The 68,625-nt window shown below is 42.6% G+C and overlaps 2 protein-coding genes and 4 long non-coding RNA genes across 9 annotated transcripts; 5 read left to right on the top strand and 1 right to left on the bottom strand.

Annotated features, from left to right (window-relative positions):
- The first annotated feature begins 21,475 nt into the window (after positions 1-21,475).
- LOC121547816 (CD276 antigen) lies at positions 21,476-41,596 on the top strand. Of its 4 annotated transcripts, XR_006659086.1 has the most exons (5): positions 21,621-21,804; positions 39,955-39,998; positions 40,116-40,436; positions 40,719-41,265; positions 41,352-41,596. XR_006659086.1 is itself a non-coding variant. In XM_041859245.2 (4 exons), the coding sequence occupies exons 1-4, from the start codon at positions 21,596-21,598 to the stop codon at positions 40,832-40,834; spliced, it is 498 nt and encodes a 165-aa protein (XP_041715179.1). In that variant the 5' UTR covers positions 21,476-21,595; the 3' UTR covers positions 40,835-41,335. The 4 variants fall into 4 exon arrangements, 3 of the variants coding, with proteins under 3 accessions (XP_041715179.1, XP_041715180.1, XP_041715175.1); XM_041859245.2 differs by lacking the exons at positions 21,621-21,804; positions 41,352-41,596 and adding an exon at positions 21,476-21,612 and having other exon boundaries at positions 40,719-41,335; XM_041859246.2 differs by lacking the exon at positions 41,352-41,596 and having other exon boundaries at positions 21,621-21,765; positions 40,719-41,335.
- Positions 22,820-24,520, top strand: LOC123485618. The gene is made up of 3 exons (XR_006659087.1): positions 22,820-22,858; positions 22,976-23,294; positions 23,578-24,520. It is a non-coding gene; the product is annotated as an uncharacterized LOC123485618 (long non-coding RNA).
- LOC121547817 lies at positions 24,780-26,285 on the top strand. Its single transcript, XR_005996552.2, has 4 exons — positions 24,780-25,099; positions 25,186-25,293; positions 25,692-25,783; positions 25,889-26,285. It is a non-coding gene; the product is annotated as an uncharacterized LOC121547817 (long non-coding RNA).
- A 6-nt stretch (positions 41,597-41,602) lies between the features above and the next one.
- On the top strand, positions 41,603-44,136 carry LOC123485619. Its single transcript, XR_006659088.1, has 3 exons — positions 41,603-41,687; positions 43,554-43,649; positions 44,051-44,136. It is a non-coding gene; the product is annotated as an uncharacterized LOC123485619 (long non-coding RNA).
- A 3,605-nt stretch (positions 44,137-47,741) lies between these two features.
- Positions 47,742-48,699, bottom strand: LOC123485620. Its single transcript, XR_006659089.1, has 2 exons — positions 48,516-48,699; positions 47,742-48,115 (listed from the first exon to the last, which is right to left on the bottom strand). It is a non-coding gene; the product is annotated as an uncharacterized LOC123485620 (long non-coding RNA).
- A 1,432-nt stretch (positions 48,700-50,131) lies between these two features.
- Positions 50,132-61,130, top strand: LOC121547814. The gene is made up of 7 exons (XM_045216655.1): positions 50,132-50,276; positions 50,358-50,693; positions 50,930-51,175; positions 51,303-51,378; positions 59,986-60,029; positions 60,151-60,465; positions 60,735-61,130. The coding sequence occupies exons 1-7, from the start codon at positions 50,249-50,251 to the stop codon at positions 60,830-60,832; spliced, it is 1,143 nt and encodes a 380-aa protein (XP_045072590.1). The 5' UTR covers positions 50,132-50,248; the 3' UTR covers positions 60,833-61,130.
- The last annotated feature ends 7,495 nt before the right edge of the window (positions 61,131-68,625 follow it).

Here is a 68,625-nt window from a genome sequence, read left to right as displayed (position 1 = left end):
CTAGAATCCTTAATTGAAACAATAACAAAGTGGACACCCCGCCTCAATTTTGGTAAAAAGCTGAAGGATGGGCCTGGAGAAATTTAACCACTCAAATTCGTAGACAGAGCTATGGACAGATCATCCATGATGAAAAAAATATATAGTTTTAACCATGCTTTGAGGCCACACAGTGTTTATTTACAAACAAGCTTATATTTTGGGTTCTGATGGGGTACGACAGTTGAACTAACTCATGAGGCATTTATAACTTATATTCCTCAAGAATCAATGGGCGTATCATTAATTTATAACAAAAGTCAAAAAATGGATGTAGCAACTAAGGATTCTAGCTTTAATACCAGATAGAGGGGCCTTTTTCAATAGAATTTCCTGCTCTGTATATTTTTACCTTTGACCTTCTGCATAATGCGAATGTGGTCATTAAGCAAGAGATGAATTATGCTCACCACTTCCTCTTCACACATTGCACAGACTTGTGCTTCATGTGGAAACTTTAAACAAGTTAACAATGACCTTACACATCATTATGTTTGTGTTTTTTCATCACTTTTTGAAGTTTTAACTTAGTTAACTTGACTACTTAAGTTAGGTGTTCCACTAGTAATGTAAGCTGAAAGCTAACTGACCATAAAGACATGCGTATATGAAAGGGGGGAGGGGGGTCAATAAAATAAATTGCTATTGAATTGAAATGCAGTTATTGGATTTAGTAACTGTCAAAGAAAATAATGTAGCCCTACAATGAGTAAGACTATAGGCAAAGTGGACATGACTGTGATTGGTCTGATCTCTAGCATCCTTGGTTTTTCTGTAGGCTTACAGCAGCATAGAGCGCTCAAACAGACAGCTGCTACACAAGCAGGAAACCAACCCAATCGACAACACACATTTGAGACGATGTTGAGAGTTGTGGGACATCTGTAAGACGATTGTTTAGATACTACATGTGATATTGAATGTGATTGAGAAGCAAATCAAATATGTCAAGTGTTTTGTTTATAGGTCTCTGCTGTCGGGGAGCTGATGGTTTGACAGTGACAGAGGTGGAACTTGGACATAATGCAACCCTAAACTGTTCTTTTAGTGTAGGTGAAGCATACTGGAACAGACATCGCCAACCACAGCCTCCACTGGCTATACTCCACTCTTTCAATAATAATAGTCCTGCTGCTTTTTATTAATATTAATTAGAAACAGGAAATAGATTAATACAGAATGTAACAGTAGATGATTGTGGACTGTTCTACTGTGCAAAGAAAGTAGACCAGTGTCTACTATTCACCAACGGTACCAGACTCATGACCACCAGTGCACATTCAATTCAATTACAAATATATTTCATCAAAATATACATCTTTATTTAAATATATCACATTTTGAGTATTTATCCTCTCACAACATATGTTGAATGTGGGATTCAGACCAATTTTAACTTCCTCTGTTTATTACTGTTGTCCTTATTCTGTGACAAATGTATGATGTCTTGTAAATTTAAAAGTGGTTAAGAATAAATCAGGACATATAACATTGGCTGTGCAGTAAATCTGTTTTGTTTTCCCCAGAGGTTTATGCTGACTATCTAAACCAGACCTCCAACTGCAGGTAATTATTATTATTATTATAATAATTTTTTGGTCATTTAGCAGACGCTCTTATCCAGAGCGACTTACAGGAGCAATTAGGTTTAAGTGCCTTGCTCATGGGCACATCAACATATTTTTCACCTAGTTGGCTCTGGGATTAGAACCAGGGACCTTTCGGTTACTGGCACAACACTCTTAACCACTAAGCTTCCTGCCGTCATCATGGGAGAAATGTGTTCTGTCCATTTACTGTTGTCTGAATGTTATTCTGATCATTATAATCCTGGTTGAGAATGTAGATGTTGCTTGTGTAATATTGATATAGACTTTTCCTATGTGGTTGGTTTATATTTCAGTACATAGCGTGACCTTGTCATGTCAGAACAGAAACTGTCTTTCAAAACTAAGACCACCTCAAAATGCAGACCAGTGGTAAGATACTTTTTGTAGAGCACCTGAACAGTTGCAGCATTCGCCCGGACCAATTGATTAAACTTAACAGTATCAAATACTGAAAAGCGTACAACATATCATGACATAACTTTGACTGTAGCTATGGTCTGTGTAAAATATGAATTGCACTGTTTGTTTTTTTATGAAATCAGTGACACAGCTCACAGCACCATCAAGAGAATTACATCCTGAAATTGTATCAGTAATTACTATTGCAGTATAATGCATGCTGCCACAAGTGCAAGCTAACAACTCCAGCTAGACCTAGTGTGTTATTATATACATGAATGGTCAATACCAGTGGCGCAACTTTGGTTTTAGAAGTGGGGGACATAAACACTCCAAACAGCCTACCCGACCTTTCAGAGGCGTCTGTATGGTCCTAAAGCACACCCAGCCTCGTTTTGTATCACATTCTAATGATAAAACTGGGGGGGACAATTTCAGAATGGTGGTGGGACATGTCCCTCCCCGTCCCCAGTGAAAGTTGCTCCTCTGGTCAATCCATTAGTGTAACTATCACCTAGTAAAATGTCATGATTACAGAATTCAGCTGCTGAACTTCCTTTTTGTTCTAAAGCTGTGACTTCTGTGGAAATGTTCAATGTAATTGCAGTGAAGATCACAGGAACAAAAGAAACGTATGACTCATGGCCCACTCAGTTGAAGGTAAAGTAGAGCATCAGTTGTGAGAAAGATCAGAGTGGAAAGTAGCACACCACACCACCACAAATATAGCACATGTAAATGGTCACAGGCTGTGGTTTTATAACGGTATTTGTGCCTGTGATGCTTGTGCAAGAATTTGTCTGGCAAGAGGTTGTCTGTTGCAATACACTTTTATAATGAATGCCTTCACAGGAATTGTTACCCTGCCTAAACAAAGTTGTCTTAAACAAACAAACAAAAAACTTTGAGATAAGGTATAGCCTACACATGTCCAGTAAATAATGTATAATGATTTAGCCATAGCTTCTGGACCAATGATGCAATAATCACTAAACTCTTCAGATGGTCTGTCCTTGATGACACTTCATTTTACCAGTTGTGGCATGGCAAGGTGTGTGTGTGTGTGTGTGTGTGTGTGTGTGTGTGTGTGTGTGTGTGTGTGTGTGTGTGTGTGTGTGTGTGTGTGTGTGTTATGACTGGGTACAGGTGTTAGTTAAGGCAGGTTCCAGGGCCTGGTGCTATGGGGTCTACATATCAGGGAAATGGCTCCATCTACAGGGACTCTACTGGGCTTCCAAATACCCCATGTGACATCATCCTCTGGGGCTGGTTTGGAGTGCTGCAAACAAACAAACTGTAGTCAGGGATTTGAGGTGAGACAGTGTACACAAATGTCTCAGCAACGTCTCTATAACATCTCAAGTACCACATCAATATCATCTAACGGTCAAATCATCTGTGTAATATAACCTGTACTTTTTAGTCCTAATGTGTGATTTTCAGTGATACACACAGTACTACACATTTTGACCGGGTACATTTTAACTGGTTGTACATTACCATCTACTGAAAATAGTAAGCACTGCAGATGTTCCCACACCGTATCCTGGCAACCCAATAAAATAACCAACAGAAACCAGGCATGAGGCAAAAGCCATAGCGCAGAAAAGAGGTGGAGAGAGTCATGGTGGACACCTTATAATAATAAATAATAATAATAATATGCCATTTAGCAGACGCTTTTATCCAAAGCGACTTACAGTCATGCGTGCATACATTTTTGTGTATGGGTGGTCCCGGGGATCGAACCCAGGTAAATCAAGTAAGTCATCTAGGAGAGATAAATGACCAGTGGTGGAAAAAGTACCCAATTGTCATACTTGAGTAAAAGTATAGACACCTAATGGAAAGTTACTCAAGTAAAAGTGAAAGTCAGCCAGTAAAACACTACTTGAGTAAAAGTCTAAAAGTATTCGGTTTTAAGTATACTTAAGTATCAAAAGTAACTGTAATTGTAAAATCTACTTAAGTATCAAAAGTATAAATCATTTAAAATTCCTTATATTGAACAAAGCAGACAGCACCATTTTCATATTTTTAAAATGTATGGATAGCCAGCGGCACACTCCAACACTCAGACATTATTTACAAAAGATGCATTTGTGTTTAGTGAGTCCACCAGGCCAGAGGCAGTAGGGATGACCACGTGTTCTCTTGATAAGTGTTTGAATTTGAGCATTTTCCTGTCCTGCTAAGCATAAAAAATTGAACTAGTACTTTGGTAGTCAGGTAAAATGTATTGAGTAAAAAGTACAATATTTTCTTTAGGAATGTAGAGAAGTAAAAGTTCTCAAAAATATGAATAGTAAAGTACATACACCCCAAAACACTACTTAATTGGTACTTTAAAGTATTTTTACTTAGGTACTTTACACAACTGTAATTGACATTCTTAATCACGCAGCACATTGTCTTTGAGCACTGTACAAATAAAATCAGGTCCAGTGCGTCGCCTCACGTCACTTGTTGATCCTGTTCATGCATACTGAACACACCGCTCGCATTACGTGTGCAAGTGTTGCAAAATAAATGTACACATACATGTTATTCAATAATTGCATCCAAACTGCTTGCACGCATCAACGGGCTACGAATAGAACTTGGTTCTATTTGTGACGCTTGAGGCGCTGCAAGTCCCGCCTCTCCCATCTCCTCATTGGTTTTTAGGAGCATATACCCACGTGGGTCATTGACAGATGAACTGAGGTCCACTCTCCAGTCCAGTTGGTGGTGGTAATGCACCTTAAAGTTGGTTGCCATCCGCCATTTAAAGTCCAAAGAAGAAGAAGAAGCATGGAGGAGAGATTAATAGAAACTAACTGGGTTTACACTTTTATCTGTGGATTAATTGTCGAGTAGAGGAGCTTGTGCATTTTAGGCAAAATAATAACCCAATGTTTATTTCCCAGGACAAATTAGCTAGCAACAGCAAGCTAGCTAGCTAAATTGCCATGAATGTTTAATGGTTTTCGACCTGTCCCCAAATTAATATAGTTGGTTCAGAGTTCGTTTGATATTTCAACCTGCGTGTCCTGATTGTGTCTGGTGAGGATGGGCAAAATCAACATGCGTGCGATGGTGCACCGGTCTAGTCAGCATGTAAAAAAGGCGCATGAACGCTATGTACCAGAGATATTTACAGATAATCTCTATACATTCCTCACTTTCCATACATAGTACATTGACCTTCAGCTTTTAAAGTGTCTTGAGAGTGATAGGTTTAAATTAGAGAAGAGTCTGTGGCTGCGTCTCAAATGGTACCCTATTCCCCTTAGTGCCCTACTTTTGACCAGAGTCCTATGGTCAAAAGAAGTGCATTGATTATATAGGCAATAGTGTGCCATTTGGGACGCACTTTTGAAGAATGTGTAATCGACAATGTCCAACTCAAAACGTTTCAGTATTTTAGTTATACTGTATACTTGCCAGCTATGCCTTTGGGTAAATCTATTTGAATTCAATCTTTTTTTGGCAGCACCACTTTTGATTTGAACGAAACCTTGTCTTCATCACTGGAAAAGATAAACGGTTGAGATTGATTTCATTTAAAAGCTTAGAAACAGGGTTGTCAAACTATTCTATAATTTTGGTTTTTTTTAAAATAAAAATGTATTAACAATCTTTTAACCTTTAATGTAGATGAACTCTGATTTATTTCATGTTTGCAATCGCATTTGTTGTAGCTTAGACCCCATTTTACATCATCTAAGGTTTTGGTGTTGTGTCCGCCATCGATTGAGACACAACATGCTCTTGAATACAGGGTGGTGTCATTTTTGGCTGATAAATCTACTAAAATATAAATAAAATGGAACCACAAAGATGGTTGGAGGTCCAAACATCAAAGAACGTTGACTTGAATGAGAATATCTGTTGTTTTAAATTATACTGTCAGTCCTCCATAGGAAACCTATTGAAATCATAGAAATATAGATTATAGAATGTGCATTATCATTTAAGTTGATATTCAAAAGTGGATGGACCGGCGTTCATCTTTGTGGTAGTAATTAGAAGTTTCAATACAATTTACATTTCAATGGTGTACCATTGAAATTACTTTAATTTCTATGATTGAAAAACAAAACAGTTATGTTTTATTATCAAATACACTGGATAGGTGCAGTGAAATGTCTTGATTTACAGGATCAGCCATTGTAGTACGGCACTCCTTTGAAAAAATTTGGATTAAGTGCCTTGCTCAAGAACACATCGACAGAGTTTTCAACTTGTCGGCTTGTTTTCAACTTGTCGGCTCAGGTATTCAAACCAGCGGCCTTTCTTCAAATGAAATAGCACACAGCCTGTATTCAAGAGCATGTTGTGTCTCAACCGATGGCAGGCACAACACAAAAACCTCAGATGATGTGGAATAGGGTCTAAGGTACAACATCTGCAAATATGTATATATTGTAATGACCTGACTAGATCATAACAGAACAACTGTCCAGACAGAGGGTTGAGTTTACGAATGGACGGTTTATTGAACCAACTTTACACAGGCTACTGTTTGGCCGTAGCCCACGCCAAATAAATGAAAGATAACCCACAAGCCAATCGTGACCTTCTCTTGTGAAGCCCAGACGTAAAAAAGAGAGAGAACAAAGGCTAAACCTGGTCTTAACTTCCCATGCTCCATCCCCCTGCCCAACCCCCCTCCACGCCACTCCGCCAACCGCCAGGATGCCCGGCATCAGAACATTCCAGGCATTCCTGTGATTGGCAGATAGCAGGTTGATTGACATGTCGGACCCCGCGAACACTGGGTACTGGTAGGTACAACACAACCATCTACTAGCCTAACACATAACACACAGCTGTCTGTGTGGGTCGCTACACAGCCCCCCCACCACAAAGTCCCTCGTCCCCGAGGGAACAAACAAAGTCTCTGAAGCGACCCGGAGGTCTCCTTTGCCTGCGTGGCTGTGATGGCTGCAGAGTGCCCCTCTGGGAACCAGGGGATGAAGGCAAGGACATGGGGGACAAGGAAGCGGGAACGGGTAATACAGTCCGTGGCTCTGGGGAACCCGCGGTGACACAGGGGGGAGTGGGCTGTCTGGAGCCTTGTCTGCGGCACCTGGGGGTGGGTGCCTGGAGAATGTCATTGCCAGAGAGGGGAATTGTGGGGGTTCCTGGGGTTTGGGGAGAGGAGGCCCCTCTATATGGGGCTAACCTGTCCCGGTGCAGTGTCACCTTTCTCCCCCTGGGAGGAAGCTGCACCCGGTAAACAATCTCCCCTACCCTCTCCAGGACACTGCAGGGTCCCACCCAGTGACTGTCCAACTTGGGGCATCTGCCTTTTTTCCTTAGCGGGCTGTAGACCCAGACCAGCTCCCCAGCCACAAAGTGCCTTCCCCGGGTGTGCACGTCATAGTTCCTCTTCTGCCTCACACCTGCATTCAGCAGCTGCTCTCTGGCGAAGGTGTGGGCTGTCTCCAGGCGGTCCTGGAGTCTCCGGGCATACTCCGGCCCCGGGGAAACATGGGGGCTATCCAGGGGCCGACCAAACGCCATCTCCGCAGGGGTACGGATCTCTCTCCCCAGCATGAGGAGGGCAGGCGTGCAGGAGGTGGAGTCTTGGACAGCGGAGCGGCATGCCATGAGGACCATAGGCAGGTGCTTGTCCCAGTCACGCTGGTGTTTGGAAGAGACGATGGCCAGCTGCTGTCCAAGCGTTTTGTTGAAGCGCTCCACAAGGCCATCACTTTGAGGATGGAGGGGAGTAGTGCGGGTCTTGTGCATACCCAGCCTCTCACACATGGTGGCGAACACACGGGACTCAAAGTTTCTGCCTTGGTCGCTGTGGATGGACTCTGCAGCTCCAAACCTGCTGAACATCCCCGCTGTCAGGGCGTCGACGATGGTCTCTGCCTCCTGGTCAGGCAGAGCATAGGCCTCGGGCCATTTTGTGAAATAGTCCATGGCCGTGAGCACCCAGCGGTTTCCACTGTCTGTGGTGGGGAACGGCCCAACTACATCCACTCCCACCCTCTCCATGGGAGCCCCCACTGGGAACTGTTGGAGCTGAGCATGAGAGCGGCCTGGGGGGGCCCTTTCTCGCTGTGCAGTTATCACAGCGGCGGCAAAAGTCTTCCACATCCCTCTTGTGCTGCCCCCAGTAAAAGCCCTGACGGAGGCGGCGCAGTGTTTTTGTGACCCCAAAGTGTCCAGTCCCCACCCCCCATGAGTACTCTGGAGCACAGCCTCCCGCAATGCTTTGGGACCACCACCTGCCACCTCTCCTCCCCCGTAGCTGACTCCTTCCATGCCCGCTGTAACACGCCATCAGCCAGCCGCAGTCGCTCAAACTTTGACCACAACCCCTTTGGTCGCGAGTGAGAGCGCTGTCACCTCTTCCCATGGTGGCCTCACCTGCGCCTCTACCCACTGTAGCACTGGCTGTAGGTCTGTGTCCCGTCCCTGCTGCTGCCCCCATTCAGCCACGTCGACAGTCTGCAGCTCACAGCAGACAGGCCCGCTCGCCCGACACACTGTGGCACAGACCCCCTCCTCTGCACACAGCTCTCTCTCCCGTCCCTCTCTCCGTTCACAGTGGCGGCAGCCGTCTGCAGTACAGGGCCGACGGGACATGGCGTCGGCGTTGGAGTGGCGTGCCCCTGCCCTGTGCACCACCGTGAAGTCATACGGCTGAAGCTCCTCCAACCAGCGTGCCACCTGCCCCTCTGGCTCTCTGAAAGACATGAGCCACTGGAGAGCAGAGTGGTCAGTCCTTACAGTAAAGGGCAGACCACCCAGGTAGTACTTGGAAGTGTTTGACGGAAGCCACAACAGCCAAGAGCTCCCGCCGGGTGACACAGTAGCGGCGCTCATGTTTGTCAAATGTTTTGCTGAAGTACGCCACCGCTCTCTCCCCCTCTGGCCCCACCTGGGCCAGCACCCCACCCATGCCCACATTGCTCGCGTCTGTGTCCAGGATAAAGGGCAATGTGAGGTCAGGGGGGGCGAGCACGGGGGCCTCGATCAGTGCACGTTTGAGGGTGTTGAACGCCTCCTCACACTCCACTGTCCAAGTGAAAGCCTTGTCCTTCGGCAGCAGGCGGTTCAGTGGAGCAGCAACGCTTGAGAAGCCCCGTACAAACCTCCTGTAGTACGAGGCCAGGCCCAGGAAACTCTTCAGCTGACGCTGGTCGGTGGGGGTGGGCCGGTCTCTGACAGCCACTACCTTGTCCTCCATGGTGCTGATCCCCTCCTTCCCCACTCGGTGGCCCAAGAAGGACACCTCTCTCCTCATGAAGTGGCACTTCTCGGGGTGGAGCTTCAGACCTGCGGCAGCCACCCTCTCCAGCACACACCGTAGCGCCCCCAGGGCTGACTGGAAGGAGCTGCCATGGGCCAGGATGTCATCGAGGTATACCAGACACTGCTGTCGGGGGATGCCATCCAGCACTCTGTCCATCAAACGCTCAAAAGTAGCTGGAGCGTTGCACAGGCCAAAGCACAGGACCTTGAACTGCCAGTGTCCTCTGTTAGTGGAGAACGCAGTTTTGGCTCTGGCCTCTGGGGAGAGGGGCACCTGCCAGTAGCCACTGCGGAGGTCTAGTGAGGAGAACCAGGAGGACCCCCTAACCAGGTCCAGCGACTCATCGATACGTGGTATGGGGTATGAGTCCTTCCTGGTTACCTCATTCAGCCGCCTGTAGTCCGCACAGAACCTCAGCTTGCCCCCTTCTTCGGAACCATGACGACTGGCGCCGCCCAGGGGCTGTCTGAGGGCTCAATGAAGTCTGCCCGCTGCATCTCCAACACAGCCTTGTCTGCCGCCTCCTGGCGTGCCAGCGGGATACGGCGGGGACGCATCTTGATAGGTCGAGCATCACCTGTGTCGATCTCATGCTGCACCAGATGAGTCTGACCCACCTCTTCCTCACTCAGCGCAAAGCTGTCTCTGAATTCAAACAGCAACTGCCTCAACCGTTCCTGCTGCTCGGGGTCAAGACCAACACAGTTCCTCCCCCATATCTCCCTCACTGCAGACAGTGTCCTCTCCCCTCCCATCTGGGGTAGCTGGGCTGGGGGCGCGGCCCGGGCTCACAGAGGACTGTGTCGTGGAGGTAGCTGGGGGAATGTAGCACAACGCCGTAGGTGACAGGGGGCTGGGGAAAAGTCACACCCAGATGTGGGGGAGGGGGGCAGCCATGAGTCTCTGCTGCTTTAACTGTTGGAGTAAAGGGTTTGTTGGGTTGAGTGAATGTGACATTAGGGGCCATGGTGACCTCCGGCCCTCCCTGGAAGCTCAGTGTGCCCCTATTTAGGTCTAACTGGCAGCCTGTGCTCCTAAGAAAGTCCAACCCCAGGATACAAGGGTCCTGCACAGCCGCCACCCACACAGGATGACGCACAGTCCTGCCCCCTACTGTCAGAGTCATTATTCCCTTCCCTTTCATGGGTGCCAGCTCACCTGTGACTGTGCGGAGCTGCACAGTTGTAGGCTCACACTGAGTCCAACCTGGTACAATATCTGGCCTCACCAGGGTTACTGTGGACCCAGTGTCCACCAGGGCGGAGCAGGGCACCCCCTCCACAGTGACAGGGACATGACAAAAGTCCCCAACACAGGTCCGGCCCACCACAACAACAGGCTCCATCCGCTTGCCCTTGTCTGCTTCTGGGGGAAGTGGAGCCTTGCTTCCCCGTCTGTGCCGGTGGGCTCCTCCTGAAGAAGATGGTGGTTGGGATAGAAAGCCAGGGGTCCGCACTACCCGGTCTATGCGGACCCCGAGCCGTTTCCCTGAGCTCTGGGGGACATGGGGCAATCTCGGCGCAGATGGCCTGGCTAGCCGCAACCCCAGCAGACCCTGGGACCAGGGCATGTGTTTCGTGCCGCCTGTAGCGACACAGCACGAATGAGTTCTGTCATTTCAGCCACCCATGCAGGCTTTCCCGGCTCCGGGCTGCTCTGCCCCCCAGCTCGCACAGAGGGTCTGTCTCCCTGCACCCCCACCAAAGCCCCAGCTGAAGCCCCAGCCCACACCAGCTCCCTCTCCAAAGCCATCTCCAAGGCTACCTGCAATGACTCAGGATGAGCCAGCTGGGTCTGTATGCGCAGCTCCGTAGGAGAGAGCGCCTGTATGAACTGGTCCCGTGCTAGCTCGCTCTGCACGGAGGGGGGCATGTGAGCATATGCCCGCCGAGAGAGGCTCTCAATGTCATTAGCTAGCACCCGTAGAGGCTCTCCAGGCTGCCTGCGTCTATTACTCAGTTCGGAGCGCAGTAGCCCGGGCTGTACACACTGTCCATAGCTCCCATAACTCAGTGCTCCCACTAAAGCACCATAATCACGTCTGTCCTCGGGGCTAATCAATATCAAACAGGCCAGAGCTTCATCCGTGAGGCATAAAGCCAACTGCAGTGCCCTATCTTCATCCGACCACCCCCTAAAATGAGCTAACAGTTCAAACTGAGCATGAAAAGCTTCCCAATCCGCCTTACCGGAATACTTCGGGGTCTTAACGGATACGGACGCAGCCGGGAACTGGGCGCCGCCATGTTTGTTTACATCCTGAGCCCCAGATTCCTCGTCCCGCCGCGTCGACGTCACCCCTTCGGTCCGCCCACCAGAATCCGCGCGAAACACAGTCGACGAAGCACTCATGCCCGCTTCACCCCTACCTCCACCTTCACTTTCGGATTCCCTCGAAGCATCTTCAACCCCCGTTCTCACCTACGGTAGCTAGCCACAGAAGTCAGCTAGCTAGCTGGCTAACTTTTATCAACGTTTTTACTTCTGACACCAATGTAATGACCTGACTAGATCATAACAGAACAACTGTCCAGACAGAGGATTGAGTTTACGAATGGACGGTTTATTAAACCAACTTTACACAGGCTACTGTTTGGCCGTAGCCCACGCCAAATAAATGAAAGATAACCCACAAGCCAATCGTGACCTTCTCTTGTGAAGCCCAGACGTAAAAAAAGAGAGAGAACAAAGGCTAAACCTGGTCTTAACTTCCCATGCTCCATCCCCCTGCCCAACCCCCCTCCACGCCACTCCGCCAACCGCCAGGATGCCCGGCATCAGAACATTCCAGGCATTCCCGTGATTGGCAGATAGCAGGTTGATTGACATGTCGGACCCCGCGAACACTGGGTACTGGTAGGTACAACACAACCATCTACTAGCCTAACACATAACACACAGCTGTCTGTGCGGGTCGCTACAATATTATTGAACGTGTTTTTAGATAATTTACGCTAAAGTTGAAAGGTTATATCATTTTTATTAAAACACTTTTTTTCCCAGAAATAATTAATTTGACACACCGTTACTGTTTGTAAGCTTAAATTATTTGTAAGCTTTTACATGATAACAAACTCAATTGTTTATATTTTCCAGTGATGAAGACATGCATGTCTCATGGTATGCAAAATGGGTAATACATGTAATATGACGTCTCCAAGTAAGCTTTTCAAACCATAGCCCCAAATACTTAAATTATTTTAGCCTTTCCATTCATTCTCCATATAATCGAACACTGACATCTTCCTTTATCTTTTTGTTAGCAAACAACATGTGGCAGGATTTAGATAAAGATAACTTGAAACCCCATGATATGGACCATTCCTCTACTGCTACAACAGTATTTTCTCTATTACATGAGGAATATTCCTTGCCCTTTTCCAAATGGCACCATCATCTGAATAAAAGGCCTCCCCTATACCCTGTCCGATATTGCCAAACTTATCATCAATCATCAACGTCAATAAGATAGGACTAATAGAACTACCCTGTGGAGTTCAGTTTTCCACCTCATATTCTCTTGATAACTTCAAATCCACCCTGACCTGGAAGATTTGGTCAAACAAGAAATCCATAATCCAGTTGGACATTCTCCCACTGCCCACTAATACCCATTCCATTCAATTTAATCAGTACACCTTCACGTCACATTGTACAGTGGGGAAAAAAAGTATTTAGTCAGCCACCAATTGTGAAAGTTCTCCCACTTAAAAAGATGAGAGAGGCCTGTAATTTTCATCATAGGTACACGTCAACTATGACAGACAAATTGAGAATTTCTTTTCCAGAAAATCACATTGTAGGATTTTTAATGAATTTATTTGCAAATTATGGTGGAAAATAAGTATTTGGTCACCTACAAACAAGCAAGATTTCTGGCTCTCACAGACCTGTAACTTCTTCTTTAAGAGGCTCCTCTGTCCTCCACTCGTTACCTGTATTAATGTCACCTGTTTGAACTTGTTATCAGTATAAAAGACACCTGTCCACAACCTCAAACAGTCACACTCCAAACTCCACTATGGCCAAGACCAAAGAGCTGTCAAAGGACACCAGAAACAAAATTGTAGACCTGCACCAAGCTGGGAAGACTGAATCTGCAATAGGTAAGCAGCTTGGTTTGAAGAAATCAACTGTGGGAGCAATTATTAGGAAATGGAAGACATACAAGACCACTGATAATCTCCCTCGATCTGGGGCTCCACGCAAGATCTCACCCCGTGGGGTCAAAATGATCACAAGAACGGTGAGCAAAAATCCCAGAAACACGGGGGGACCTAGTGAATTACCTGCAGAGAGCTGGGACCAAAGTAACAAAGCCTACCATCAGTAACACACTACGCCGCCAGGGACTCAAATCCTGCAGTGCCAGACGTGTCCCCCTGCTTAAGGCAGTACATGTCCAGGCCCGTCTGAAGATTGCTAGAGTGCATTTGGATGATCCAGAAGAGGATTGGGAGAATGTCATATGGTCAGATGAAACCAAAATAGAACTTTTTGGTAAAAACTCAACTCGTCGTGTTTGGAGGACAAAAAATGCTGAGTTGCATCCAAAGAACACCATACCTACTGTGAAGCATGGGAGTGGAAACATCATGCTTTGGGGCTGTTTTTCTGCAAAGGGACCAGGACGACTGATCCGTGTAAAGGAAAGAATGAATGGGGCCATGTATCGTGAGATTTTGAGTGAAAACTTCCTTCCATCAGCAAGGGCATTGAAGATGAAACATGGCTGGGTCTTTCAGCATGACAATGATCCCAAACACACCGCCCGGGCAACGAAGGAGTGGCTTCGTAAGAAGCATTTCAAGGTCCTGGAGTGGCCTAGCCAGTCTCCAGATCTCAACCCCATAGAAAATCTTTGGAGGGAGTTGAAAGTCTGTGTTGCCCAGCGACAGCCCCAAACCATCTCTGCTCTAGAGGAGATATGCATGGAGGAATGGGCCAAAATACCAGCAACAGTGTGTGAAAACCTTGTGAAGACTTACAGAAAACGTTTGACCTGTGTCATTGCCAACAATGGGTATATAATAAAGTATTGAGAAACTTTTGTTATTGACCAAATACTTATTTTCCACCATAATTTGCAAATAAATTCATTAAAAATCCTACAATGTGATTTTCTGGATATTTTTCCTCATTTTGTCTGTCATCGTTGACGTGTACCTATGATGAAAATTACAGGCCTCTCTCATCTTTTTAAGTGGGAGAACTTGCACAATTGGTGGCTGACGTAGCACTGACGTCTGTAGCCATGAAGTGCTTTGAAAGGCTGGTCATGGCTCACATCAACAGCATTATCCCAGAAACCCTAGACCCACTCCAATTTGCATACCGCCCCAACAGATCCACAGATGATGCAATCTCTATTGCACTCCACACTGCCCTTTCCCACCTGGACAAGAGGAACACCTACGTGAGAATGCTATTCATTGACTACAGCTCAGCATTCAACACCATAGTGCCCTCTAAGCTCATCATTAAGCTAAGGATCCTGGGACTAAACACCTCACTCTGCAACTGGATCCTGGACTTCCTGACGGGCCGCCCCCAGGTGGTAAGGGTAGGTAACAACACATCTGCCACACTGATCCTCAACACGGGGGCCCCTCAGGGGTGCGTGCTCAGTCCCCTCCTGTACTCTCTGTTCACCCATGACTGCATGGCCAGGCACGACTCCAACACCATCATTAAGTTTGCCGACGACACAACAGTGGTAGGCCTGATCACCGACAACGATGAGAGAGCCTATAGGGAGGAGGTCAGAGACCTGGCCATGTGGTGCCAGGACAACAACCTCTCCCTCAACGTGACCAAGACAAAGGAGATGATTGTGGACTACAGGAAAAAAAAGAGGACTGAGCACGCCCCCATTCTCATCGACGGGGCTGTAGTGGAACAGGTTGAGAGCTTCAAGTTCCTTGGTGTCCACATCACCAACGAACTATCATGGTCCAAACACACCAAGACAGTCGTGAAGAGGGCACGACAAAGCCTATTCCCCCTCAGGAGACTGAAAAGATTTGGCATGGGTCCTCAGATCCTCAAAAAATTCTACAGCTGCACCATCGAGAGCATCCTGACTGGTTGCATCACCGCCTGGTATGGCAACTGCTTGGCCTCCGACTGCAAGGCACTACAGAGGGTAGTGCGTACGGCCCAGTACATCACTGGGGCCAAGCTTCCTGCCATCCAGGACCTCTATACCAGGCGGTGTCAGAGGAAGGCCCTCAAAATTGTCAAAGACTCCAGCCACCCTAGTCATAGACTGTTCTCTCTGCTACCGCACGGCAAGCGGTACCGGAGTGCCAAGTCTAGGTCCAAAAGACTTCTCAACAGCTTCTACCCCCAAGCCATAAGACTCCTGAACAGCTAATCATGGCTACCCGGACTATTTGCTCTGCCCCCCCACCCCATCCTTTTTACGCTGCTGCTACTCTGTTCATTATTTATGCATAGTCACTTTAACTCTACCCACATGTACATATTACCTCAACTACCTCAACTAGCCGGTGCCCCCGCACATTGACTCTGCAACGGTACCCCCCTGTATATATAGCCTCCCTACTGTCACTTTATTTGACTTCTGCTCTTTTTTTTCTCAACACTTTTTTTGTTGTTGTTTTATTTTTTACTTTTTTTGTTAAAAATAAAAACACTGTTGGTTAAGGGCTGTAAGTAAGCTGTCACGACCGTCTATGAAATAGGACCAAAGCGCAGCGTTGGGAGTGAACATGACTTTAATGTTGACAAAACAAAACACGATCCGTAACGTCCTCAGTACATCGACTGAACATAGAACAAAAACCCACCAACAAACAGTGAAACACAACAGTATATATATGGCTCCCAATCAGAGATAACGAGCCGACAGCTGACACTCGTTACCTCCGATTGGGAGTCATTGACCAATCACCACTAAACACAAACAAAATGAAACTCACCCAACCCCAACACCACCAAATGAGATACACCCTGGCTCTAACACACAGTCCTAGAACCAGAGTGTGACAGTACCCCCCCCCAAAGGCGCGGACTGCGACCGCGCCTAACTACAAGCAAACAGGGAGGGCTGGGTGGGCATTCCTCCTCGGCGGAGGCTCCGGCTCCGGGCTTCCTCCCCACTTCCTCTCCAACCCCCCAAAGTACCCCTGGGCCTGTCTAGCCCCGCTGGCCGGAACCGGACTGACGACACGCGCCCCTGGCTTGGTGCGTGGATCCTGGCTGGACGGCTCTGGCGGATCCCGGCTGGACGGCTCTGGCGGATCCCGGCTGGACGGCTCTGACGGATCCCGGCTGGACGGCTCTGACGGATCCCGGCTGGACGGCTCTGGCGGATCCCGGCTGGACGGCTCTGGCGGATCCCGGCTGGACGGCTCTGGCGGATCCCGGCTGGAAGGCTCTGGCGGATCCCGGCTGGACGGCTCTGGCGGATCCTGGCTGGAAGGCTCTGGCGGATCCCGGCTGGACGGCTCTGGCGGATCCTGGCTGGAAGGCTCTGGCGGATCCCGGCTGGACGGCTCTGACGGATCCCGGCTGGACGGCTCTGACGGATCCTGGCTGGACGGCTCTGGCGGATCCTGGCTGGAAGGCTCTGGCGGATCCCGGCTGGACGGCTCTGGCGGATCCCGGCTGGACGGCTCTGGCGGATCCTGGCTGGAAGGCTCTGGCGGATCCCGGCTGGACGGCTCTGGCGGATCCTGGCTGGAAGGCTCTGGCGGATCCCGGCTGGGCGGCTCTGGCGGATCCCGGCTGGACGGCTCTGGCGGATCCTGGCTGGAAGGCTCTGGCGGATCCCGGCTGGACGGCTCTGGCGGATCCCGGCTGGACGGCTCTGGCGGATCCTGGCTGGACGGCTCTGACGGATCCTGGCTGGCCGGCTCATGGCTGGCTGACGGATCTGGCTGCTCATGGCTGGCTGACGGATCTGGCTGCTCATGGATGGCTGACGGATCTGGCTGCTCATGGCTGGCTGACGGATCTGGCTGCTCATGGCTGGCGGAAGGATCTGGCTGCTCATGGCTGGCGGAAGGATCTGGCTGCTCATGGCTGGCGGAAGGATCTGGCTGCTCATGGCTGGCGGACGGCTCTGGCTGATCCTGTCTGCCCAACGCCGTCTGAACTGCCCGTCTGTACTGAGCCTGCAAAGCCGCCCGTCTGCCATGAGCCTTCAGAGCCGTCCGCCAGACCGGAGCCGCTAGAGCTCTCCGCCAGACAGGATCAGCCAGAGCCTTCCGCCAGACAGGATCAGCCAGAGCCTTCCGCCAGACAGGATCAGCCAGAGCCTTCCGCCAGACAGGAGCAGCCAGAGCCTTCCGCCAGACAGGAGCAGCCAGAGCCTTCCGCCAGACAGGAGCAGCCAGATCCGTCAGCCAGCTATGAGCAGCCAGATCCGTCAGCCAGCCATGAGCAGCCAGATCCGTCAGCCAGCCATGAGCAGCCAGATCCGTCAGCCAGCCACGAGCAGCCAGATCCGTCAGCCAGCCGCGAGCAACCAGATCCGTCAGCCAGCCACGAGCAGCCAGACCCGTCAGCCAGCCACGAGCAGCCAGACCCGTCAGCCAGCCATGAGCAGCCAGATCCGTCAGCCAGCCATGAGCAGCCAGATCCGTCAGCCAGCCACGAGCAACCAGATCCGTCAGCCAGCCGCGAGCAGCCAGACCCGTCAGCCAGCCATGAGCAGCCAGACCCGTCAGCCAGCCATGAGCAGCCAGATCCGTCAGCCAGCCATGAGCAGCCAGATCCGTCAGCCAGCCGCGAGCAGCCAGATCCGTCAGCCAGCCGTGAGCAGCCAGATCCGTCAGCCCGCCAGGATCCGCCAGATCTGTCAGCCAGCCAGGATCCGCCAGAGCCGTCCTGCCAGGATCCGCCAGAGCCGTCCAGCCAGGATCCGCCAGAGCTGTCCAGCCAGGATCCGCCAGAACCGTCTAGCCAGGATCCGCCAGAGCCGTCCCGCCAGGATCCGCCAGAGCCAGCCAGCCAGGATCCGCCATCTAGTCAGGTACTGCCCCTTAGTCCGGTACTGCCCCGTAGTCCGGTGCCGCCCCTTAATCCAGTGGGGTTTAGTTGGGGGGTGGTCATGAGGAAGGGTATACGGAAGCGGATAGTGACTAAGGTGGGGTGGGGACCACGACCTGGGCCAGAGCCGCCACCAGGGACAGACGCCCACCCAGACCCTCCCCGAGACTGTATGCTGGTGCGCCCGGAGGTCGCACCTTTAGGGGGGGGTAATGTGACACTCTGGCTCCACGGACCTTGATATTTGAGCCAGGGTTGTTTAGTTTCATTGTTTGGGTGTATTTCTATGTTGGGGATTTCTGGTTGTGCATTTTCTATGTTTGGTTAATTGTTCTTGATTAGTCGTATGACTCCCAATCGGAGGTAACGAGTGTCAGCTGTCGGCTCGTTATCTCTGATTGGGAGCCATATTTATACTGTGTGAGTTCACTTTGTGTGGTGGGTTATTGTTTCTTTGTTGCTGTTAGTAGTATTCAGTATAGAACTTCACGGATCGTCATTTGTTGTTTTCTTCGTGGTTGCTTTAAGTTAATAAAGTCATCATGTTCACTCGCAACGCTGCGCATTGGTCTCCTCCTTCAGACGATCGTGACATAAGCATTTCACTGTAATGTCTGCACCTGTTGTATTCGGCGCATGTGACCAATAAAATTTGATTTGATTTGATTTGACTACATACTTTTTTTCCCCCACTGTATATATGCTTTTTAAATGTCAAAATATACTATTGACATCACTTCCTTGCCAACGCTTTGGTCACCTCACTACTTACTGTAACCAATGCATCAAGGGTATCCTTCCTTTTCTGAATCCACTCTGGTATGGACTTAATAGACCCCTATGTTCCAGATAATACATCAGTCTACCTACAGTCAACTTTTCCATTAATTTACAGAGATTTGATGTAAGTGCAAAAGGTCTATACCTAGCAGGACTTGATGGATCTTTACCAAGCTTCATAAAAGGCAACACCACAGCACGTTTCCATCCTGATGGTAGCACTCCTGTCCTCCATATTTTGTTAAATAAACTCAAAATCTTTCCCAAAACTTCTGTAGGCAGATGTTTAAACATAATGTAGCATAATCGATCCTCACCTGGAGCAGTGCAACCACACCCCATCCAAAGCCCTCGTTATTTCAAACATGGTGAATTCAGAAGCCAGTGATTCTCCAGAATCACACATAGCGTATTACGCTATACATCTTCATGCATTCTTAGCTTTTCTTCCTTACGTCTTTTACATTCATTACCTAAGGTTTTGTCTAGAAGGGATACACCTTTTGTAAAAAGTGACTTGTCACAGCAAGTTTAGGGGAACTTACGCAGCAGGTTAGGATAATTAACGTAGCAGGTTAGGATAATTAGGTTAAGGTTAGGAAAGGGATTAGGGTTAGCTAAAATGCAAAATGTTTTACTTTTCACGTCAATTTGACTGAAGCTGTATCTAGACATGACCCCTCATGACAAGAGTGAGGATGAATTAAATGTGGTGGCAGGTGCAGTGATGACTGCTGAGAAGAAGTTGAGTGTAGAGGGAAGTAGTGAGGTGAGGAAGGTGGGCGTCAAGTGTAAAAATAGAGATACATGCTCCAGTAGTTCAGAGATGGAACTTGTTGAGAGTGAGGGTGTAGTACCTGCGGTGAGGACCGCCGAGTTCGGGCCTCGTCCCAAGGATGATAAGGATGATTTTGGCCCAGTGGGAGTGAGATTTGTAGAGAGAATGGATCCTTGCTTTTTGGTTGATCCATATTTTTTTTATTTAACCTTTATTTAACCAGGTAAGCCAGTTGAGAACAAGTTCTCATTTACAACTGCGACCTGGCAGTTGTAAATGAGAATGTGTATGTCAGGTTGGGTGGAGGAGAGGTTGGGTACTGTTGAGTTGGTGAAGGTAACTCGGAATGGACTCGTGATGATTTATTGTGTTTCCTCCGCCCAGAGGGAGAGGGCGCTCCAAATTTACGAGATTAGGGACAAGAATTGTGACATGCTTTGCTCTCCGGAGCAGGGCGCTGTTGAAAGGAGTGATAACAGGGGTGGCATTAAGTGTTGAGGAGGAGCAGTTGAAATGGAAGATTCCCGGTGTCTGTGACGCCCACCGTTTGGTGAGCCGTAGATCCGGTGGGGAAACAGAGAAGACATTATCTGTCATGCTGAGTTTTGATGCAGAGTAGTTACCAGATAAGATCAAGGTAGTACGTGTCAGTTATCCCGTGAGAGTTTATGTTCCGAAAATATTACGGTGTTTTAGGTGTTAAGGTTATGGGCATATTGCAGCAGTGTGTAGGAGGGAGATGCATAGATGTGTGCAGGAGGGCATGAGATGAAGGAATGTGTGGTATCAGTGGAGAAAGTTGTGTGTGTTAGTTGTGGGGGTGATCATGGGGCTGGAGATCGGAGGTGTCTGGTGAGAGAAAGGCAGATTGAGGTTGCCAGGGTTAGAGTAGTACAAAAAGTGTCCTATGCCGAAGCAGTGAAGAGAGTGGTAGAGGAAGATGGGTACCGGGTGAGGGATCCTGAGAGGATTCATGTGAGTAGGCAGAGACCAAGAGAGAGTGATGGGAAGAATATGTGCTTCAGTAAAGTGGGATTTTTAGCATTTATAGCCATGGTTGTTAATTGTTCTGCAGAAATTGATAGAAAGTCACAGAAAATAGAGGTTGTGGTGGCAGCTGCAGGGGGTGTTGAGTGGTAGTGATATGTCCTCTCAGACCGTTGGTCTGGACTAGGACTAGATAGGGTTAAATAGTGGAATGGGTGGTGGATTTTGAGAGAGGGCTAATAGGTGATAGGGCAATTTTCCTTGTCCCCAAGTTTGTATTATTCTATCAAAGAATATAATGTAGGTAGGCCGTGAATGGCAGTAGGTGGCGGTGTGTGTGCACCTAAAAGTTAGATGTGATCCGCCAACCAAATCCCAAAGAAGAAGAAGACCAGGAAATTGGTGAAAGTGTGTTCACGCTCAACCTGTCTGCGCTCTTGGTGCGCCAAACACGTCTGGTAGATTTATTAATAGGCCTACAAGTGGCGTGGCGTGTAGTGTAGGCACATCAAATTAAGCCACAAAAAACATGTATTTATGGATCAGCTCTGGTGATACATAAGTGGATAATGCATTACAAACGTGTAACGTTAATTGAGGCTATAGATACGGAAGCCTTGTAATGTGCAGCCACCTAAACCACGTACCATTGAACGTATTCTCTTTGTGTACACTGGACAATCTTTTGTTGTTGTTGTATTTTACCCCCTTTTCGTGATATCCAAAATGTTCAATGGAATGACGTAAAGTTATGAGGTTGCGCAGTGCAATACTTCAGTATCTATAGCCTAAATTAAAGTTACAACATATAGCTATCACAATTAGTAATTGCTAGCTAGCTAGTTTAGCACCTATAAGGTGTCGTATACGTAAGGTAAAGAAGAAATGGATAAAAGGTATATTTATTTGTACGATTGGTGTTGTGAACTAACCACGTTGGTAGCTAGCTAACCAGTTAAACATATGCTGTTGATAAATAACCTTATAACGTTGGCTACAAAGACAAAGCAAGACCCAAGTTACTGTAGGTAACTTAGCAGAAGTGTTAGTTAGATCTAGGCTAGCTAACAAATTGTTAAAATCATTAGGCCTGCTTTTATCTTTATTTGATACGTAAGTTAGCTACTTGAGCAACTAACGGTAGCTAGCTAGCATTGGCTGATTTCCTTAACTGGCCAGCTGACTTATCTATAAGAACATAACTATGTCGAATTCTAAATCGTCAGGAGCTAACTAGCTGAAGTAGCCTAAACGTGGCCAATTATCTAGCTAGCTACTAGTTCATATGGCTGTGAGGAGCCTGACCTTGGTCTGTTAGACAGAGATGGATTATAGCTAACCAAACATTAATCATTAGCTAGCTTGCCAACCCACCCAAGGCACATGCGTTGAGTGTTGTCCCTCCCACGACTTTAGTCCACTCAACAAATGTAACTAGGGAGCCTAACTCTCAGTATGTAGCAAGTAGGCCTGTCTAGGTAGTGAGGAAGGTCCCTGCTATCTCAAATAAAGTGGATAGGCCTGTACTTCAGAGACCTCTTACCATTCGTTACCTGCACTCACAAGTTAGCCTATAACACACACTTCACTGCATCTTTTGTTTAGGCTAGTTTATACGTAGACTACATTGTTGCTTTACACATACTTTTATATATGGATGCAGTCTAGTCGAAGGCATTTAAAGTACAGTAAAGTAACAGTTCCTTAGGCAGAGAAAAAACTAGGCCTATGGAAAATGTGCAATGGGGAGGAACGTATCATCTGTTGCAACATGTCCTTTAGGTTGACTCTACTCCTTTGGAATGCACCCACCTGTCAGTGCCAATATGGGCCATTCACATCTGTATTATGATTGGTTGCTCAGCCTTTCTTTCATATTCAGCCAGGCCACTGTGTTTATAACCATGCTAGTCTCATTCCCAACCATAACATGCTCTATCACTACTCCACAGGTGTTGGTTTGTGTCATCTTATTGATGGAACTCCAAGGTATTAATATCAGTCATACGTTGTTGTTTGTTCTTATTCTGCATGTGCAAAACGGCATATTGATGTCTGTGTCAGATGGATTCATTGGAGGCTAATTTTGATGTCTGTGTTTTGTAGTCTCTTTACAGAAGAGTTGAAGGTTTTATAAGAGGAAAGGTTATTTTACCATGTCGGTACAATGCGATGCCTATTGAAGAGGTCAGCATATTTTGGCGATACAAGGATGACCGTAATGTCTACAATATTGTCAGTGGAAAAGCAGACTTGACAGACCAAGACCGTCAGTTCAGAGACAGAACCAGGATTTTCCCTGAGGAATGGGCAAACGGCAACTTCTCTCTCCTGCTGACTGATCTCAAGGACATCGATAGTGGGAGTTATTCATGTTTCATACCAACAATGAACATTCTTCGTCAAGTGGAACTTTCGGTTCAAGGTTTGCGTTACAACCAAGTTTAACATACAATTAATTGAGAATGGTCATGATTCAGCCTTTGCTTATCTATATCTATACAGTATTGGAATTTCCATCAACAGTTTTAAGAAGTTGATGATACCGTATGATAACTCTAAGTAAAATGCATTGTTATTTCTTGAACTGCGTTGTTGGTTAAGGGCTTGTAAGTAAGCATTTCACGGTAAGGTCTACACCTATTGTATTCGGCGCATGTGACAAAGAGAATTTGGTTTGATTTGAAATGTCCCTCTTTATTTGACAGAGAAACGAACTCCTGAGCCTAAAGTTGATCCTAGGAGCAGCAGCATGAGTATCAGAGAGCTGAACCAGAGCCTCTTCCTGTTTCTCCTCCTCAGTCCAACTCCCCACTTCCTTTGACTTACAGCACAGAAATTGGTCTTTGTGCCACTTATGAGACTGTTGACAAGTTCTGAGTGTTTAAACTGCTGAAATACGTATTTATTCTGAAATGTATGTAATAGGAGACTGCAAATACACCTCTTGCTAGAACCACCTTTCAAGAGGTGAGGAAAAGTTTTTCCAAATTGCCTGTAGACACAGTGTGTTTACTGATAGAACCACAGTAACTTCTGCACTTATGTAAGTTTTGCTTTTTGTCAACTATATTTAATGCACTTTTAATACAATATTTATTGCTGAGTAAATGCATAAAAAAATTTTTAAACCAGGGTCATATGTTAAATCGAAATTGGAAATTGGAAATGGCATAGAAATAGGATTTTGTCAGTGTGTCCCTCTTGTCAACAAGATGCAGCTTTACTTACCAAGTTATTGAAATATCTCCAGATCAGTCATTAATATTGTACTACCAAATGACAGATGTTTTGTTGAGAACTTGAGATTGAACATGTGCTGCACAGTAAAAACGTTATTTCAGTCAACCTTTCAATTAGGAAGTTTATTACTTGGACACCACAGTGTTATTAAAGAAAACATATTCACTTCCTCAATGCTCTTCATTAAAGAGTGTTTCTTTTAGCTTTTTGCAAACTATGGTTTGATCATGTGTTTGCACAGTGTGTTCAGATAGATGTATGTGTTAGGAGGAAGTCCGTTCAGACTCAAAGATTAATCACAGCTCTGAAGATGTCGAGGATTGTTGCCTGTCTGTTCTGTAAGACCATTTATTTTTCTTATCTTATTTATTTTACATTCATTTTACAATAAATGAAGTGTCTCATGGATTCTTCTGTTCATAGGTGTTTTAAAACTGTGTGTTTTGAGCTGAGGCTTTGACAGAGACACTGGTAGAACTTGGACACAATGCAACTCTGAACTGTTCTCTTACTGCAAATAATGTACACTGGTACCTACAACACCAACTACAGCCTCCACTGGCCATACTCCGCTCTTTCACTAGTAGTAGTCCTGCTGCTTTTTATTACAATCATCATTTTAGACATAAATATTCATTAGAAACAGGAAATAGATTGTTAATACAGAATGTGACAGTAGATGAGAATGGAGTGTACTACTGTGCAAAGAAAGAAAGTGATAGTCTCCTATTCAGCAATGGAACCAGACTCATGACCACTGGTAAGTGCACATTTTATTCAATGATCAACATACTATATTTTGTGTAAAATATAATTTTGAGAAGTGTTTTTGTTCATGTTTAAAGCAGCAAGGTGCAAGACCACTACAGACATTTTACATCCACTTTGAGTAACATAACTCAAAGTGGATGTAGGCTATACATATTTTCCATAACCTTGCAGGTCTCAAATCAATCAATGAAACAAGAAACACAAGTTTGAAGCTCCGTAAGTGGTTATGTGTTTATAATTTTTCTACTGATTTAATGAAATAAAATGCAATACATTTAAAAAAGTACATTTGGCAATTTCAGTTGATCCTGAAGCCTCAGAGAAACCCAGAGACTTCAACACAATGTGGCTAAAAGGTCTTCTCATTGGATCCGGGGTCTTGAATGCAGTTCTCATTTTATTGGCGTCAGGTGTGTTTCTACACTCTTAAAATAGGGTTTGTTAGTTACTTAGTAACATCTTGGTGGTACTGTGTGGCTCAGTTGGTAGAGCATGGCACTTGCATCGCCAGGGTTGTGGGTTTGATTCCCGGTGCCACCCATACGTAAAATGTATGCACTCATGACTGTAAGTCGCTTTGGTTAAAAGTGTCTGCTAAATGGCATATTATTTTATTTATTATCTAAAACTTTTCTTTACACTGGGTACCAGGCTAACCTTTCCTGCCTTTACATGTAATGTTAGGACTATCTGTTCCTGTACTTTTGTCTGCATGCAGACCCAAAACCCACTGCAATATGTAAGATGTTACTCAGTGATGTGTGATCACAATAATCTATACTAATTCCATCTATATGGGTAATCTTAGCCATTTTAGTGCTGTGGAAGAGAGCTGCTTGGCACAAGAACCATGACTCTCATCCAACCCCTGAACCACCTGAAAGGGCAGACGGGCCAGAGGTCAGTATCTGTAGTGGGAATATGAATATATATACAGTATATGAATATTATACTATGTCTATCTTTATGAGGGATGTTTTCACTCATATCCACATAGTTTTTCAGTATGAAGTGATACAGCTGGTACCCCAACCGATAGGACCAAGGCCAGACTGCATAGCCTCAACTATTTATTCCAGAGTTCAGTTTCCAAATCCTGAACTCACAACTCCTGCTTAATAAGGTGCCAAATCTGTATCTACCCTTCCTCTTCAGTCTGGGTTTAACATATCTGGGCTGTTATGATAATAGTTATGACTTTGGTGGATAATGTGAACTACAATATGACTTTGGTAGATAATGTTAATCAACTGTGAATATTAATATCTTTGTATACAGTATCTAATGCTGCTCTTTGTCACTATGGTCTTTATACCAGCCAGCAATATCTTTCAAGGAAATTGTTACTTTTGTGTCTTGATTCATGTTTTTCATTGTTCATTGCTGGAAATAAGTTTTCATTTGTGCCTTTTTTTGTGAAGCAGCGAGGAAGAGGTTTGTGTATTTCTGTAGAAAAAGCCCCCAAGCCTTTTGTAGTGTATTGATGCTGCATCAACCACACATATCCTGTTAGAGAGCTTAGCCGCTTACTGAGCAGCACACGTGTCCCAATTACTGTACAATTTACCATTTTTAATACTGACTTTTTCAAGCATTCAATTAAAGTTGGAAATGTTAAGTTCATTAAAGAGCGAACTGCATGTGCCCTATAACACCTTTGTGAGTAGAAAGTAGTGGTTTGTATATTTTAGTTATTTAAGTTAAGACCACTGTAAGAAAGGTCATGTCAGTGTGCTGCACTTTTTTCAAACATCAGTGTGTTGCACGTTTTTCAAACTCTTCATGAAAAATACAACATAAAATCTCTGTTTTGGAATAAACCACCTCTTATTTGAAGTACTCTACCTACATTGCCTTCAAATTAAGATTGTCCACAAAACAAAGCATTTATAAACAGCATGTTTTAATGGCAGTGGTACCAGTAACCTATCACTAAATGGTCATCAAGGTCACAAGGTGTGTCTTAAAGCTAGAATCCTTAATTGAAACAATAACAAAGTGGACACCCCGCCTCAATTTTGGTAAAAACCTGAAGGATGGGCCTGGAGAAATGTAATCACTCAAATTCGTAGACAGAGCTATGGACAGCATCCATGATTTAAAAAATTATAGTTTTAACCATGCTTTGAGGCTACACAGTGTGTGTTTACAAACAAGCTTACTGTGGGGGAAAAAAGTATTTAGTCAGCCACCAATTGTGCAAGTTCTCCCACTTAAAAATATGAGAGAGGCCTGTAATTTTCATCATAGGTACACGTCAACTATGACAGACAAATTGAGAAAAAAAAATCCAGAAAATCACATTGTAGGATTTTTAATGAATTTATTTGCAAATTATGGTGGAAAATAAGTATTTGGTCACCTACAAACAAGCAAGATTTTCTGGCTCTCACAGACCTGTAACTTCTTCTTTAAGAGGCTCCTCTGTCCTCCACTCGTTACCTGTATTAATGGCACCTGTTTGAACTTGTTATCAGTGTAAAAGACACCTGTCCACAACCTCAAACAGTCACACTCCAAACTCCACTATGGCCAAGACCAAAGAGCTGTCAAAGGACACCAGAATTTTTTTTTGTAGACCTGCACCAGGCTGGGAAGACTGAATCTGCAATAGGTAAGCAGCTTGGTTTGAAGAAATCAACTGTGGGAGCAATTATTTGGAAATGGAAGACATACAAGACCACTGATAATCTCCCTCGATCTGGGGCTCCACGCAAGATCTCACCCCGTGGGGTCAAAATGATCACGAGCAAAAATCCCAGAACCACACGGGGGGACCTAGTGAATGACCTGCAGAGAGCTGGGACCAAAGTAACAAAGCCTACCATCAGTAACACACTACGCCGCCAGGGACTCAAATCCTGCAGTGCCAGACGTGTCCCCCTGCTTAAGGAAGTACATATCCAGGCCCGTCTGACGTTTGCTAGAGTGCATTTGGATGATCCAGAAGAGGATTGGGAGAATGTCATATGGTCAGATGAAACCAAAATATAACTTTTTGATAAAAACTCAACTCGTCGTGTTTGGAGGACAAAGAATGCTGAGTTGCGTCCAAAGAACACCATACCTACTGTGAAGCATGGGGGTGGAAACGTCATGCTTTGGGGCTGTTTTTCTGCAAAGGGACCAGGACGACTGATCCGTGTAAAGGAAAGAATGAATGGGGCCATGTATCGTGAGATTTTGAGTGAAAACCTCCTTCCATCAGCAAGGGCATTGAAGATGAAACATGGCTGGGTCTTTCAGCATGACAATGATCCCAAACACGCCGCCCGGGTATGGGATATGACAGTTGAACTAAGCTCATGAGGCATTTATAACTTATATTCCTCAAGAATCAATGGGTGTATCATTAATCTATAATAAAAGTCCAAAAATGGATGTAGAAACTAAGGATTCTAGCTTTAATACCAGGTAGAGGGGCCTTTTTCAATAGACTTTTCTGCTCTGTATATTTTTACTTTTTACCTTCTGCATAATGAGAATGTGGTCATTAAGCGAGAGACGAATTGATGCTCACCACTTCCTCTTCACACTTTGCACAGACTTGTGCTTCATGTGGAAACTTTAAGCAAGTTAACAATGACCTTACACATCATTATGTTTGTGTTTTTTCATCACTTTTTGAAGTTTTAACTTAGTTAACTTAAGTTAGGTGTTCCACTAGTAATGTAAGCTGAAAGCTAACTGACCATAAAGACATGCCTATATGAAAGGGGGGAGGGGGGTCAATAAAATAAATAAAGTAATTAAAGTAGTGCAGTAGGTATGACTCATGGCCCACTCAGTTGAAGGTAAAGTAGAGCAGTAGGCATGAGTCATGGCCCACTCAGTTTAAGGTAAAGTAGAACAGTAGGTATGACTCAGGGCCCACTCAGTTGAAGGTAAAGTAGAACAGTAGGTATGACTCATGGCCCACTCAGTTGAAGGTAAAGTAGAGCAGTAGGTATGACTCATGGCCCACTCAGTTGAAGGTAAAGTAGAGCAGTAGGTATGACTCATGGCCCACTCAGTTGAAAGTAAAGTAGAGAAGTAGGTATGACTCATGGACCACTCAGTTGAAAGTAAAGTAGAGAAGTAGGTATGACTCATGGACCACTCAGTTGAAAGTAAAGTAGAGCATCAGTTGTGAGAAAGATCACAGTGGAAAGTAGCACACCACACCACCACAAAAATAGCACATGTAAATGGTCACAGGCTGTGGTTTTATAACGGTATTTGTGCCTGTGATGCTTGTGCAAATCATCTAGGAGAGATAATTGACCAGTGGTGGAAAAAGTTCCCAATTGTCATACTTGAGTAAAAGTATAGATACCTTAATAGAAAGTTACTCAAGTAAAAGTGAAGGTCAGCCAGTAAAATCCAATGTTTATATCCCAGGACAAACTACCTAGCAACAGCAAACTAGCTAGCTAAATTGCCATGAATGTTTAATGATTTTCGACCTGTCCCCAAATTAATATAGTTGGTTCAGAGTTCGTTTTGATATTTCAACCTGCGTGTCCTGATCGCGTCTGGTGTGGATGGACAAAATCAACATAGGTGCGATGGGACGTATTTTTGTAAAGTGTGTGACCGCCAATGTTCAACTCAAAAGGTTTCATTAGCATGATGATGGGACTTGTATAGTATTTTAGTTATACTGTATACTTGCCAGCTGTGCCTGTGGGGAAATCATTTGAATTCAATCTGTTTTTTGACAGCACCACTTTTGATTTGAATGAAACCTTGTCGTCATCACTGGAAAATATAAACGGTTGAGATTGATATCATTTAAAAGCTTAGAAACAGGGTTGTCAAACTATTCTATAATTTCTGGGGAAAAACTAGTTTTTTAATAAAAATGTAATATTTTTAACCTTTTAATGTAAATTAACTCCGATTTTTTTCATATTCGCAATCGCATATGTTGTAGCTTAGACCCCATTTTAAATCTACTAAAATATAAATAAAATGGAACCACGAAGATGGTTTGAGGTCCACACATCAAAGAACGTTGACTTGAATGGGAAAGTCTGTTTTAAATTATACTGTCAATCCCCCATAAGAAACCTATTGAAATCATAGAAATATAGATAATAGAATAGACATGACCATTTAAGTTGATATCCAATAATAGATGGACCGGCGGTCATCTTTGTGGTACTAATTAGAATGGTGTACCATTGAAATGACTTTAACTTCTATGATTGAAAAACAAAACAATTGTGTTTTATTGTCAAATACACTGGATAGGTGCAGTGAAATGTGTTGATTTACAGGGTCAGCCATAGTAGTACGGCGCCCCTTTGAGAAAATGTGGATTAAGTGCCTTGCTCAAGAACACATCGACAGAGTTTTCAACTTGTCGGCTCAGGTATTCAAACCAGCGACCTTTCTGTTACTGGCCCAACGCTTTATCCGCTAGGCTACCTAACACCCAAATGAAATAGCACCCACCCTGTATTTAAGAGCATGTTCAAATCAAATCAAATTGTATTTGTCACATGTGCCGAATACAATGCTTCCTTACAAGCCGTTAACCAACAATGCAGTTTTAAGAAAAATAAGTGTTAAGTAAAAAATAGATAACTTAAAAATAAAAAACTAATAATTAAAGAGCAGCAGTAAAATAACAGTAGTGAGGCTATATACAGGGGGTACCGGTACAGAGTCAATGTGCGGGGGCACAGGTTAGTCGAGGTAATTTAGGTAATATGTACATGTAGGTAGAGTTAAAGTGACTATGCATGTTATGCATGTTGTGTCTCAACCGATGGCAGGCACAACACAAAAATGATGTGGAATAGGGTCTAAGGTACAACATCTGCAAATATGTATATATTTTTGAACGCGTTTTTAGATAATTGACGTTAAAGTTTAAAAGTGATATCATTTTTATTAAAAAACATTTTTTTCAAGCAATAATTAGTTTGACACACTGTTACTGTTTGTAAGCTTTTAAATTATTTGTAAGCTTTTCATCAAACCATAGCCCCAAATACTTAAAATTCTGTTACCCTTTCCGTTAGTTCTCCATATAATCGAACACTGACATCTTCCTTTATCTTTTTGTTAGCAAACAACATGTGGCAAGATTTAGATAAAGATAACTTGAAACCCCATGATAAGACCATTCCTCTACTGCTACAACAGCATTTTCTCTATTACATGAGGAATATTCCATCTCCTTTTCCATATGACAACATCATCTGCATAAAAGGCCGCCCCTATACCCTGTCTGATATCCCCAAACATATCATCAATCATCAACGTGAATAAGATAGGACAAATAGCACTACCCTGTGGAGTTCCGTTTTCCACCTCATATTCTCTTGATAACTTCGATTCCACCCTGACCTGGAAGATTTGGTCAAACAAGAAATCCTAATCCAGTTGGACATTATCCCACTGCCCACTAATAGCCATTCCATTCAATTTAATCAGTACACCTTCCTGTCACATTGTATATATGCTTTTTAAATGTCAAAATATAATATTGACATCACTTCCTTACCATCGCTTGGTCACCTCACTACTAACTGTAACCAATTCATCAAGGGTATCCTTCCTTTTCTGAATCCACTCAGGTATGGACTTAATAGACCCCTATGTTCCAGATAATACATAAATCTACCTACAGTCAACTTTTCCATTAATTTACAGAGATTTGATGTAAGTGCAATAGGTCTATACCTAGCAGGACTTGATGGATCTTTACCAAGCTTCATAAAAGGCAACACCACAGCACGTTTCCATCCTTATTTTTAGCACTCCTGTCCTTCATATTTTGTTTAAAAAACTCAAAATATTTCCCAAAGCTTCTGTAGGTAGATGTTTAAACATAATGAAGCATAATCGATCCACATCTGGAGCAGTGCAACCACACCCCATCCAAAGCCCTCGCTATTTCAAACATTGTGAATTCAGCAGCCAGTGATTCTCCAGAATCACACATAGTATATTACGGTATACATCTTCATGCATTCTTAGCTTTTCTTCCTTACGTCTTTTACGTTCATTACCTAGGGTTTTGTCTAGAAGGAATACAGCTTTTGTCAAAAGTGAGTTTTTGCAGCAGGTTTAGGAGAATTTATGCAGCAGTTTAGGATAATTAGCGTAGCAGGTTAGGAGAATTAGGTTAAGGTTAGGAAAGGGATTAGGGTTAGTATAGATCCAAGATGGCGAAGTAGTGCAGTTGTTTTTTTATCGTCTGTCTGTAAATAGCCTGTAAATACCCTATTTTCGTACATTTTTCGTACATATTTCCCTATCAGACTTTTCATCCTTCTACAAGATATACTTTCCTGCAACCCGCCTCACTCAATGTGGAACGGATTCTATTATTGACTTACCTTTTATCCAGAATCTAGAATCTCCAGTTGAAACTAGCTAGCCAGCTAACTAGCTACTTGCTATTTGCCACAGCTAGCGGTGTTTTCATCCAGAACATTGGATTTTTTTTCCGCGGGATTAATTTTAATCACTGGACATTGATCTCCGGATATTCGGCCAGTCTGCACAGCGCGTTATCGACCCAGAACATATCAGTTTTTCCGCGGAATCACTGATTCACTGGAACCAGCTGGCTACAACAAAACGGACGCTGTGGTCTGGCTAATCAACCTGAGCTAGGCCCATCTCCCGGCTATCTCCCGGCTATCTACCTCTCTATCAACCGGACGGGACCACATAGTATTGACACGGAGCCCCGCCGATCCTACACGACTGGTCTGCCGACGAAATCGTCTGATGTGGTTACGACGTAACCACGAAGATTCCATCCATCTGCTAGCCCTGGCCCGTTAGCACACGCTTACTCACTAAACTGAACTAGCTACTGGACTAGCTACTTGCTATTAGCCACAGCTAGCAGTGTTTCACGCAGAACATTTGATTTTTTATTTGATTTTTTTATTTTTTTTTTCCGCGGGATTAATTTTTAATCACTGGACTTTGATCACCGGATATTCGTCCAGTCAGCACTGCGCGTTATCGACCCAGAACATATCAGTTTTTCCGCCGGAATCACTGGAACTTTAACTCCGGATTCTTCGCTACCAGCTGGCTACAACAAAACGGACGTAGCACACGCTAGCCGTAGCATCTTACTCACTAGCACTTCACCACCGGACCTTATGATAACTCAGCTATACAGCTGATATCTGCTGGACTGTTCCTTTTTACGGTACTACATCCTGTTTATGTTTAGCCTCAGCCCAAACATGGTTAGTTTATTGTTGTTTCGGTTATTTCTAATTGTACTATATCACTGTAGACCCCCCAGCCTAGCTAAACCTGCCTTAGTTAGCTCTTTTGTCCCTCCACCCATACACTCAGAAACCGACTCAATTGATGCCTCTAGAGATACTATCTCTTTCAGTGTTACCCAACGCTTAGGTTTACCTCCACTTTACTCATATCCTTCCATATCCTTGTCTGTACATAATGCCCTGAATCTTTTCTATAACACCCGGAAATCTGCCCCCTTTATTCTATGTACCCAACGCACTAGAAGACCAGTTCTTAAAGCCTTTAGCCGTATCCTTATTCTAGTCCTCCTCTGTTCCTCTGGTGATGTAGAGGCTAACCCAGGCCCTGTAGCCCCCAGTATCACTCCTACTCCCCAGGAGCTATCATTTGCTGACTTCTGTAATCGCAAAAGTCTTGGTTTCTTGCACATAAATATCAGAAGTCTACTTCCTAAGTTTGAGTTATTCACTGCTTTAGCACACTCTGCCAACCCTGATGTTCTAGCAGTGTCTGAATCCTGGCTCAGGAAGGCCACCAAAAATTCTGAAATTTCCATCCCCAACTATAACATTTTCCGTCTAGATAGAACTGCCAAAGGGGGTGGAGTTGCAATCTACTGTAGAGATAGCCTGCAGAGCTCTATCATACTATCCAGGTCTGTGCCCAAACAGTTTGAGCTTCTACTTCTAAAAATCCACCTTTCCAGAAATAAGTCTCTCACTGTTGCCGCTTGCTACAGACCCCCCTCAGCCCCCAGCTGTGCCCTGGACACCATATGTGAATTGATTGCCCCCCATTTATCCTCTGAGTTTGTACTGCTTGGTGACCTAAATTGGGATATGCTTAATACCCCAGCCATCCTACAATCCAAGCTAGATGCCCTCAACCTCACGCAAATTATCAACGAACCTACCAGGTACAACCCTAAATCCTTAAACATGGGTACCCTCATAGATATCATCCTGACTAACATACCCTCTAAATACACCTCAGCTGTCTTCAACCAGGATCTCAGCGATCACTGCCTTATTTCCTGCGTCCGTAACGGGTCCGCGGTCAAACAACCACCCCTCATCACTGTCAAACGCTCCCTAAAACACTTTAGCGAGGAGGCCTTCCTAATTGACCTGGCCCAGGTATCCTGGATGGATATAGATCTCATTCCGTCAGTAGAGGATGCCTGGTTGTTCCTTAAAAGTAATTTCCTCTCAATCTTAAATAAACATGCCCCATTCAAAAAATACAGAACTAAGAACCGATATAGCCCCTGGTTCTCCTCAGACTTGACTGCCCTTGACCAGCACAAAAACATCCTGTGGCGTACAGCATTAGCATCAAATAGCCCCCGTGATATGCAACTTTTCAGGGAAGTTAGGAACCAATATACACAAGCAGTCAGGAAAGCAAAGGCTAACTTTTTCAAACAGAAATTTGCATCCTGTAGCACTAACTCCAAAAAAGTTTTGGGACACAGTAAGGTCCATGGAGAATAAGAGCACTTCCTCCCAGCTGCCCACTGCACTGAGGCTAGGAAACACTATCACCACCGATAAATCTACAATAATCGAGAATTTCAACAAGCATTTTGCTACAGCTGGCCATGCTTTCCATCTGGCTACCACTAACCCGGCCACCAACTCTGCACCCTCTGCTGCAACTTGCCCATGCCCCCCCGCTTCTCCTTCACACAAATTCAGACAGCTGATGTTTTGAAAGCGCTGCAAAATCTGGACCCCTACAAATCAGCTGGGCTAGACAATCTGGACCCTTTCTTCCTAAAACTAGCCGCCGAAATTGTCGCAACCCCTATTACTAGTCTGTTCAACCTCTCTTTCATAACGTCTGAGATCCCCAGAGATTGGAAAGCTGCCGCGGTCATCCCCCTCTTCAAAGGGGGGTGACACTCTAGATCCAAACTGCTACAGACCTATATCCATCCTGCCCTGCCTTTCGAAATTATTCGAAAGCCAAGTTAATAAACAGATCATCGACCATTTCGAATACCACCGTACCTTCTCCGCTATGCAATCTGGTTTCCGAGCTGGTCACGGGTGCACTTCAGCCACGCTCAAGGTCCTAAACGATATTATAACCGCGATTGATAATAGACAGTACTGTGCAGCCGTCTTCATCGACCTGGCCAAGGCTTTCGACTCTGTCAACCACCGCATTCTTATTGGCAGACTAAATAGCCTTGGTTTCTCAAATGACTGCCTCGCCTGGTTCACCAACTACTTCTCAGATAGAGTTCAGTGTGTCAAATCGGAGGGCCTGTTGTCTGGACCTATGGCAGTCTCTATGGGGGTGCCACAGGGTTCAATTCTTGGGCCGACACTTTTCTCCGTGTATATCAATGATGTCGCTCTTGCTGCTGGTGACTCTCAGATCCACCTCTACGCAGACGACACCATTTTGTATACATCTGGCCCTTCATTGGACACTGTGTTAACAAACCTCCAAACGAGCTTCAATGCCATACAACAATCCTTCAGTAGCCTTCAACTGCTCTTAAACACTAGTAAAACTAAATGCATGCTTTTCAATCGAACGCTGCTAGCACCCGCCCACCCGACTAGAATCACCACTCTCGACGGGTCTGACCTAGAGTATGTGGACAACTACAAATATCTAGGTGTCTGGTTAGACTGTAAACTCAACTTCCAGACTCACATAAAGAATCTCCAATCCAAAGTCAAATCTAGAATCGGCTTCCTATTTCGCAACAAAGCCTCCTTCACTCATGCTGCCAAACATGCCCTCGTAAAACTGACTATCCTACCGATCCTTGACTTCGGCGATGTCATTTATAAAATAGCCTCCAACACTCTACTCAGCAAATTGGATGTAGTCTATCACAGTGCCATCCGTTTTGTCTCCAAAGCCCCATACACTACCCACCACTGTGACCTGTACGCTCTTGTTGGCTGGTCCTCACTACATGTTCGTCGTCAAACCCACTGGCTCCAGGCCATCTATAAATCACTGCTAGGCAAATCCCCGCCTTATCTTAGCTCATTGGTCACCATAGCAGCTCCCACCCGTAGTCTGCGCTCCAGCAGGTATATCTCACTGGTCATTCCCAAAGCCAACACCTCCTTTGGCCGCCATTCCTTCCAGTTCTCTGCTGCCAATGACTGGAACGAATTGCAAAAATCTCTGAAGTTGGAGACACTTATCTCCCTCAATAACTTTAAGCATCAGTTGTCAGAGCACCTTACCGATCACTGCACCTGTACACAGCCCATCTGAAATTAGCCCACCCAACTACCTCATCCCTTGTTATTTAATTTGCTCTTTTGCACCCCAGTATCTCTATTTGCACATAATCTCTTGCACATCTAGCATTCCAGTGTTAATACTATTGTAATTATTTTGCACTATAGCCTATTTATTGCCTTACCTCCATAACTTGCTACATTTGCACACACTGTATATATATTTTCTGTTGTATCTCTGACTTTGTTTTTTTTTTACCCCATATGTAACTCTGTATTGTTTTTGTTGCACTACTTTGCTTTGTCTTGGCCAGGTCGCAGTTGTAAATGAGAACCTGTTCTCAACTGGCTTACCTGGTTAAATAAAGGTGAAATAAAATAAATAAAAAAAATAGCTAAAATGCAAAATGTTTTACTTTTCACGTCAATTTGACTGAAGCTGTATCCCGTCTAGACATGACCCCTCATGACGAGAGTGAGGATGAATTAAATGTGGTGGCAGGTGCAGTGATGACTGCTGAGAAGAAGTTGAGTGTAGAGGGAAGTAGTGAGGTGAGGAAGGTGGGCGTCAAGTGTAAAAATAGAGATACGTGCTCCAGTAGTTCAGAGATGGAACTTGTTGAGAGTGAGGGTGTAGTACCTGCGGTGAGGACCGCCGAGTTCGGGCCTCGTCCCATGGATGATAAGAGATTTGTAGAGAGAATGGATCCTTGCTTTTTGGTTGATCCATATGTGGTGTCAGGTTGGGTGGAGGAGAGGTTGGGTACTGTTGAGTTGGTGAAGGTAACTCGGAGTGGACTCATGATGATTTATTATGTTTCCTCCGCCCAGAGGGAGAGGGCGCTCCGGATTACGAGATTAGGGACAAGAATTGTGACGTGCTTTGCTCTCCGGAGCAGGGCGCTGTCGAAAGGAGTGATTACGGGGGTAGCATTAAGTGTTGAGGAGGAGCAGTTGAAATGGAAGATTCCCAGTGTCTGTGACGCCCACCGTTTGGTGAGCCGCAGATCTGGTGGGGAAACGGAGAAGACATTATCTGTCATGCTGAGTTTTGATGCAGAGTCGTTACCAGATAAGGTCAAGGTAGGACTTGTCAGTTATCCCGTGAGAGCTTATGTTCCGAAAATATTACGGTGTTTTAGGTGTCAAGGTTATGGGCATATTAAAGCAGTGTGTAGGAGGGAGATGCCTGGATCTGTGCAGGAGGGCATGAGACGAAGGAATGTGTGGTATCAGTGCAGAAAGTTGTGTGTGTTAGTTGTGGGGGTGATCATGGGGCTGGAGATCGGAGGTGTCTGGTGAGAGAAAGGCAGATTGAGGTTGCCAGGGTTAGAGTAGTACAGAAAGTGTCCTATGCCAAAGTAGTGAAGAGAGTGGTAGAGGAATAATAATATAATAATAATAATATCCAAAGCGACTTACAGTCATTCGTGCATACATTTTTGTGTATGGGTGGTCCCGGGGATCGAACCCACTACCTTGGCGTTACAAGCGCCGTGCTCTACCAGCTGAGCTACAGAGGACCACAGGAAGATGGGTACAGGGTGAGGGATCCTGAGAGGATTCATGTGAGTAGGCAGAGACCAAGAGAGAGTGATGGGAAGAATATGTGCTTCAGTAAAGTGGGATTTTTAGCATTTATAGCCATGGTTGTTAATTGTACTGCAGAAATTGATCGAAAGTCACAGAAAATAGAGGTTGTAGTGGCAGCTGCAGGGGGGTGTTGAGTGGTAGTGATATGTCCTCTCAGACCGTTGGTCTGGACTAGGACTAGATAGGGTTAAATAGTGGAATGGGGGTGGATTTTTAGAGAGGGCTAATAGGTGATAGGGCAATTTTCCTTGTCCCCAAATTTGTATTATTGTATCAAAGAATATAATGTAGGTAGGCCGTGAATGGCCTCACACATCAGTACAGTAGGTGGCGGTGTGTGTGCACCTAAAAGTTAGATGCGATCCGCCAACCAAATCCCAAAGAAGAAGAAGACAAGGAAATTGGTGAAAGTGTGTTCACGCTCAACCTGTTTGCACTATTTGGTGCGCCAAACAGGTCTGGTAGATGTATTAATAGGCCTACAAGTGGCGTGGCGTGTAGTGTAGGCAAAGCCAATTAAGCCATAAAAAACATGTATTTATGGATCAGCTCTGGTGATACATAAGTGGATAATGCATTGCAAACCTTAAACGTTAATTTAGGCTATAGATACGGAAGCCTTGTACTGTGCAGCCACATAAACTACGTCATCCATTGAATGTATTATCTTTGTTAAATGCGATCTAACAAGAGGAAAGGTTATTTTACCATGTAGATACAATGATATGCCTATTGAAGAGGTCACCATATTTAAAAATATATATATTTTATCCCCTTTTCTCCCCAATTTCGTGATATCCAATACGTTCAATGGGATGACGTAATTTAAGCGGTTGCGCAGTGCAAGACTTCCGTATCTATAGCCTTAATTAACATTACAACATATCGCTATCACAATTAGTAATTGTTAGCTAGCTAAGCACCTATAACGTGTTATATACATAAGGTCAAGAAGAAATTGATAAAATGTGGAGTAATTTGTGCTATTGGTATTGTGAACTAACCACGTAGGTAGGTAGCTAACGTTACCTACCAGTTAAACAGATGCTTTTGCTATATAAAGTTATAATTTTGGCTACAAAGACAAAGCAAGACCCAAGTTATTGTAGTTAACTTAGCAGAAGTGTTAGTTAGATCTAGACTAGCTAACACATTTTTAAAATCATTAGGCCTGCTTTTATTTTTATCTGATATGTAAGTTAGCTACTTGAGCAACTAACGGTAGCTAGCTAGCGTTGCCTAACTTCCTTAACTGGCCAGCTGACTTATCTATAAGAACATAACTATGTCGAATTCTTAATTGTCAGGAGCTAACTAGCTGAAGTAGCCTAAACGTGGCCAATTATCTAGCTAGCTACTAGTTCATATGGCAGTGAGGAGCCTGACCTTGGTCTGTTAGACAGAGATGGATCATAGCTAACCAAACATTAATCATTAGCTAGCTTGCCAACCCACCCAAGGCACATGCGTTGAGTGTTGTCCCTCCCACGACGTTAGTCCACTCAACAAATGTAGCTAGGTAGCCTAACTTTCAGTATGTAGCAAGTAGGCCTATCTAAGTAGTGAGGAAGGTCCCTGCTATCTCAAATAAAGTGGATAGGCCTGTACTTCAGAGACCGCTTACCATTCGTTACCTGCACTCACAAGTTAGCCTATAACACACACTTCACTGCATCTTTTGTTTTGGTTAGTTTATACGTAGACTACATTGTTGCTTTACACATACTTTTATATATGCATGCAGTCTAGTCGAAGGCATTTCAAGTACAGTAAAGTAACAGTTCCTTAGGCAGAGAAAAAACTAGGCCTATGGAAAATGTGCAATGGGGAGGAACGTATCATCTGTTGCAACATGTCCTTTAGGTTGACTACTCCTTTGGAATGCACCCACCTGTCAGTGTCAATATGGGCCATTCACATCTGTATTATGATTGGTTGCTCAGCCTTTCTTTCATATTCAGCCAGGCCACTGTGTTTATAACCATGCTAGTCTCGTTCCCAACCATAACATGCTCTATCACTACTCCACAGGTGCTGGTTGCCGGTTTGTGTCATCTTGTTGATGGAACTCCAAGGTATTAATATCAGTCATACGTTGTTGTTTGTTCTTATTCTGCATGTGCAAAACGGCATATTGATGTCTGTGTCAGATGGATTCATTGGAGGCTAATTTTGATATCTGTGTTTTGTAGTCTCTTCACAGGAGAGAGTTGAAGGTTTTACAAGAGGAAAGGTTATTTTACCATGTCGGTACAATGCGATGCCTATTGAAGAGGTCACCATATTTTGGCGATACAAGGATGACCGTAATGTCTACAATATTGTCAGTGGAAAAGCAGACTTGACAGACCAAGACCGTCAGTTCAGAGACAGAACCAGGATGTTCCCTGAGGAATGGGAAAACGGCAACTTCTCTCTCCTACTGACTGATCTCAAGGACATCGATAGTGGGAGTTATTCATGTTTCATACCAACAATGAACATTCTTCGTCAAGTGGAATTTTCTGTTCAAGGTTTGCATTACAACCAAGTTTAACATACAATTAATTGAGAATGGTCATGATTCAGCCTTAGCTTATCTATACATTATTGGAATTTCCAACAACAGTTTTAAGAAGTTGATGATACAGTATGATAACTCTAAGAAAAATGCATTGTTATTTATTGAACTGCGTTGTTGGTTAAGGGCTTGTAAGTAAACATTTCATGGTAACGTCTACACCTGTTGTATTCGGCGCATGTGACAAAGAGAATTTGGTTTGATTTGATTTGAAATGTCCCTCTTTATTTTACAGAGAAACCAACTCCTGAGCCTAAAGTTGATCTTAGGAGCAGCAGCATGAGTATCAGAGAGCTGAACCAGAGCCTCTTCCTGTTTCTCCTCCTCAGTCCAACTCTCCACTTCCTTTGACTTACAGCACAGAAATTGGTCTTTGTGCCACTTATGAGACTGTTGACAAGTTCTGAGTGTTTAAACTGCTGAAATACTAATTATTTTTGGAATGTATGTAATAAGATGAGTTATTAATATTGCACTACCAAATCACAGAAGTTTTGTTGAGAACTTGAGATTGAACATTTGCTGCACAGTAAAAATATTATTTCAGTCAGCCTTTCAATTAGAAAGTATTTGACTTTAACACCACAGTGTTATGAAAGGGAACATATTCACTTCCTCAATGCTCTTTATTGAAGAGTGTTTCTTTTAGCTTTTTGCAAACTATGGTTTGATCATGTGATTCCACAGTGTGTTCAGACACATGTCTGTGTTAGGAGGAAGTCAGTTCAGACTCAGATTAATCACAGCTCTGAAGATGTCGAGGATTGTTGCCTGTCTGTTCTGTAAGACCATTTATTTTTCTTATCTTATTTATTTTACATTCATTTTACAATAAATGAAGTGTCTCATGGATTATTTTTCTTCTTAGGTGTTTTAAGACTGTGTGTTGGAGCTGAGGCTTTGACAGAGACACTGGTAGAACTTGGACACAATGCAACTCTGAACTGTTCTCTTAATGGAACTAATGTACACTGGTACATACAGCACCAAAAACAGCCTCCACTGGCCATACTCCGCTCTTTCACTAGTAGTAGTCCTGCTGCTTTTTATTACAATCATCATTTTAGACATAAATATTCATTAGAAACAGGAAATAGATTGTTAATACAGAATGTAACAGTAGTTGAGAATGGAGTGTACTACTGTGCAAAGAAAGAAAACGATAGTCTCCTATTCAGCAACGGCACCAGACTCATGACCACTGGTAAGTGTACATTTCATTCAATGATCAACATAATATATTTTGTCTAAAATATATTTTTGCAGCAAGGTGCAAGACCACTACTGAAATGTTACATCCACTTTGAGTAACATATACAGTGGCTTGGGGGGGGTTGTATCATTTCATTTACACAACATTCCTACAACGTTGAAGATGCAAATATTTTTTTATTGTGAAACAAACAAGATGTAAGACATAAAAACAGACCTTGAGCGTGCTAAATGACTAAAATGTAAATGTGCATACAATGTGCATACATTTAACCCCCCCAAAGTCAATACGTTGTAGAGCCACCTTTTGCATCAATTACAGCTGCAAGTCTCTTGGGGTATGTCTCTATAAGCTTGGCACATCTAGCCACTGGGATTTTTGCCCATTCGCCAAGGCAAAACTGCTCCAGCTCCTTCAAGTTGGATGGGTTCCGCTGGTGTACAGCAATCTTTAATTCATAACACAGATTCTCAATTGGATTGAGGTCTGGGCTTTGACTAGGCCATTCCAAGACATATAAATGTTTCCCCTTAAACCACTCGAGTGTTGCTTTAGCAGTATGCTTAGGGTCATTGTCCTGCTGGAAGGTGAACCTCCGTCCCAGTCTCAAATCTCTGGAAGACTGAAACAGGTTTCCCTCAAGAATTTCCCTGTATTTTGCACCATCCATCATTCCTTCGATTCTGACCAGTTTCCCAGTCCCTGCCGATGAAAAACATCCCCACAGCATGATGCTGCCACCACCATGCTTCACTGTGGGGATGGTGTTCTCGGGGTGATGAAAGGTGTTGGATTTGTGCCAGACATAGCGTTTTCCTTGATGGCCAAAAAGCTCAATTTTAGTCTCATCTGACCAGAGTACCTTCTTCCATATGTTTGGGGAGTCTCCCAAATGCCTTTTGGTGAACACCAAACGTGTTTGCTTATTTATTTTTTAAGCAATGTTTATTTTTTCGGGCAACTCTTCTGTAAAGCCCAGCTCTGTGGAGTGTACGGCTTAAAGTGGTCCTATGGACAGATACTCCATTCTCTGCTGTGGAGCTTTGCAGCTCCTTCAGGGTTATCTTTGGTCTCTTCGTTGCCTCTCTGATTAATGCCCTCCTTGCCAGGTCCATGAGTTTTGGTGGGCGGCCCTCTCTTGGCAGGTTTGTTGTGGTGCCATATTCTTTCAATTTGTTTTATTTAATGGTGCTCTGTGGTATGTTCAAAGTTTCAGATATTTTTTTCTTCATGGTGCCGCTTGCTTGGTGGTGCCCCTTGCTTAGTGGTGTTGCAGACTCTGGGGCCTTTCAGAACAGATGTATATATTTACTGAGATCATTTGACAGATCATGTGACACTTAGATTGCACACAGGTGGACTTTATTTAACTAATTATGTCACTTCTGAAGGTAATTGGTTACACCAGATCTTATTTAAGGGCTTCATAGCAAAGGGGGTGAATACATATGCACGCACCACTTTTCCGTTATTTATTTTTTAGAATTCTTTGGAACAAGTGATTTTTTTCATTTCACTTCACCAATTTGGACTATTTTGTGGATGTCCATTACATGAAATCAAAATAAAAATCCATTTAAATTACAGGTTGTAATGCAACAAAATAGGAAAAACGCCAAGGGGGATAAATACTTTTGCAAGGCACTGTAACTCAAAGTGGATGTAGGCTATACATATTTACCATAACCCTGTTGGACTTGAATCAATCAATGAAACAACAAACAGAAGTTTTAAGTTTCGTAAGTGATTGTGTTTGTAATTTTTCAACTGATTTAATAGTGACTTTAATAGCATATTGTGCAAATTTACGCTATCATATTTTGTGACCATTTTTGACAATTTCATTTGATCCTGAAGCCTCAGAGCAACCCAGAAACTTCAACGCAACGTGGCTAAAAGGTCTTCTCATTGGATCCGGGGTCTTGAATGCAGTTCTCATTTTATTGCCGTCAGGTGTGTTTTACACTCTTAAAATAGGGTTTGTTAGTAACTAGTAACAACTGGGTGGTACTGTGTGGTTCAGTTGGTAGAGCATGGCACTTGCATCCCCAGGGTTGTGGGTTTGATTCCCGGTGCCACCCATACGTAAAATGTATTCACTCATGACTGTAAGTCGCTTTGGTTAAAAGTGTCTGCTAAATGGCAAATTATTATATTTTTTTATCTTACTAAAACTTTTCTTTAGACTGGGTACCAGGCTAACCTTTCCTGCCTTTACATGCAATGTCAGGACTATCTTTTCCTGTACTTTTGTCTGCATGCAGACCCAAAACCCACTGCAATATGTAAGATGTTACTCAGTGATGTGTGATCACAATAGTCTATACTAATTCCATCTATATGGATAATCTTAGCCATTTTAGTGCTGTGGAAGAGAGCTGCTTGCCAGAAGAACCATGACTCTCCTCCAACCCCTGAACCACCTGAAAGGGCAGACGGGCCAGAGGTCAGTACCTGTAGTGGGAATATGGATATACAGTACCAGTCAAAAGTTTGGACACACCTACTCGTTCAAGGGTTTTTCTTAATTTTTTTACTGTTTTCTACATTGTAGAAAAATAGTGAAGACATCAAAACTATGAAATAACACATATGGAATCATTTGAGATTCTTCAAAGTAGCCACCCTTTGCCTTGATGACATTTTATCTATAATTTATCATCGTTATTTATCTTCACATGACAAGGATTAAAAAGGATTTGCCAGTAGATTGTCGACTTGATTCATGATGATGACTCATAGCTAAGATTTTGAAAGTATGATGTTGACATGATCAGTCCAATCAAAGCTACTGTTTTTTCATAGTTTTGATGTCTTCACTATTATTCTACAATGTATAAAATAGTACAAATAAAGGAAAACCCTTGAATGAGTAGGTGTGTCCAAACTTTTGACTGGTACTGTATATACAGTATATGAATATTACATAATGTCTATCTTTATGGGGGATGTTTTCACTCATATCCACATTGTTTTTCAGTATTGCATGATACAGCTGGTACCCCCACTGGGAGGACCAAGGCCAGACCGCATAGCCTCAACTATTTACTCCAGCGTTCAGTTTCCAAATCCTGAACTCACAACTCCTGCTTAATAAGGTGCCAAATCTGCATATACCCTTTCTCTTCAGTCTGGGTTTAACATATCTGGGCTATTATGATAATAGTTATGACTTTGGTGGATAATGTGAACTACAATATGACTTTGGAAGATAATGTTAATCAACTGTGAATATTCATATCTTTGTATACTGTATCTAATGCTGCTCTTTGTCACTATGGTATTTATACCAGCCAGCAATATCTTTCAAGGAAATTGTTACTTTTGTGTCTTGATTCATGTTTTTCATTGTTCATTGCTGGAAATAAGTTTTCATTTGTGCCTGTCTTGAAAGTAAATTGTAAGTGAGGAAGAGGTTTGTGTAAGTGAGGAAGAGGTTTGTGTAAGTGAGGAAGAGGTTTGTGTAAGTGAGGAAGAGGTTTGTGTAAGTGAGGAAGAGGTTTGTGTATTTCAGCCTTTTGCAGTGTGTTGATGATGCATCAACCACACAGTGGTTTGTATATTTTAGTTGTTTAAGTTAAGACCACTGTAAGATAGGCCTCACAACCGTAGATCACAAGTAATCACGCCAGCCCATGACCTTCATATCTGCCTTCTTCAACTGCGGGATCGTCTGAGGGGGGTTATGAGAAGAATTTCTAATAAAGCCCCTTTGTGGGGAAAAACTAATTGATTGGCTGGGCCAGGCTCCCCAGTGGGTGGACCTGGCTCCCAAGTGGGTGGGCCTATGCCCTCCCAGGCCCACCCATGGCTGTGCCCCTGACAGTCATGTGAAATCCATATGTAGATTAGTGCCTAATTTATTTATTTCAATTGACTGATTTCCTTCAGTACAATTTTAGAAATTGTTGCATGTTGCGTTTATATTTTTGTTCAGTATATAAAAGTCAAAAAATGGATGTAGCAACTAAGGATTATAGCTTTAACACCAGGTAGAGGGGCCTTTTTCAATAGAATTTCCTGCTTTGTATATTGTTACGTTTGACCTTCTGCATAAAGAGAATGTGGTCGTTAAGCAAGAGACGAATTGATGCTCACCACTTCCTCTTCACACTTTGCACAGACTCGTGCTTCATGTGAAACTTTAAGCAAGTTAACAATGACCTTACACGTCATTATGTTTGTGTTTTATCATCACTTTTAGAATAAGGCTGTAACGTAACAAAATGTGGAAAAAGTCAAGGGGTCTGAATACTTTCCGAATGCACTGTACCACATTGGCTGTGCAGTACATCTGTTTTGTTTTCCCCAGAGGTTTATGCTGAGAACTGTGTTCTCTCCATTTACAGTGTTCTGAATGCTATTCTGATCGTTATGATCCTGGGTGAGTAAATGGAAATACTAGATATTATCAAAATGTAAACGTTTTAAATAGTTTGACATTTTAATGTTGTATTCTGAGAATGTAGATGTCACTTGTGTAATGTTGATATAGACTTTTCCTATGTGGTTGGTTTATATTTCAGTACGTATCGTGATCTTGGCATGTCAGAACAGAAACTGTCTTTCAAAACTAAGACCACCTCAAACAAAACAAACACCTTAAGTCATGTGACAATGGCAGAGTGAACATATGACTAAAATACTCTAGTGAATATGCCTGTATCCTATCACCCCTTTTTACCGCTAGTCAATAATGAGTAAATACATGTGTTTCTTCATTTCCCCCTACTTTGACATTTATTTGTACTTTACTCAAATGCATGATGTAGGCCTAGTGTGTTACTGGATACATGAATGGTCAATCCATTAGTGTAACTATCACCTAGTAAAATGTCATGATTACAGTATTCAGCTGCTGAACTTCCTTTTTGTTCTAAAACTGTGGCTTCTGTGGAAATTGCCAATGAAATTGCGGTAAGGTTCACAGGAACAAAAGAAATGTATGACTCATGGTCCACTCAGTTGAAGTAGAGCTTTTTAGTTACGAGAAAGCTCTTGCACAGTGGAAAATACCACACACCACCACACGCAAAAATAGCACGTGTAATTGGTGATTGGTTACGCCGTTATATCAGTAGTTGTTCCTGTGATGCTTGTGCAATAGTTTGTCTAGCAAAAGGTTGTCTGTTGGAATACACATCATAATGAATGCATTCACGGGAACAATTAACCTGTCCTAACAAAGTTGTCTTAAACCCAAACAGCATAGGCCTACATTTTAGATATGAACACTAAAAGATGTGTTTCCTGTGTAGAGTAAGTAATGCACAATGATTTAGCATAGTTTGTGGACAATTAATGCAATGTTCACAAAACTCCTCAAATGGTCCGTCCTTGATGACACTTCAGTTACCCAGTGTTATGGCAGGGTAAAGTGTGACACAATGCCTGGTGCTATGGGGTCTGCATAGTCTTGAAATCCGACCCTAGGCAACACAGTGACTATGGTCTGGTTTCAATGATGGACTCTTTTGACATAGTTCCTCTATCTCACTGCGGGTTTAGAGACTAGTGTCTACATATCAGGGAAATGGCTCCATCTACAGGGACTCTACTGGGCTTCCAAATACCCCCTGTGACATCATCCTCTCAGGCTCTTATACACAGTCTTAGAGTAGGAGTGCTGATCTAGGATCAGGTCCCCCTGTCCATGTGAGCTTGTCCATTATGATCTAAAGCTTACAACTGATCCTTGATCAGCACCCCTACTGAGATGCTTTATGAATATGGGCCCAGCTAGGGCCCTTGTACCAGTCCAGAGACTGTCTCTGTAACTCCATAACAGATACATTAATAGGCTTACATTACTATTTAACTAAATGTTATTTATATAGCACATTTTGTTTTACAAAAAATGCAGTTCAAAGTGCTTAAAAACAATATGTTTTCAAAATGGAGTGCTTTGGTGTTTAGGGAATATAATCATGTAATGTTTAGCATACATATACAGGTAATATGTCATTTGTAGTTTACGTTAAACAATATTCCTTTAATATAAGTTATAAGGGTACAATATGACACAATATACGGTTCACAATAACATTTTGGTTATCCAGCAAGAGAGTTCTCTCTTGGTTTATTAACATTCTTGAAAGGCTGTCTCCCCTACGGAACCCAGACATCCATTTTTCTACAACCACTTGGTTCTGCTCTAGGTCCTCAAACTGAGTCAGGAGTTCCTTCTGGACGATGGAGATGGTTTTGTAGCTGAACAACGACGGAGGATCGACATCCACTGGTTGTAGTTTGATCTTCAGGATGTCTTTAACGGGGGAGTTCTTCTTCTGATGCTCGGTAGTGTTATTGAATTTGGTCATCAGGTGCTGTAGTGACCGTTAGCTGTCATGGTCAATGAGGAAAGCAAAGGTCCTGTTGCATGATCCTTGGCAGGACCTCAGTTTGATGTCAATGTCCACCTAGGGTACAGAGAAACACAGCGTAAACAGAGGCACCCGCACCCTATTCCCTACATAGTACACTAGTTTTGGCCACCTATGCACAACATTTTGGACGTAGCCAGACATTAATGTCTGAAACACAGAGAAACAGACAATGCATCGAAAATGGCACCCTATTCACTAAATAGTGCACTGCTTTTGACCAGGGTCCAAAAAAACAGTAGGTTGCTAAACTGATTGAGAGCACTGGATAAAGAGTGACTAACCCAGGGTATGTGTCTGAAATGCTGATCTGGCCACAGCCTACTGTATTTGTAATAGTTTCTGTAATTGACAGTTGATAGACGGATCGCATGATAGCGCACTCGTAATTTGAATAATGTATGTTATAAAATGCTTAAATAGAGATTGACAATACCTAGGCTAATCATCTCCCTGCATGTTCATATAAACCAAGGAAGAAGCAGATCAGCAGCAGTGTGAGTGTGTGTTCTCAAAACATGCGGAGGGCAGATCATTTTTTCCTACCCTCTCTCCGATTGTTAAGTATTATGCACATTGATAGCTTGCTATCAAACAGACAGTACAGATGTGGGATCTTAATTTGATCACGTTTATGTTGCTAAAGTTTGTCATTTCCACTTTAAAATGTCAGACTTGATTTGCCCTGACGAAAAATGTATCAACCCCGACAAAAAATGTCCATGAATTTGAATCCACATGCTGCAGGATTATTTTCCTGCTGTAGCAAACTGGCTCACATTAAGATCCTACATCTGTATCTAAATCAGGGTTGTTCAATGTCGGTCCTGGAGGGCCGAAACACTTCTGTTTTTCATCCTCTCCTTTGAATCAGGGACTAATTCAGACCTGAGACACAAGGTGAGTGCAATTAACAGCTCTGATCTAAATGGTTGGACTGTCGGAGCAAAACACGGGAGGAGAAGAGACCGGTGAAAATCAAGCAAACAGAGTGTACATAGCCATTGGTTCACCCAAGTGAGCGTCGTCCCAAACGAGGGTCATGTTTTCACTGTGCCGTAAGCAAGCGTGACTAGGTCTCCAGGCTAAATTAAACGTACCGAGTTTCTTTACCCCCTACCCATTTCAGATATAAAGAAAATACGGAATAAAGAAGATGGTGGGGTGAAGAACACAGGGTTGTTGTTTCATATTAGAAGAATGACAGAAACACAGACACAGAGTAGACAGTGGGCTGTGTCTGAAATGGCTCTCTATTACCTGTATAGTGCACTTTTGTTGTAGTGCGCCCTTATGGGCTCTGGTCAAAAGTAATGCACCATCTAGGGAATATGGTGGAATTTTGGACACGGACAGACATCAATGTCCACCTGAATTACAGAGAAACAGTTAGGAGAGTAAACAGATAGTATTTGACCAAAGCTTACAGTTTAACTCTGAAGTAAACACTAAAGGGCCTTGACTGGTGGGATGTGGTTGGAGAAGATCATGTTTGTCACTTCAGTCAAAGTTTAAAGTTTTACTCCCCAGCGTGTTCTGAAACTCAGGACTATCTATTACAATAAATACAAGGGCTGTGTTCCAATAGGTTAGATATCCACTATCCTCCTCACCTCACTCCTTTCTTCGTCTCCTTTCCTCGTCTGCTTTCCTCATCACCTTTCCTACTATCAGCTCATTTCCTCATCTCATTTCATATCCTTTCCTCATTTCATATCCTTTCCTCATTTCATCTCCTTTCCTCATTTCATCTCCTTTCCTCATCTCCTTTCCGCGTCTCAGCTCATTTCCTTATCTCCTTTCCTTCATGACCACTGAAAGGAGTGACATGATGAAAACCTATGCCTTGATCTGAACTTTCCCAGACACAGATTGAGCCTTGTCCTGGACACAAAAGGATGCTCAATGGAGAATCTCTATTGAAAGTGCTTAGTCCAGGATTATGCTTAATCTGTGTCCAGGAAACAAACTGTCCCGCAACCAAATCGTGCTTAGGTCCCCAAAAAAGCTAGGACCGGCCCTGATGATTGGTCTGACTTAGACCTCTGGCAACCTTAAAAAACAAACAAACAAAAAAGTGTTTTGTCCGTACAGCAGCAAAGAGCGCTCAAACAGATAGCTGCTACACAAACAGGACACCAACCCAATCGACAACACACATTTGAGAAGATGTTGAGAGTTCTGGGACATCTGTTGTGTAAGATGATTGTTTTGTTACTACATGTACTTAATAACTTAAGAAACAAATCAAATGTGTAAAGACCTGTTTTGTTTCTAGGTCTCTTTATATGCTGTTGGGGAGCTGGTGGCTTGACAGAGACACTGGTGGAACTTGGACAGAATGCAACCATAAACTGTTCTCTTAACATAGAAAGTGCATACTGGTACATACAGCACCAACCACAGCCTCCACTGGCCATACTCCGCTCTTTCATTAGTAGTAGTCCTGCTGCTTTTTATTACAATCATCATTTTAAACAGAAATATTCATTAGAAACAGGAAATAGATTGTTAATACAGAATGTAACAGTAGATGAGAATGGAGTGTACTACTGTGCAAAGAAAGAAGAGGGCAGATTGATATTCAGCAACGGCACCAGACTCATGATCACTGGTGAGTGCACGTGTTATTCAATGATAAATACCTTTCAATGTAACATCAATCTTTATTGAAATACATCCAATTTTGAGTATGTACACTCTCAAATGTATCCAGTCCCAACATTGCATGTGTGATGCACTGTATACCGACTTCATGTACTTTAATTGTAAAGTGGCATTGTGTGGATATCACTACATGTACATTTAATATAGTGATATAGTGATTTTTCCATGTGCATTATTGCACAGAGGTTTATGCTGACTATCCCAATCAGACAAACCAGACATCCAGTTATCCAAACCAGACATCCAGTTATCCAAACCAGACATCCAGTTATCCAAACCAGACATCCAGCTATCCAAACCAGACATCCAGCTATCCAAACCAGGCATCCAGCTATCCAAACCAGACATCCAACTGCAGGTCATCATGGGAGAACTGTCTTCTATCCATTTACAGTGTTCTGAATGCTATTCTGATGGTTATGATCCTGGGTGAGTAAATGGAAATACCAGATTTGAAATAGTTTAACATTTTATTGTCGTTTACGGAGAATTGACATATTGCTTATGTTGATCAACATGATATTGACTTTTCCTATTTTGTTGGTTTATATTTCAGTACTAGTCTTGACCTTGCCATGTCAGAACAAAAACTCTCCTTCAAAACTAACACCAAGACGCCGAGTAGACCAGAAGTAAGTTACTTTTTGTAAAGCTCCTGAACAGTTGCATCAGTCTCACCTAATTTGGACCACAAATTTAGCTTAAAGCTGCAATATGTAACTTTTTGGGCTACGCAACCAAAATCACATAGTAATGTGAGTTATAGATCTGTCATTATCTTTGAAAGCAAGTCTAAGAAGCGGCAGATCTGTTCTATGTGCGCTATTTCTATGCTTCCCGTTCTTAAGTTTTGTTTTTGCATCTTTTACTTTGTTTTGTACACCAGCTTCAAACAGCTGAAAATACAATGTTTTTGGTTATGGAAAATATATTTCACAGTGGTTTAGATGGTACAAAGATTCTCAACACTATGCTTGCTTGTTTTGTCACAGAAACTGAAATTAGGCGAACTATTAGAATTTTAGCAACCATAGTGCAACTTTAACAGTATAACATCTGCTGAAAAGCATATCAATATATCATAACATAACTCTGATTGCATGCATGTTTAAAAAAAAATAATAAAAATATCCAGAAGTCAGTGACACAGCACCGTTTTGCAGTATAATGCATGATCCACAAGCGCAAGCTAACAACTATGCTTAGAATTACTTACTGTTAAATGATGGTAGACATGTGACATTGTTACAGTGATGACTAAAAGAGTCTCGTGAATATGCCTGTCACCCTTTTCACTGCTAGTCAGTAATTATATTGTTTCTTAATGTTCCACTACTTTGCCATGAGTTGTACTTTACTTAAATGCAATGATGTAGTGTGTCCTTTTCTAAATGAAGGGTCAATCCAGTTCTATTGTAACTATCTTCTATTCAGACATCCCTCAAAACCAACCGGTTAGGAGTGCTGGAAACAAGCAAACTTTATTCAGGGATTTCAGGTGAGGCAGTGGTCAAAGTCTCTGCAAGGTCTCTTTAACATTTCAAGAACCACATTAATATTATATACAGGTCATATAATCTGTGCAAACCTGCACTTGTCTTTTTATTCTTATGTGGCGTCATCACTTACAATAATACACAGTACTACACAATTTGACTGGGTACGTTTTAACTGGTTGAACAGTACCATCTACTGAAAATAGTAAGCACTGCATGTGTTCCCACACTGCATCCCGGCTACCCAACAAAATAACAAATAGTCCAGGTGATATGTGCCAAATCTTAAGTGAATGGTTCACTTTTTCATGAAATAATAAAACTTGGTAAGTCTACACTTGTACAGTTTGGGGTCCTGAACATTTTCAGATGTGGAGCCATCACAAAAACTCCTCCTGGCAGTCATGGTGGACATTTTTCTATTCTGCCATACTGGAGTATCCTTTAGGGGTTCTTCAAATTGAAACTGTGGGGGAACCCCTTTAAGTTCTTCAAAGAACCCCTTTTAATGGATCCTCGATTAACCTTTTGAATAATATTTTGGGGTTCATTTTTGAACTACCCCCCCTATTATTATTATTATTACCATCCTCCATTGCACCACAGACAGTCCAGGAGTTGGCGGATGCTTTAGTCCAGGTCTGGGAGGAGATCCCTCAGGAGACCATCCACCACCTTATCAGGAGCATGCCCAGGCGTTGTAGGGAGGTCATACAGGCACGTGGAGGCCACACACACTACTGAGCCTCATTTTGACTTGTTTTAAGGACATTACATCAAAGTTGGATCAGCCTGTAGTGTGGTTTTCCACTTTAATTTTGAGGGTGACTCCAAATCCAGACCTCCATGGGTTGATCAATTTGATTTCCATTGATCATTTTTGTGTGATTTTGTTGTCAGCACATTCAACTATGTAAATAAAAAAGTATTTAATAAGATTATTTCATTAATTCAGATCTAGGATGTGTTATTTTAGTGTTCCCTTTATTTTTTTGAGCAGTGCATTTTGATAATGATTTTCATACACATACCATAATGTAGAGGCCTATGGGATATTCATTGAAGAGGTAAGGGAGGAGGATGGTACATGTGATCTGCATAACATAACATACCAATACCAATTGCCATACCTTTGTATGCCTCCTCATCTGTATACCTGCAGACACAGACACAAAAGTGAGCAGTTCAGTCATCTGCACCCAATACAGCTAGCCTTCAACATATTCTTATAGCCTACATATTCTTACCTCTTTCTTGATTGATATCCATTGAATTGTGTACATTTTCTGTTTCACAAAGATTTGCACAATATGAAAAGATAGATAGTATCATCATAAAACAATATCAATTTAGATCATACAAGGGACAAACCTTACCTTAAATTGAGGAGATCTTTAAATTGTTCAGTTAAGTGCCTGCACCTGCTGTCCTTTCAAATTAAAATCAAAATGTTTCAGTTGGGCAGTTAGGTTCCTGCAAGAACCCCCACCTACTAAGGAGGTTCCTCGATGAACCCCACCTCCTATGGGGTTCTTGGAAGAAGCTTTTGGGGGCAACTTTCAGTGCCAAGAACCCTAAGGTTCTTTGAAGAACTTTGAGGATCTTAGATAAACCCTTGTTGAACCCCTAATGTTTAAAGTGTAGCCTGCATTGACAGGCACAAGCGGGCTTTCAATCATGCAGTCATGAGATCTGTTTTTTTGATTAAAGCGAGTCTAGCCGTGTGTACACATGTATTGATTTTAATTGTTAGTTAGTGACTTATTTGGCCAGTTATAGCCCATTTTGGGTCATCAATGAAAATCCTGAAAAAGTCATGGTGTGTGTCAGTGGGCCGTAGCCAGAGGAGAGAGAGAGCGAGAGAGAGACATTTGCCCAGCAGGTAAAATAATGATATACAACAGACTAACTAGACATATTGTGTCGTTTGGCTGGTTATCTAGCTAGTTAACTATTAGTATGTATTAATGTCATTTTCATGTCCGATGTCCTAAAATAACTTTCCACCGGCTCTGGTGTATAACCGCAACTGGCATGCATGCAGTTGATACTGGTGCACAGTTGATGAAACCAATGCTGCATACTCCGGTTGAAAAACCATCTCTCAAGCGCAAAGAAATGGCTAGGATTCTTCTCTATTCAATACTGGCCATGTAATTATTACAAAGTTTTAAAAATATTCTTAGAAAAGCCTAATTGACAAGTAACTCCTATGCTGTCAAGCTCTCCCCTGAACGCGGAATATTTTAACCTTACAAATAGATAAACATCTTAGTTGGCTACATCGCCCACCTTGAATAGAGGTTTAAAAAGCTGTTGATTGTTTGAATGTATTTTCCTCTGTATCTGGTTTGACTTTAAATGTTTAAAAAAATAGGGAATTAAGATATGTTAAAACCAAACAGAAAGGGCTAATTAGAATTGTAATCCCATCATTGAGAATGTTAAGAAGAGGTTTGATGCTTGGTTGTTAAGGGATATATCTTTAAATGGTTGAGTATTGCTGTCAAAAAATGTGAAGGATTATCAAGACTAGTATATACTGCAATGGCATTGGAGATTCCCCAAGCAACAATTAAAGTAGACTTGAAACTGTTACATTTTGTTTGGAGGAATAAACCACATTAATTTAAAAAAAGAAAGCATTATGTAATACTCTTGATCTGGGGGGTTTAAATGTGCTTGATTTTGGTACATCCAATAATATCTTTAAGACTAGACTGATCAAGAATTACATCCAATTTAAGGCTAGGATTTGAAATATTATTCAAAATCTTGTTTTTAAATAGGTTGGTGCCACTGAATTTCTCCTCAAATGTAACTTTGAGCTAAATAAAATTCCCCTTAAATTAAACGGTGAAGGAGTATGCCACCATTTTGATGCAATACCTACAGGCCTTATAATACTTTTACAGGGAAATTATGCTCTTGAGAGGAATGTGGAATTCAGTTTCAGCGTCCTATTAGATGGTTTATGCATCAAGGATAAAAAGTGCACTAATAATTATATTTAAGTGATAATGCCCGAGAAGCCGGTGTTTGTTGGATATATTGGCACGGGTGTTGTTCGTCTCGGGCCGACAAACCGTGCCAATATATCCAACAAACACCGGCTTTTATACAACGGGTTACCAACATATTCAAATAATGACTTACATATTTTCATTAAAAACGTTATTTAGATGAATGTATTTGTTCTAATTCTTCCTTCCACAAGATATAGTCCCGACACACATCTAGGGTTGCTAGAGACGCGGCCCAGTCGTTCAGTCTTTTTTTTCTGTATCTAAAATATCCGCCAGAATAACAGCAAAGTAGCTGCATTTGCATTTGTTTAAGCTGTTTTCTAGTGACATTTATTTGGATACATCCATAACAATGAGCTAAAGAGGCGCGATTTCGCATGGCATAGAGAATGTGCTCACTCGTCAGGACACTGTTGTTCAGAGGAGCTAGCCAACATCACAGCTACAGTAACACAATCACTTCAAACTGAAGCTGGAAAGACAGCAAATTAGCTGCGTTTCGTTTGACCTTTTTTCAATGGATATTTTTTTTGTATATATCCATAGAAATGATGCCAGCTGATTCATGATTTCGACGGGCTGAGAAACGCTGCCTGCCTTTCTGTTTCGTCCCGACTCCCGACACTTTCAATACTATGGGACAGCTGGAGATCGAATTTGAATATTGAAACAATGTTGCAAATGTTGGAGAGACAGACAGCAAGGTTTATACAAATCTCCACTGTTGAAAACTAAATGTTAGTCTAAAATAAATGTGAGATAATGTCTAGATGCTTTTTATAGTGGAGATCAAGTTTATAAAGTGCCTGACTGGGTTGATGAGACAGTGGATTGCGCAGTCAGATGGAACAGTGTAAATAGGCATTTTAACGTCATATATTTAGCTGGTGGTAACTTGTGGAATAGACACCGGCTGGAATGCAGTTTTAACCAATCAGCATTCAGGATTAGACCGACGCGTTGTATAATTGGAAGATGAGTACCGAGCCTTCTTTTCCTCCTGCGAAAGTATACTGGAATTATAGAATTGGAATGCGGTATGGAACTTAAATAGAAAATATTGTGTCACTAACAAAGTCAGTGAAGTGTATTTTAAAATTAGACATTTAATATATCCAGTAAACCAGGTACTGACAAGATTTCAAATTGATATCGATGAAAAGTGTCTGTTTTGTCAAATTGAAAATGAAACTACAAGTTATTTATTCTTTGAATGTATTTGCACCAAGATCTTTTGGATGGATGTACATTTAGATCAACTGGTGCTAGGGTTCATCTTGATGGGAAATATGTTTTACTTTTGTTTCATGATTTATATCAGAACAAAGTATATATAATGAATCTGCATGGTAAATATTATTTACAGTACATACATGCAAGTGGGCAAAAGAAAACCCAAAAATCTTTTTTTTTTTTTTTTATTGAGTTTGAATTTAATTTAAAAATGGTGCATAATCTGAAAAACTGTAAAGCAAAACGAACTCTAATTCCCTGTGAAGCCTTGTGTATTTTTGTTTACATGTGTATAACCCTGTGTATAAAGTTTCTGTGTTATTTGGTAGATTTTTTTTTAAAATTGTGTTATAATTGTTGTTAATAATAAAAATACATAATTTAAAAAAGACCTCGCCCACCTTAGCCCTGGTTCATTGAGTGAGGGGATTATTTTGAGGGAATTATTTTAGAAAGACATATTATTATTATTATTATTATTAGAAAGACATAAAAAGTATTTGCTTGTAATTGTAATGTTGCAGGGATGCCAACCATCCTCCTGGAGATTCCAGGAGAGCTACTGGGTGCCAGGCTTTTGCTCTAGCCCTGCTCGAACACACCACATTCTAAAAAATCAGCTGCTCAACAGGACCTTGATAAGATGACTCTGGTGTGTTTGAGCAGGGTTGGATCAAAAGCCTGCACACCCAGTAGCTCTCCAGATGGAGGGTTGACGGACCACATGTGTTTTATACAGTAGTCTATCAGTGCAGTATTTTACTTTGTGGGGGGTTAAGTGCCTTACTCAAGGGAACAACAGCAGGAGATACTGTATAATACATGGGATCAGAGGCCAGCAGCCTTACATTGTCAATACCAGTGAAAATAATGAATTTTATTTTGTGAAGTGGTTCCTTGCATCATATAACACAATTTTCAGTCACCTTTTTTGGGCCCAATAGCGTTGCAGACCTTTTTTGGGGGGGACAAGTGACTTGAGCCTTTAGACAAGTAAAAAAGTTAATGTCAAGCCCTGATAACACATAAAGGGTGATGTCTACCTTGGGTCACTTGGGTGATTCTAAAATTACTAGATGAAGGCTTTGAAAAATGTGGAGGGAAAATAGATTTCTGTATTATAATTAATCATAGGACAGTAACGAAAATGGGTGTTATTAATGATTAAATTCATGATTTCATAAAAATACAAAATAAAAAACTTTTGACTGGTACTGTATATATACGTACAGTTTGGACACACCTACTCATTCAAGGGTTTTTCTTTATTTTTACTATTTTCTACATTGTAGAATAATAGTGAAGACATCAAAACTATTAAATAACACATGTGGAATCATGTAGTAACCAAAAAAGTGTTAAACAAATCAAAATACAGTATATTTTAGATTTTAGATTCTTCAAATAGCCACCCTTTGCCTTGATGACAGCTTTGCACACTCTTGGCATTCTCTCAACCAGCTTCACCCGGAATGCTTTTCCAACAGTCTTGAAGGAGTTCCCACATATGCTGAGCACTTGTTGGCTGCTTTTCCTTCACTCTGCGGTCCAACTCATCCCAAACCATCTCAATTGGGTTGAGGTTAGGCGACTGGGGAGGCCAGGTCATCTGATGCAGCACTCCATCACTCTCCTTGGTCAAATAGCCCTTACACAGCCTGGAGGTGTGTTTTGGGTCATTGTCCTGTTGAAAAACAAATGATAGTCCCACTAAGCGCAAACCAGATGGGATGGTGTATCGCTGCAGAATACTGTGGTAGCCATGCTGGTTAAGTGTGCTTTGAATTCTAAATAAATCACCGACAGTGTCACCAGCAAAGCACCACCACATCACACCTCCTCCTCCATGCTTCACGGTGGGAACCACACATGCAGAGATCATCCGTTCACCTTCTCTGCATCTCCAAAGACACGGCGATTGGAACCAAAAATCTCACATTTGGACTCATCAGCCCAAAGGACAGATTTCCACCGGTCTAATGTCCATTGCTCGTGTTTCTTGGCCCAAGCAAGTCTCTTCTTCTTATTGGTGTCCTTTAGTAGTGGTTTCTTTGCAGCAATTCGACCATGAAGGCCTGATTCACGCAGTCTCCTCTGAACAGTTGATGTTGAGATGTGTCTGTTACTTTATTTGGGCTGCAATCTGAGGTGCAGAGGTAACTCAGTGTCTTCTTTTCCTGTGGCGGTTCTCATGAGAGCCAGTTTCATCATAGCGTTTTTGCGACTGCACTTGAAGAAACGTTCAAAGTTCTTGAAATGTTCCGGATTGACTGACCTTCATGTCTTAAAGTAATGATGGACTGTCGTTTCTCTTTGCTTATTTGAGCTGTTCTTGCCATAATATGGACTTGGTCTTTTACCAAATAGGGCTATCTTCTGTATACCACCCCTAACTTGTCACATCACAACTGATTGGCTCAAACGCATTAAGAAGGAAAGAAATTCCACAAATTTACTTTTAAGAAGGCACACTAGTTAATTGAAATAAATTCCAGGTGACTACCTCATGAAGCGGGTTGAGAGAATGCCAAGAGTGTGCAAAGCTGTCACATCAATGCAAAGGGTGGCTATTTGAAGAATCTCAAATATAAAATATATTTTGATTTGTTTAACACTTTTTTGGTTACTACATGATTCCATATGTGTTATTTAATAGTTTTGATGTCTTCACTATTATTCTACAATGTAGAAAATAGTAAAAATAAAGAAAAACCCTTGAATGAGTAGGTGTGTCCAAACTTTTGACTGGTACTGTTTATATATATTAATATATTTCCTGAGCTTTCGTATATCTCGTAGATATAGGACAGACACTTTTTTTTGTCATTTATCTATGCGTTTCTATGGGCTATAGTAGTAAAGGCCAGATTAAATAAAAAAATGTATACCTAAAGGTATCCTACAATTCAAAATCAAATAGCTAAATGATCCAAGGTATGACCTTCTTAAAACAATTCCATATGTCAAACTTTTAAGAATTAAATAATGAAAGAAAAACCTAAATGTAGCCTATAGATATAAACTGCACAAGAATTGGTGAATTTTTAAAGGTATTTTCTCTCTTTACTCAACCGCCTACCACCCACCCGCCCTTCATCCAGACATTTTTTCATTACCTTAAGCCCACCCGCCCGAAGGATATAACCGCAGCGACTGCGGGTTATGAGTCAACCTGCGCATCACTAACCTGTACTGCCAGTGGACTGCTGTACGTCTCAGTTACCTGCATTACCTTTAGTTACCACAGTTACAAGTTATACCATGCAGACCGCATCTTTTGCCTAGTTTATATCTTAGAAACAACGAGTAGGTCTATATTGTTTTTCGTTGCTTTACAAAGTAATTTAAAGCACAGCAAATGAACAGTTCCTTAGGTTATGATTGGTTGCTAAGCCTTCCTTTCATGTTCAGCCAGGCCACTGTGTTTATAACCCTGCTAGTCTTGTTCCCAAACATACCATGCTCTATCACTTTTACTCCACAGGTGCTGGTTGCCAGTTTGTGTGATCCTGTTGATTGGTCCCCAAGGTATTAATTTCAAGTAGTCACTTAGTATTGTTGTTTGCCTTTGCAAACACAGCATATTGAATTGATATCATAGTGTCAGATGGATTCATTGGAAGCTAATTTGTATGTCTCTGTTCTGAAGTCTCTTCGCAGGTCAAAGTTGAAGGCTTCAAGGGAGATAATGTTATCTTGCCTTGCACATACAAGGCGCTTAAAAATGTCGAAATATTTTGGCAATACGCAGATGACGTGAATGTCTACTATATTATCAATGGAAAAGCAGAATTGTCCAAGCAACACCGTCAGTTCATAAACAGAACCAGTATGTTCTCTGATGAGTGGGCAAACGGCAACTTCTCTCTCTTACTGACTGATCTCAATGGCACAGATAGTGGGAGTTATTCATGTTCCATACCATCACCGAACATTTGTCGCCAAGTGGACCTTTCTGTCGAAGGTTTGCAGTTATGCTCTTTCTTGCCTCATGTGTTGCATTTCCTTCATGTGTTGCATTTCCTTACGTTATTCACAAGTGTAACATAACTGTTTTGATACCTGCATAGCCTGCATTTATAGACAATTGACAATTGACTAGACAATTCATAGAGAATGCTCATGATTCAGCCTTTGCTTATCTATACAGTATTGGAATTTCCATTAACAGTTTTAAGAAGTTGATGATACAGTATGATAACTCTAAGGAAAATGTCCCTCTTTATTTTACAGAGAAACCAACTCCATGTAGCAGCAGCGTTAGCATCAGAGTACAGAAACTCATCCCCTTCCTGTTTCTCCTCCTCAGTCAAACGCTCCACCTTCTTTGACCCACAGCATAGAAATTGGTAATTGTACCATTTTATGTGGCTGTGTTTTGCAACTTCTGTGTGTTCAAACGGCTGAAAGACTTCTCTCTATACAGTATGCATGAAATATGAAACTGCAAATATAGGCTACCGCTTGCTAGAACTCTTTGTAGAGGTGGTGAGTAAATGCATAATGTTTTTTAAAACCTGGGTCATCTGTTAAATCAAAATAGGAAATAGGATTGAAATACAATTGTGTAGTGTGCCGCTCCTGTCAATACATTTTCAATTACAAGGCTATTAAAATATTTCAATATCATGTGATAAGTATTGTACTGCCAATTGACAGTCATTTTGGGGAGAACTTGAGATTGAACATAATCATGTGTTGTTTTTTTGTTGTAGTTTTCAGTCAACCTTTCAATGAGCAATTTATTTTTACTAAGACACAACAGTTGGGCTACAGGTGATAATGCTTTTTGCTAGTATGATATTTCATTATATGGACCATGCATAGGCTATATGCATGGTCCAATATGTTAAAATAGTTGTGACAAATAATTTTACCAATATGTTATTGGGCTCATTTCTGTATGTGGAAATTGTGTAGTCCCCAAACCATCACACCACCACCACCATGCTTGACCTTTGGTATGATGTTCTTACTGTGGAATGCAGTGTTTGTTTTTCGGCAGGCATAATGGGACCCATCTCGTCCAAAAAGTTGACTCAAGTTTGCCAAAAAGCACCTGGATGATCATCAAGACTCTTGGAAGGACGTTCTATGGACAGATTATTCAAAAGTATAACTTTTTGGACGACATGGTTCCAGTAATGCCTGGCGAAAACCAAACTCTGCATTCCACAGTAAGAACATCATACCAAAGGTCAAGCATGGTGGTGGTGGTGTGATGCTTTGGGGGATGCTTTGCTGCCTCAGGACCTGGACGACTTGCCTTAATAGAAGGAACCATGAATTCTGCTCTGTATCAGAGAATTCTACAGGAGAATGTCAGACCATCCGTCTGTGAGCTGAAGCTGAAGCACAGCTGGGTCATGCAGCAAGACAATGATCCAAAACACACAATCAAGTCTACATGAAAATTGCTAAAAAGCAACAAATTGGAAGTTTTGGAATGGCCTAGTCAAAGTCCAGACCTAATCCCAATTGAGATGTTGTGGCAGGACTTGAAACGAGCAGTTAATGCTTGAAAACCCACACGTCACTGAGTTAAAGCAGTTCTGCATGGAAGAGTGGGCCAAAATTCCTCCACAGCGACGTGAGAGACTGATCAACAACTACAGGAAGCATTTGGTTGGAGTCATTGCAGCTAAAGATGGCACAACCAGTTATTGAGTGTAAGGGGGCAATTACTTTTTCACACAGGGGAATTGGGTGTTGCATAACTTTGTTTATGAAATAAATATGTAATTGTTGTGTTATTTGTCCACTTATGTTCCCTTTATCTAATATTAGGTTTTGGTTGAAGATCTGATAACATTCAGTATCACAAATATGCAAAAGTAGAGAAAATTAGAAAGGGGGCAAATACTTTTTCATAGCACTGTATGAAAAAAAATAAAAAGAAGACTTTGTTGACTTACTGTGTGAGGTGAAGAAAAAAATGAATGAGAAGCTCAGCTTATTAGTGGTGGACATGGTGAATGAAGACAATTTAAATTATACTCAAGACACATTGTCTTCACACGTATTTTAGATGCTTTTCACTGACAGCCGCAACTCAATCAGGAAGGCCTATTGCCACGCCCGCTGCCCAAATTGCGGCCTTCCCAAATATGCACTTGTGATTTGAAATAATCCACGTTTTATTTTATTTAAAGAAGCTATTGATGCATTGTGGCATAGCTCTCTGGCATAGCGCAGGAAGTATTTTGTGGGTGGGGGTGGTTTTTTTGGTGTTTTTTGGCCCAGGCTGAAGATGTCTATTTTGGTCAGCTAATACAGGACTAGTAAAGGCCCAGCGCACTTCTTTAATGATTTTATTTTACTAACTGTATTTGAGTGTTTACCAGCATTTGTTAGTTGAGTCTGATAATTATCTGTACAAAACAGTACTGATAATACTTATGGAATATAAAAATAGTGTTTTCCAGTTTCTTGAAATAGTAAGCAAATGCAATTTATTTCTATGTGAAAACGGTCTACTCATTCCTTATTAGTAGACACTTTTATCTAGAGCAACTTACAGTAGTGAGTGCATACATTTTCATACTGGTCCCCTGTTGGATTTGAACCCACAACCCTAGCATTGCAAACACCATGCTCTACCAACTGAGCCACAACACCACATCATCACAAACCACTTGATGTCTCAAATGTACTCAATTACTGTATTGTGCATTGTTTTTCTTCATGGTGATGGAAAGTCTATGGGTACAAACCTAGATGAGCAGCCTATGTACAATACAGTAATATACAATTATATGAAGTGGTTTGTAAGGATGGTAAATTAATATTGCACAAAAAGTGGTTGTTTTCCATGTTATTTGATCAAGAAAAATATTTAATTTGATGTGGATGTTTTGTGTCTTTGTCCATAACTTTGCACCTTTTAATGTAAATGTTTGAGGACAGGGTTTTGTTCTTTCTGTAACCATTAGCATGACAATCACAGAGAAAGGGACAGGGCAACAACTCTTACAATTCCAACTATTAAATCCTGCAAGATACTGTTCTTAATTATACAACGACCTTTTTTGCCAAAGTAGAGATGCTGAAAATATCCCCCCATGGGAATTGAACCCACAACCCTAGCATTGTAAGCATCATGCTCTACCAACTGAGCCACATCATCACAAACCACTTGATGTCTCAATGTACTCAATTACCAATGTGTAGATGCTGGAAAAAATATTTTGCTCCCGCTACAGATGTCTATATCTGTCTGCTAATACTAGTAAAGGCCCAGTGCACTACTTCTGCGAAAAAATGTTATTTAAAAAAAGTATATATATACACAGTACCAGTCAAAAGTTTGGACACACCTACTCATTCAAGGGTTTTTCTTTATTTTTTACTATTTTCTACTTTGTAGAATAATAGTGAAGACATCAAAACTATGAAATAACACATATGGAATCATGTAGTAACCAAAAAAGTGTTCAACAAATCAAATTTGATATTCTTCAAATAGCCACTCTTTGCCTAGATGACAGCTTTGCACACTCTTGGCATTCTCTCAACCAGTTTCACCTGGAATGCTTTTCCAACAGTCTTGAAGGAGTTCCCACATATGCTTAGCACTTGTTGGCTGCATTTCCTTCACTCTGCCGTCCGACTCATCCCAAACCATCTCAATTGGGTTGAGGTCCGGGGATTGTGGAGGCCAGGTCATCTGATTCAGCACTCCATCACTCTCCTTCTTAGTAAAATAGCCCTTATACAGTCTGGAGGTGTGTTGGGTCATTGTCCTGTTGAAAAACAAAGTATAGTCCCACTAGGCCCAAACCAGATGGGATGGCGTATCGCTGCAGAATGCTGTGGTACCCATGCTGGTTAAGTGTGCCTTGAATTCTAAATAAATCACAGACAGTGTCACCAGCAAAGCACCCCCACACCATAACACCTCCTCCTCCATGCTTTACGGTGGGAAATACATACGCGGAGATCATCCGTTCACTCACATCGCGCCTCACAGACACAGTGGTTGGGACCAAAAATCTCAAATTTGGACTCCAGACCAAAGGACACATTTCCACCGGTCTAATGTCCATTGCTCGTGTTTCTTGGCCCAAGCAGGTCTCTTCTTCTAATTGGTGTCCTTTAGTAGTGGTTTCTTTGGACTGATTCACACAGTCCCCTCTGAACAGTTGATGTTGAGATGTGTCTGTGACTTGAACTCTTTGAAGCACTTATTTGGGCTGCAATTTCTGAGGCTGGTAACTCTAATGAACTTATCCTCTGCAGCTTGTGACAACACAACTGATTGGCTCAAACGTATTAAGAAGGAAATAAATTCCAGAAATTAACTTTTAAGAAGGCACACCTGTTCATTGAAATGCATTCCAGGTGACTACCTCATGTAGCTGGTTGAGAGAATGCCAAGAGTGTGCAAAGCTGTCATCAAGGCAAAGGGTGGCTATTTGATGAACCTCAAATATAAAATGTATTTTGATTTGTTTAACACATTTTTGGTTACTACATGATTCCATATGTGTTATTTCATAGTTTTGATGTCTTCACTATTATTCTACAATGTAAAAAATAGTACAAATAAAGAACAACCCTTGAATGAGTAGGTGTGTTTTGACTGGTAGTGTATATTTTTTTGTTCTTCTGATTGTTCAGCACCCCAACTTCCCGTGGCTATGCTCTCTGGTTAAGTATTTTGAATTATTTTATTTAGGCAGGAGTAATTTAATAATTTTGGCAAAACATCCATTTACTTTAGGGGAAGCCAGCAGCAGAACAGTGCACTGTGCAATCGCCAACTTTCCTTTCCAGTTCGCAAGAGGCTGAAACCAGAGATCTGTATATAACGACGAGACAATATGCTCATGTCTCCCCCAACAGTGTTGCAGTGTTTCTCTTGTCCTGATGTGTGTTTTGTCCTATTTGTAAGGCAGCAGCTACTCTTCCTGGGGTCCTGCAACATTAAGGCAGTTATATACAATTTAAAATATTACATGACATTATATTTCATAACACTTTACCCAATACATTTAGTGTGTTCCCTCAGGCCACTACTCCACTATCACATATTTACAATACAACATCCATGTGTACGTGAGTGTCTATCTGTACAGTTGAAGTCGGAAGTTTACATACACCTTAGCCAAAAACATTTAAACTCAGTTTTTCACAATTCCTGACATTTAATCCTAGTACAAATTCCCTGTCTTAGGTCAGTTAGGATCACCACTTTATTTTAAGAATGTGAAATGTCAGAATAATAGTAGAGAGAATGATTTATTTCAGCTTTTATTTCTTTCATCACATTCCCAGTGGGTCAGAAGTTTACATACACTCAATTAGTATTTGGTAGCATTTCCTTTAAATTGTTTAACTTGGGTGAAACATTTGTAGCCTTCCACAAGCTTCCCACAATAAGTTGGGTGAATTTTGGCCCATTCCTCCTGACAGAGCTGGTGTAACTGAGTCAGGTTTGTAGGCCTCTTTGCTCGCACACGCTTTTTCAGTTCTGCCCACACATTTTCTATCGGATTGAGGTCAGGGCTTTGTGATGGCCACTCCAATACCTTGACTTTGTTGTCCTTAAGCCACAACTGTGGAAGTATGCTTGGGGTCATTGTCCATTTGGAAGACCCATTTGCGACCAAACTTTAACTTCCTGACTGATGTCTTGAGATGTTGCTTCAATATATCCACATAACTTTCCTTCCTCATGGTGCCATCTATTTTGTGAAGTGCACCAGTTCCTCCTGCAGCAAAGCACCCCCACAGCATGCCACTCCCGAGTGGCGCAGTGGTCTAAGGCACTGCATAGCAGTGCTAGCTGTGCCACTAGAGATCCTGGTTCGAATCCAGGCTCTGTCGTAGCCGGCCGCGACTGGGAGACCCATGGGGCGGCGCACAATTGGCCTAGCGTCGTCCAGGGTAGGGGAGGGAATGGCAGGCAGGGATGTAGCTCAGTTGGTAGAGCATGGCATTTGCAATGCCAGGGGTGTGGGTTCGATTCCCATGGGGGGCCAGTATGAAAAATATATATACAGTGGGGAGAACAAGTATTTGATACACTGCCGATTTTGCAGGTTTTCCTACTTACAAAGCATGTAGAGGTCTGTCATTTTTATCATAGGTACACTTCAACTGTGAGAGACGGAATCTAAAACAAAAATCCAGAAAATCACATTGTATGATTTTTAAGTAATTAATTTGCATTTTATTGCATGACATAAGTATTTGATACATCAGAAAAGCAGAACTTAATATTTGGTACAGAAACCTTTGTTTGCAATTACAGAGATCATACGTTTCCTGTAGGTCTTGACCAGGTTTGCAAACACTGCAGCAGAGATTTTGGCCCACTTCTCCATACAGACCTTCTCCAGATCCTTCAGGTTTCGGGGCTGTCGCTGGGCAATACGGACTTTCAACTCCCTCCAAAGATTTTCTATTGGGTTCAGGTCTGGAGACTGGCTAGGCCACTCCAGGACCTTGAGATGCTTCTTACGGAGCCACTCCTTAGTTGCCCTGGCTGTGTGTTTTGGGTCGTTGTCATGCTGGAAGACCCAGCCACGACCCATCTTCAATGCTCTTACTGAGGGAAGGAGGTTGTTGGCCAAGATCTCGCGATATATGGTCCCATCCATCCTCCCCTCAATACGGTGCAGTCGTCCTGTCCACTTTACAGAATAGCATCCCCAAATAATGATGTTTCCACCTCCATGCTTCACGGTTAGGATGGTGTTCTTGGGGTTGTCCTCATCCTTCTTCTTCCTCCAAACACAGCGAGTGGAGTTTAGACCAAAAAGCTATATTTTTGTCCCATCAGACCACATTACTTTCTCTCATTCCTCCTCTGGATCATCCAGATGGTCATTGGCAAACTTCAGACGGGCCTGGACATGCGCTGGCTTGAGCAGGGGGACCTTGCGTGCGCTGCAGGATTTTAATCCATGACGGCGTAGTGTGTTACTAATGGTTTTCTTTGAGACTGTGGTCCCAGCTCTCTTCAGGTCATTGACCAGGTCCTGCCGTGTAGTTCTGGGCTGAACCCTCACCTTCCTCATGATCATTGATGCCCCACGAGGTGAGATCTTGAATGGAGCCCCAGACTGAGGGTGATTGACCGTCATCTTGAACTTCTTCCATTTTCTAATAATTGCGTCAACAGTTGTTGCCTTCTCACCAAGCTTCTTACCTATTGTCCTGTAGCCCATCCCAGCCTTGTGTAGGTCTACAATTGTATCCCTGATGTCCTTACACAGCTCTCTGGTCTTGGCCATTGTGGAGAGGTTGGAGTCTGTTTGATTGAGTGTGTGGACAGGTGTCTTTTATACAGGTAACAAGTTCAAACAGGTGCAGTTAAGACAGGTAATGAGTGGAGAACAGGAGGGCTTCTTAAAGAAAAACTAACAGGTCTGTGAGAGCCGGAATTCTTACTGGTTGGTAGGTGATCAAATACTTATGTCATGCAATAAAATGCAAATTAATTACTTAAAAATCATACAATGTGATTTTCTGGATTTTTGTTTTAGATTCTGTCTCTCAGAGTTGAAGTGTACCTATGATAAAAATTACTGACCTCTACATGCTTTGTAAGTAGGAAAACCTGCAAAATCGACAGTGTATCAAATACTTGTTCTCCCCACTGTATATATAAAAAATAAATAATGTATGCACTCACTAACTGTAAATTGCTCTGGATAAGAGTGTCTGCTAAATGACTAAAATGTAAATGATGCTGCCACCTCCGTGCTTCACGGTTGGGATGGTGTTCTTTGGCTTGCAAGCTCCCTCACCTTTTCCTCCAAACATAACGATGGTCATTATGGCCAAACAGTTCTATTTTTGTTTCATCAGACCAGAGGACATTTCTCCAAAAGTATGATCTTTGTCCCCATGTGCAGTTGCAAACCGTAGTCTGGCTTTTCTATGGCGGTTTTGGAGCAGTGGCTTCTTCCTTGCTGAGCGGCCTTTCAGGTTATGTTGATATAGGACTCGTTTTACTGTGGATATAGATACTTTTGTACCTGTTTCCTCCAGCATCTTCACAAGGTCCTTTGCTGTTCTTCTGGGATTTATTTGCACTTTTCGCACCAAAGTACGTTAATCTCTAGGAGACAGAACGCGTCTCCTTCCTGAGTGGTATGACGGCTGCGTGGTCCCA

This window comes from Coregonus clupeaformis, unplaced genomic scaffold (genome assembly GCF_020615455.1).
Source record: "Coregonus clupeaformis isolate EN_2021a unplaced genomic scaffold, ASM2061545v1 scaf0768, whole genome shotgun sequence".
NCBI classification, from domain to species: domain Eukaryota; kingdom Metazoa; phylum Chordata; class Actinopteri; order Salmoniformes; family Salmonidae; genus Coregonus; species Coregonus clupeaformis.
Note: the sequence above shows the minus strand (reverse complement) of the source record. Positions and strands in the feature narration are given on the sequence as shown.

Bases quoted from the DNA above. Each gene is read 5' to 3' on its own strand.
- LOC121547814 (XM_045216655.1), top strand. From the start codon at position 50,249: ATGTTGAGAGTTCTGGGACATCTGTTGT. The intron at 50,277-50,357 runs GTAAGATGATTG...TTTTGTTTCTAG, and splicing joins AGTTCTGGGACATCTGTTGT to GTCTCTTTATATGCTGTTGG. The intron at 60,466-60,734 runs GTTTGCAGTTAT...TTTATTTTACAG, and splicing joins AGTGGACCTTTCTGTCGAAG to AGAAACCAACTCCATGTAGC.
- LOC121547816 (XM_041859241.2), top strand. From the start codon at position 21,755: ATGGATAAAAGGTATATTTATTTGTACGATTGGTGTTGTGAACTAACC. The intron at 39,999-40,115 runs GTATTAATATCA...TGTGTTTTGTAG, and splicing joins CTTGTTGATGGAACTCCAAG to TCTCTTCACAGGAGAGAGTT. The intron at 40,437-40,718 runs GTTTGCATTACA...TTTATTTTACAG, and splicing joins AGTGGAATTTTCTGTTCAAG to AGAAACCAACTCCTGAGCCT.